Source organism: Microcaecilia unicolor, chromosome 1, assembly GCF_901765095.1.
Source record: "Microcaecilia unicolor chromosome 1, aMicUni1.1, whole genome shotgun sequence".
Lineage (NCBI taxonomy): Eukaryota > Metazoa > Chordata > Amphibia > Gymnophiona > Siphonopidae > Microcaecilia > Microcaecilia unicolor.
This window is the reverse complement of record NC_044031.1, coordinates 440,559,225-440,631,313: the sequence shown is the minus strand read 5'-3', so window position 1 is coordinate 440,631,313 and position 72,089 is coordinate 440,559,225. Positions and strand designations below refer to the sequence as shown.

At 41.8% G+C, this 72,089-nt stretch overlaps 1 protein-coding gene across 3 annotated transcripts; it reads left to right on the top strand.

Moving 5' to 3' along the window:
- Nucleotides 1-12,329: 12,329 nt before the first annotated feature.
- On the top strand, nt 12,330-43,062 carry DSEL (dermatan sulfate epimerase like). Of its 3 annotated transcripts, none has more exons than XM_030212623.1 (3): nt 12,330-12,654; nt 28,600-28,690; nt 38,383-43,062. In XM_030212623.1, exon 3 carries the CDS (start codon nt 39,347-39,349, stop codon nt 42,989-42,991), a length of 3,645 nt encoding a protein of 1,214 aa, XP_030068483.1. In that variant the 5' UTR covers nt 12,330-12,654; nt 28,600-28,690; nt 38,383-39,346; the 3' UTR covers nt 42,992-43,062. The 3 variants fall into 3 exon arrangements, with proteins under 3 accessions (XP_030068483.1, XP_030068474.1, XP_030068492.1); XM_030212614.1 differs by having other exon boundaries at nt 12,330-12,886; XM_030212632.1 differs by lacking the exons at nt 12,330-12,654; nt 28,600-28,690 and adding an exon at nt 29,631-29,824.
- Nucleotides 43,063-72,089: the final 29,027 nt, after the last annotated feature.

The following is a 72,089-nucleotide window of genomic DNA, read 5'->3' as shown; positions in this document are numbered from 1 at the left end:
TATCAGCTAAAGACACCCATCTCTCCTTGGCCGATAACCACGCCCCAGTTCCACCTTCACCACACCTCCGACACACCCCTGTCAACTTTACCCGTTTCCACGACGGATTGCAGTTGGAAATGCCCAAAATCGGCTTTCGATTATACCGATTTGGGCGCCCACGGGAGAAAGGAGCCCATCTCCCGATTTGGGTCGCAATATACGCGTTTTTCGATTATAAGCAGGATAGTGTACAATCCTTTTTCCTCTAGTTTTAAACTGAAACTTTCTCTAGAGGTAGATCAAAAAGGATAGTTGCAAGGCTCAAACTATCCTAAAGCAAAGTTATTTTCTGTTATTTGCCTGCTGGAGAGGTAGTACTGCTACTGACCTGAGGCCCAGATGCATCAACCAAACGTGTCCCTCGAGGGCGGGACACTGAGAATGAACGAATCAGGAAGCTTCTGCGTTCTGCTACTGACGTCGGGGGCACTCGGGAGGGGAGGAGCGCTTTCAGCGACGCTGCCTGCTGTGCTGTCCAGTCAGATTCCAGCGAGTCAGCGACGGAGGGTAAATTTAAAAGAAAAAGGATCCTTGTTGGTTGGGGGGAGAAGAGGGCGCCAGGGCGGGCAGGCAGTTGAACATGGGAGCGGGAGGGCAAGGGAGAGAGGACCTGGACATGGATGGCAGGGCTCAGGGAGAGAGGGGGATTGCTGGATAGGGATGAATGGAGGGGGCAGCGGAGAGGAGCATGGATGGGAGAGGGCAGGGCTCAAGGAGAGAGGGGAATTGCTGGATATAGGGATGATGAATGGAGGGGGCAGGGGACAGAGAGGAGCATGGATGGGAGGAGGGCAGGACTCAGGGAGAGAGGGGAATTGCTGGATAGGGATGAATGGAGGGGGCAGGGGACAGAGGAGCATGGGAGGGCAGGGCTCAGGGAGAGAGGGGAATTGCTGGATAGGGATGATGAATGGAGGGGGCAGGGGGCAGAGGAGCATGGATGGGAGGGCAGGGCTCAGGGAGAGAGGGGAATTGCTGGATAGGGATGAATGGAGGGGGCAGGGGACAGAGGAACATGGATGGGAGGGTAGGGCTCAGGGAGAGAGGGAATTGCTTTATAGGGATGAATGGAGGGGCAGGGGACAGAGGAGCATGGGAGGGCAGGGCTCAGGGAGAGAGGGGAATTGCTAGACATGGAGGGCAGGGGAGAGAGGAGAAATGTTGGGCACGAATGGAGGGAAGGAAAGACAAAGGAAGGAGATGCACATGGATGGAGGGGAAGGGATAGAGGAGAAATGCTGGACATGGATGTAGGGGAGCGGAGGAAAGTAGATGCACATGGAAGGAGGGGAGTGAGGAGAAATGCTGGATATGCATGGAGGGGAAATTGCTGAATTTAAGGACTGGATCGGAACACTTTGAAGGCAGATGCTGAAACTCGAGAAAGGATAGGGACAGGGCTACAGATGGTAGACAGGACACATAAGGACACAGGAGGATGGTGGACATGGTGAGAGAAAAAAATATCAAATGGAAAGAAGACACTGCATAAAACAGAAGACACTGGGACCAAAGCGAATAGAAAAAACAAAGGTAGAAAAAAGTATTTTATTCAGAATTTATTAATTGGATTATGTCAGCTTTTGGAAATGTGCATCTGTGATATTTTGCATGTAAGTTTCAATTTTTCTAGTATTGCTGCATGCTGAGTCTGACTTCTTGAGGTAACTTTCCAGTTCAGTATTTTGCCTTCATATCTGTTGTGCCATGTGTTTTTCATGTGTGATCAAGGTGCAGTATCCTGCTAGCGTGTAGCATTTGCAGCCCTTTTTTTCTTGTTTTTTTTACAAGGTAGTGTATTGGTGTTTTAGAGCCTGGTGTAATTACAGTTCTGCCTTTCCACGCATAAGGTTGTGCTCGTCCTGTCCTTGGAATTAGTGCTGTTATGGTTTGGTAAGGTTATGAGTGTGTTTTTGCACAAGTTTGTGTATAGTGTTTTGCAGTGGAGAGATTGTGTGTCCGCACCTCTGACCCCCCCCCCCCCCCCCCCGGGGTTATGAGAATTGGAACTACTAATTGTAGTGGACTTGAACTGAATAATTTCTGGGGAGGGGGAGTTTCATGATAGCATTGTGCTTATTATTTCAATCAGTTTTTCTGTACAAGTTTAGCTTCATTTGTCTTTATTTGAAATTTCATAAATAAAAAATTTTCTAAAAATTGAATAATATCAATGGGGTAGAGCTGGGGTGGGGGCAGGGCTAGGATGGGGCGGGGCTAGGATGGGCCCCACCAAATTGGTCTGCATAGGGCCCCGCACTTGCTAAGACCGGCCCTGGGTGTGGTCGCACCATGGAGGTATACAAAAGCATTAAAACATCCTCATTTTTGTTTTCCATTCCTTATTAATATTAACATTTTATTTGTTCTCTTAGCTGCCGCGCACACTGAGCAGTGGGTTTCAACGTATCATCAACGATGACACCTAGATCCCTTTCCTGGCGGGTGACTCCTAAAATGGAACCTTGCATTACATAGCTATAGCTCAGGTTTCTCTTTCCCAAATGCATATGCCAGCTATAATGTCCATTGAAGAGTTTGGCGTTCTTTCACTACCCTCCATGGGGGTTATTCTGGATCACATCTGGAGAGGACTTCAGTTAATTAACAACACTGTGGTTGAATCTACCAGGGAGATAAAATCTCTGTCTATTATAGTACAAGATGTGACTTCTGCTTTAGATACTGTGAAATTAGATAGAGCAAATCAATTTCAACAAATAGAGGATAAACAAGATTTGCAAAATTTTAAAACTGTAACAGTTAAGGACAAATTATTTATCCATAGGAAAATAGAACAACTAGAAAATTTAAAAAAGAGGTTAAAGCTGTATCTTCTACATTTTCCTAAGCCAACTGATATCCTCCCTGGGGACTTACTTAGGCAATGTTTGATTGAAGTTCTTCATTTTATCCCTGACACTATTCCTTCTTGGAATAAAATTTACTTCTTGCCCAGTTCTTTTAAAGAACCAGGGAATGGTAGTCCAGGAGTTACTAAAGTCAAAGAAGGCACTATGGATTTGAATAATTTGTCAGCCTTGTTGGAGGAATCAATATCAGAAGTAGCAGAGTGAACTACATTGATCATATCTTTTGGAAAGTGGTGTGGTAGCCGTGGTAGCTCATTTTTGATCTGAAGAAGAAGGGTTACCTTTGAAAGCTAATCAAAAGATGTATTGAGTTAGTACAATAAACATAAAAAAGGTATCAGCTTAATTTTCTTTTCTACGTTTTGATTTATTTCTATTTACTATCATAAATTTTGTATTTGAACAAGATCTTAACAATGTGATGAGACTTTATTTCCAGAATGTTAAGACTCTGTTTCATGGCCAAAATGTTTGGATGTATCCTGACGTCATCATGTCCACTCAAAATAGGAGGAAAGCTTTTCTGGCCATGAGGCAGGAGACTAAAGACAAGAGAACATCTTTTTTGTTATCTTATCCATGCAAATGTCTAATAAATATGGTGGGATTAATTATGTTTTGCCCAGAACAACTGAAGTCCTTTTTGGGAAGCGAGCTCCAGGTTTGAAGATCTAGGATCAAGTTGGACAATGAAGAAGTTGTGGGGGGTTTCACCCTTGCTAAGCCTTTTTTTCTTTCTTTGACTCCATATGGTTGCTTGTTCACGCCCCCTTAATATAGTGGGCAAAGAAGGCTAAAATTAGAGGTGGTATAGCAAGCTTTTATTAAACATTAAAAAAGGCTCCACTTGGGAATCCAACATGGAGCAAATACCAAGTGTAAACTGTCACTTAAAATAGAAAAAGTGAACAAGTTTGAAAATAACCAAAAGAAAGTAAATATAATACTTTTTTAATGTAGTAAATCTATGGTGATTTCCTCTAAGGAATATATGATATATTTAAGAAAGCCTTGGGGTATTTACCAGAAGCTGTACATCATATATTGAGCCTGCAAATAAGTGGGAAAATGTGGGATACAAATGTAATAAATAAATAAATATATCACAATTGACTGACTATCTAGCCCAGAATAAAGTCAAAACTCAGGATGAAATAACCACTCAAGTCCAGTTATCTTTTAATAGTGTTTACATTACTTAACTTCTGAAAACTCATATTATAATTATTTTTATTATTATTTGATTTGATATTTAGGTATGCTAGCTAATGTGAAAAATTAAGGGCCCCTTTTAGTGTGGAAGCCCTTACTGCCACCTCAATGGGTGGCAGTAAGGGATCCCTCCCCAAAATGGCTGCGCAGCAAGTGCTTTACTTGTTGCACGAACATTTCCTGCAGGAAAGAGAGACTTCCCTTTTACCCACTACGTTAAAAAACATGCTCCGATGCCAGCACAGACCCCCTTTTGCCACGGCTTGGTAAAAGAGGTCTTCAGTGCTCACACTAGCATTTAACATTATATATGCATTCAGTGTCACTATCAATTTAACTAGTGCTGCTGAAGTTACTTCTGAATAGTGACCAGGCTGGTGACTTTAAAGTTAAACTTGATATTCAGCAGGCCTAAATCTAAGCACATAACGTACCTGTCTAGCAGTTGAATATTAGCACCAAAGGATTACATAGTAACATAGAGGGGCATAATTAGGGTTACCATATGGCTCCAGAAAAAGGAGGACGGATTGAGCCAGCCGGGTTTATTTCCATTGCTTGAAAGCAATGGAAGTAAAACCCGGCTGGCTCAATCCGTTCTCCTTTTTCTGAAGCCATATGGTAACCCTAGGCATAATCGAATGTCACCGGCCAAATAGTTCGCCGGCGATCTATTGTGGCGGCGGTGCTACAGCTGGACGGAACCGTATTATCGAAAAAGATGGCCGGCCATCTTTTTTTTCTATAATACAGTTTAGCCCAGCCAAATTCCAGAGTTCACCGGGGTTGAGATCGCCGGTTTTGTTTTTCAGCAATAATGGAAAAAAATGCCGGCGATCTCAAACCCGGCGATATCCAAGGCATTGGGTCGTGGGAGGAGCCAGCATTTGTATTGCACTGGTCCCCACCACATGCCAGGACACCAACTGGGCACCCTAGGGGTGGACTTCAGAAAAAGCTCCCACATGCATAGATCCCTTACTTTGGGTGCTGAGCCCCCCAACCCCCCCCCCCCCAAGGGTTGAAGGCGGCAACTACATGCAGGTACAGTGGGTTTTGGAGGGCTCCCATTACCAGCACAAGTGTTACAGGTAGGGGGGGATGGGCATGGGTCCGCCTGCCTTAAGTGCACTGCGGTACCCACTAAAAGTGCTCCAGGGACCTGCATACACGCAGGCCTCTAGGACATGTTGCTGCTGTATAACATTGGCACACCAGTTGACACCTGAAGACTAATCTCTTTGAAAAAGTCCTTTATTTGAATAAGCACGTTTACTCACAATTAACTGCAGATCAGAGGTTGTGCCCCACTGGCAAAGAGTCTCCCTGGTACTAAGATTAGCAGTAGGTCAGAGCTGGCAGAATGGTGTACAATGCCCTCTTTCAGCCACATTCAAGGTAATAACTAAGTTCTCTAACGTGGGTAACACATGAAAGGGATCTAAAACTGGCTTACAAAAATGGCCACTACCTCATGGACTACCGGAAACAAAACAAAACAAAACACTCTGACCCAGTTAGCAGGGGGAAAAGCACCATGGGAGTAGAGCCCACTACCCTACACCCACCACAATGCATTGCTGATGTGACTCTGCAGTGCACCTAACAGAAAAGGTGTCACACTCACCCGAGAGCCACATCACAACCAGGGAAAGGCTGTCAGAGGATAGAACACATTGTGCTGTGATGGAGGTGGGTACAACATTTGAGGCTGGCATAGAGGCTGGCAAAAAAGGTTTTTAGTTTTATTGTTTTAGTGTGGGAGGGGGTTGGTGACCACTGGGGGAGTACGGGGAGGTCATCCCCGATTCCTTCCGGTGGTCATCTAGTGAGTTGGGGCACCTTTTTGAGGCTTGGTCATGAAAATTAAAGGACCAAGTAAACCCGGCGAAATACTGCTTAACGCCGCTTTTTTCCCCCATTATCCACGAAAGCCGGCCATCTGGTAGCCAGGCCCATGCCCACCCATGTCCCGCCTTTGCTATGCCGCCGACACACCTCTTGAACTTTCGCCGGCGAGGCAACGGGAAAGCGGTGATGCTGTAAAAAAAAGCCGCTTTCAATTATACCGATTTGGCTGCTTTTGAGAGATCGCCGGCCATCTCCCGATTTATGGCCAGCGATCACTTTCAAAAATAAGCTTGAAGGTAACACAGTAGATGACGGCAGTAAAATACCTGCACAGTCCATCCAGTCTGCCCAACAAGATAAACTTATATATGCTACTTTTTGTGTATACCTTACCTTGATTTGTATCTGCCATTTTCAAGGCACAGACCGTAGAAGTATTGCCCAGCACTAGCCCCGCCTCCCAAACACCAGCTCACTAAATATTCCATATATACTTAGGTATAAAGCCTCTTACAAAATTTTTCCACAAGTGAAGGTACATATGATGGCAAGATTGCATGTATTTTGATGCTCATTTGGGGCTAAATTCTATATATGGCAACAAAATAAAAACAGTGACAAAAAAGTGCTATTCTATAAAATGCACTTAAATGTAGGCACGGTTTATAGAATAGCACTTATGCCCAGGAATCATGCCTAACTTTAGGTGCTTAGATAGTTCAAAATATGCTCTGCTTCTTCACATTAACCTAAATATTCTAAAGGTCAATAGAGTCAGGGAATCATAGTAGGATCTATCAGATCAGCATACATGCCCCTATTTTGGCTAGATCATTCAATAAGCCAAGCATATTTCTTCAGGGGTGGTATCGCAATCCTCATCAATCCTGAGATATTGCTCTTTTTAATTATACTTTTTCAGTGCTTTTTTCATTAGCATTTTATTTTCATAAGATGCCGTCCATTAGAAACACTCTTGGAGACTACCTTGAAACAGCGTTGAAACGCGAAACATGGATCTATGTCGGTGACATCTTGTCTCCAATACTGAGAACTTAGTAAAACCTAAGTATTACTTTGAAATCGCTCTATGGGTATAGTCAAATTGTAATGATATTTGGTGTCTATTGACTATCTGAATAACTTTAGGTGCTGCCATTTGCACCAATTAAAACATGGTGCAAATACCTGAATGTAAATTTAGGCAGAAGTGCCCTTATTCCCTAACCATGGGTCAGATTCTATATATGGCATCTAGAAAATCTGTGCAGAAAACATTTCTGCCTAAGCATTTTCTATACGATTAGGCATGGTATATAGAATACTAGTAAAAAAGGCCCATTTCTGGAACGAATGAAACGGGCGCTAGCAAGGTTTTCCTGGGAGTGTATGTTTGAGAGAGAGCCAGAGTGAATGTGCGGGTGTGTGACAGAGTGAGACTGTCTGTGTGACAGTGTGTGTGTGTGAGAATGAGAGTGTGTGACAGGGCCCCCTCCCCTGTTCCTAATGCCCCTCACCCCGTTCCCTCTCCTCCTTTTCCTCCTCCTTCCCACACTTTGGGTTCCTTAAGGCTTTCAAAAGTCTATGTACCCCCGTGGCCCTAACGCCCAGTATCCGGATACCCCACCGCTTTCCTCCTTTCAGTCATTCACAACTCCCCCCCCCCCCCCTTCTCCAGTTTAACACTTTTGTTTTCTTCAGTCTTTTAAAACTCTCCTATCTACCCTGTGTCCTAATGGCCAGCATTCAGATTGTTTTCCTTTCCCAAATGTTCATGTCTTTCAGTTGTTCAGAACTCCCCCCTCCCCCCATTTAACACTTTCGGTTCCTTCAGTCTTTTAAAACTCTCCTATCAACCCTGTGTCCTAATGGCCAGCACTCAGATTGTTTTGCTTTGCCAAATTGTCTGTCACTGATGTCACTGAGGTCAGTGCGTGCCTGCCTAGCAGACCACTTCCGGCAGGCACGGTCCCAAGCACATCCTGTTGGAGGTGAGAATTATTATATAGGATGCCTAGGTGAGAATCGTAGCACCTAAAACTACGTGCATCCATTTACACCAGTGAAAACATGACATAAATCCTGGCACGTAGATTTATGCGCACTGGGCCATATTCTATAATGACATACATACATCTTGGAATGCCCACGCAATGCCCATTTCCCCGACCATAACCATGCCCTATTTGCCTGTGCACATTAGAATACATTACAGAATACGCTTAGCAAGTTGTGCACGTAAATTCTAATTATTGTTAATTAGTGCTCATAATATTGGCAGTTGCATCGCATCCGTTCCTGGCTCACAAATGAACAAAAAATACTATGACAACCTTATAAATTAGAGAAATAATTTTGGCCGCAGCTTTATTAACCAATCAAAAATTCATAACCAACACAAATACAACTTTTATTATCAATATTTCAATGCAACCTGCACTTTTCTTATTACCTTTTATAAAACTAGTCAGTGCCAACCTAGCTGCACATATTTATTCAATCAAATGTAATAATATTCTATGATCCATCTTGTAAAGTGAGACCTGCGGTTGCATCAAGGCCTCACTTATGCTTCTGGCAGTTTCGCACACACAGATTACACTGTAAAATCCACATAGCCAGTAAATTCATTATCCTTAAATGAAGGCTGCATGAAAAATTCTCATTTAAATTGCCACAGCTGTGACTTAAACTACCCCTTTTAACATCCCTAAACATCGCTACCCAGCTACTAAATTACCCAAGAGCCCAATACCAACCCTCACTCTTCTAAATTTTAGGAGGGATTGGGTAGGATGAAATTTCTTGCTTCATTTCCCAAAGTATACAGAAAAAAGGCAACACTGGGCCTTCAAGACTAGGACAACAGGAGTACTTTATTAACAGGTGACCCGACACGGGCCGTTTTCAGCGCCAAAAGACGCCTGCCTCAGGGGTCAGAATATTGATATGGTAGCGTATAAATGATGAAGGTCAAATGCCTTAATAAGTTGGGATGTCTTACAAAGTATCCGCTATGGCGTGAAAAACGCAGGCTCTGACAAAGAACCTTTCTCCTGTGCACCGAAAATTGTTAATGAGGGAAGAGCTACCTTCATGCAGAAATACAGAGTCAGTTTAAATGTGCCAACTCTGTTGTATATATTTATTTCTTTATAAAGTCTGTTTGGATGTAAATGCAAGCAGTACACTATTAGCCACCAAGTTCATGCAAAGTTAATTATTTTCAGTGGAAAATAAATTTGTTGGATGCCTGCTATATGAATATTCCATCACTGCTTCATTATTGCTACCAATGGTGTTTCATTATTGCTTCCAATAATGGAACACCATATTTTGGGTGTTTGCATTAACATACACATGGTATTGCTTGTTCAACCCAAAGGGAAAACCAAAAGGTGGTTAAAGAATTAGGTATAAACTAGCATGTGGTAAGTGCAAAGCCTGAGTGGTACATGCAAGGGCATGCCCAGCATCTGCCCTGCATTTACTGTACAGGGTGCACACTTACCACAGGAGCACTGTATTACGGGGTCCTTTTACTAACCTGCGGGATAAAAGGCCCTGCATTAGCAGCAGGGGTCATTTTTCCTGTGTGTCAGGGCCCTTTTTACTGCAGTGGGTAAAAAGACCCCAGGCATACATGGCCATGCAGTTACAGAACTATTACCGCATGACCATGCGATGGGGATCCATTGAGGTGGTGATAAGGGCTCCAGCACTAACCCAGTGGTAACCGGGCAGCGTGCGGCGATGCCCGATTACTTCTGGGTTACTGCCATGCAAACCATTTCTGGGGGGTTTTCTTTTTCCCTCAGAAATGGCATGCGCTTGGGGTGTGATCATTGCCTGCAGCTGAATTGGGCCGGCGGTAGTCCCAGAACAGCGAGCAGTAAGCCCGTGTTGGGCCTACCTCCATTCTGTAAAAGGGCCCCTATATGCACTGGCAGATAGCACGGATGTTCCCATGCTATCTGCCATTGGGGTCCTTTTACCAAGCCGTGCTATAAAGTGGCTGGCACTGTGATTAGCGTGTGGGTTTGCCGCATACTTTGGCCATTTTCTAGTGCAGCAGGAAATGCTGGAATTGTAATTTGTGTCAGTAATGGCCGTGTGCTAATTTCACAATTGGCGTGAAGCCATTCCCACGTGATCCCTTATTGCCACTTATTTAGCTGGTGGTAAGGGCTCAAGCATTAATCTTGCATTAAAAGGCAGCGCACAGCGATGGCCATGTGCTGCCTGATTATCGCAGGACATGCCTACTCCCCGCCCCTACACTAGAAAATAATGCACGGTAATGTCGTGCGGCTTTGTAAACAGAGGGGGTAGATAACTAAGCACAGAAACACCCACTCTCTGCTCCCCAGACTCACCCCTCCCAGAAAAACAAAACATTTTAGCATGTGGTTTCTGCAGATACCTTTGAAACGTAATGTGGCATTCATCAGTGCATCCTGCAGTAAGCAAGCATTAGTGCTTATCACAGTTTCGCAAAAGGAGCCCTAATATCTTAAATTTAGAAGCACATTTTTCTTTTTTTTTTCTTTTTTTTTGGGGGGGGGGTTCTAAATTTCCATCTCTAAAACTTATTTTACCCTCCCCCCCACCTTTTACAAAGCTGTGCTAGTTTGAATAGGCTGTGTCGGCATTACTGCACCAGCATCCACTAATGTAGCTTTGTAAAAGAGGGGGGTTACTTTGGATTTAAGCACTATGCTCACGGCATTTCATATATTAACAGTGAATGTAAATTTTAATACCCATGTGACATAGCCATAGCTTTCAGTACACTCATTACATCAGCCCCCAAGTGGACATGGGTTTATAATTCTGGCTAGTCATATTTGATAAAATTGGTATGCAATCTTTTTTCTTCTACTTGCAATTACTTGTTTTGGGTGATTAATTACATATGATTTTCTTAAATTTTATTATGCTTTCATTTTCACTTATATGGACTAAATTTAGAATTACACTTTTTGTATTTTTAAATAAGGCATTGTGTTCCTTTAAGGCAGGAGTGTCAAACCAGTTAGGTTTTCAGGATACCCTTAATTAATATTTTCTTTTCACAAAAATACTTTAATTAGCTTTAAGAGAGAATCTTACAAAAGACATACATTTAAAATAAGCCCAGCAGATCCCTGAGCTGAGTTCAAATTTGCCCTATGTAGTGCATTGCCCCTGTAAATCCACCTTAACATCTCCGAATCTCCGACTATTATTTCCTATTTTTCAGTTGGTTGTCCAGTTAAACTTCAATCCTTTAGGAGCACCAGCACCTTGGTCTAACAGTATCACTTTAAATTCTGTGTTGAAATGGCCTTGATCATTGCTTCTTCACAAGGTGCTGTTGTTGTTGTTCTGCTGCCTGGGAAGCTGTGCTCCACCTCTAACAAATATTCCATTTCAAAGAAAAAAAAGTTTTAAAGCTTTACAACTTCCAATGCCTTTTCAGCTGGCAAAAATCCCTCCTGCTCAGGTTTCAGCTGTCACTTCAAATGTTTTACATCTGGGTCCTTTAGTCTCTACAGGACTGCTTGTTTCGCAAAATGTGCCTCATCCGGAGACTAACCAGTGTCAGTAAAACTTCATTCCTGATCACTTCAGTGTGAGAATTCAACCAGAGGAGCCCCCCTGCCTGTGCTCCTAAAGGATTGAAGTTTAACTGGACAATAATTGGAGATTTGGAGAGGTTAAGGTTGATTTACAGGGGCAAGGCACTACATAGGGTACATTTGTACTCAGCTCAGGTATCTATTGGGCTTATGTTAAATGTACATCTTTTGTAAGATTTTTCTATTAAAGCTAAAGTATTTTTGTGAATAATTTATAGCTGATGTACAATAATTTAAGAGAAAACATTGTAGAGATTAATCATTGTTAATAGATACAGATCCTATATTTAGAAGTAATGAATATTTATGAGATATGTTTCATGCATTGCTTTTGTTGTACACAACTATATTTCACGCATATTCATTAAGAGTATCTTGAAAACCTACTAGTTTGCAGCCCTCTGGGACTGGAACTTGACACCCCTAAGCAATACTTGAAGCCTAACTCTGAAATGAAATTTAAAAAAAAAAAGAGCACTTGTCTTTGATAACTATGACAAAGAAGACGTGCAGGGTCTCCTGCTTTATAGATTGTGCATAACTGATTTATGTATAAACTGCCTTTCAGAATGAACCTTTTTCCAGCCTTGCAGCCCTGATTAGGGAGTATTGGGACGGGGATTGCAGAGAGGGGAGTAAGCAGTGAGGCACCTCCAGTGCTCCACCCCCTTTCCCTTGTCAGTGCAGCCCTGCCTCTGTTTCTCTCATTTCTCTCCCTTCTCAACCGAGATCGACTGTGCTGCGGAGTCACGAGAGTAAAGTGTCTTCCAGAGACGGCGCATCGGCTTGGAAAACAGCTATTAAGTGTGACAAGAAGGAGAAAATACATCACGCCTGCAAGTTCCTAAAGATAGGAACGAGCCTCACGGATTTTCATCTTGTTTTAAGCCTCTGGAGATTGTTTCTCCAAAGTACTTTGCCTGTGGCTGGATATTGGTTTCGAGTAAAGTGGCTTCTCCGGTCTGTTATTCCTTCATTAATGGCCAGTTGAATTGGCCCTGGGGCGGATATGGACCAGACTGGATTTTGGGAAATGTTCAGTGCCTCGTAAGAAAGTAAGCATTTGGGGTTCCCTCCCCCTACCAACTCTCAACTCCCACATTTTGGACAGATGCTGTGAAAAAGACAGGAACAAATAGAAGGGACACAGGATGTCAAGGATGGTCTTGGGGGCACTTTCCATCTAGGGCTGGTTGGCTTTTAACTACTTGTTTACTCTAGAAGTACCCTGCTATTAACAGTGATATTTGCCTGCAACATGAGAAAAGCACGTTACTCTCTGTTAAGGTACGACTTTTATCTTTTTTTTTTTGTAAAACATTATTTTAAGAGCAGCCAATATTGATAGAATAATGTTTTTAACAAACCGATCTAAAATTTAACAGATTCTTGAATACACTGTTAAATCGAAACTTGTTAAGTTGTTGAAAATTGACAGGCTGTTAAAAAAAATGTACTAACTAGTTTACAGCACCCTCTTGTGGCCTCAGCCAAATAAAATAGATACAAAGATTAGTATAGCCTCACCCTTGAGTTACTGTGTTTCTACTAGCAAAACCATGATCTGGAAATCAGATGTGCTGGAAGAGGGTAGTTATTGTTAATCTCAGTCGCAAATTATCTGTTTATTATGCAATAGGGCAAATCGTCATAATGCATTATCAGCTTCATACGTGATCCACATTATCATATTAAGAAAATGAAAATAAGATTGTCATGCGTTAGATCAATGATCTATGCAGCCAGTCCAAGCCTCTTGAAAAGTACATAACAGATCCTACCAAAAAAAAAAGTCCATCCCATGTTACCAGCTCCCTAAAGTAAGAGATGGCGAGGAGGCGGCCCATATATATGATAGTTGCTGATTAATCCAAACAATAGTACAGGGAATAATAAAATGGGTAGGAAAACCAAAGGAAAATAATGCAAACAAGACAGAAGTTGGATAACAAAAAATATGCGTAAAACACATCTGGACTGCTCAGTTTTAAGATAAATCACTGTTGATTGCCTTGACCTCCTGGGATTGACTCCTGATCCTGCCTATAGTGCCTACAGAAGTGTTGTTTCAGTTTTACAACTCATGCAGAAACTTACAAAAACAAACCAGATGTAAACATCTTGGAACCCAAAACTTACCACCAGTCCTTTGGGTCTTGTTTTTCTTTTCTGGTAGTTTAGGGATGTTTTTGTTTGTTTGTTTTTATTTTTTTAATATAATTGTGCCTAATTTGTTGACGGTTTAAAAGAACTTGGATTAAGCTAAAATTCTCATTAAAGTAACTTACTGTATTTAGTACAAGTTTTCTTCATAAAACTGTTTGCTCTGTGAGAAAGAGAGATGAATCTGTAGGAAAAGTTCAGTGCAACAGGGTGATGAGTGCTTTATCTCTGCCTGTGTTTATAATGTTCTCTTTGGAAATCAAACACTAGAACTAACGGTCCCTTTTACAAATGTGCGTAGGTGCCTATGTGCGTTGAGCGTGCGTCAAATTGGCACTACCGCCCGGCTACCATATGCCCCGGGCGATAATTCCATTTTTGGCGCGTGCCCAAAATACGCAGTAGAAAATATTTTCTATTTTCTACCATGTGGTGCTTACCCGGCGGTAATCGGCAGTTGACACGCGTTGAACACTTACCGCCTGGTTAGCACATGAGACCTTACCACTAAGTCAATGGGTGGCAGTAAGGTCTAAGGCAGAAAATGCACGCGTTCTGGTTTTAATTTTGCCACACGTCCATTTTCCGGCACACACAAAAAATGCCTTTTATCCAGACACACTGAGGAAATGGACTAGCGTGCGTCCAAAACACGCGCCTACAACAGCACAGGCCACTTTTAGGTGTGCCTTAGTAAAAGGGCACCTAAGCAAGCAAACAGAACAGGTAGTAGAGATACACATTTCTGTGTATTTGATTCATTTGCGTGCTTAAAAAGACTAGTGTGTGTAATAACGGTTTAACACATGCTAACCTACAAATTAACATGTGTACAATTGATTTGCACACATTAGAATGCCTTAATGCATGCTAGTTTTTTTTTTATTATTATCACAAAATGTCTGAAATAAAGTGCCTGAATGCTTTGCTGTACACTTCCCTAGCAGATAGCTAGACAGCAAAGCAATATCAGTGATTGCATCATGACTTAGCTTGAATTGCTGAGATGCAAGATTTTTTAAACTAAAGCTGAAATTTTCACTCTGCTGTTTCCCTCTGTGCATTTCATGCCACAGTACCTCTACTGAACATAAGCAAAAGAATGAAAACTACCATTCACGGAAGAAGTCTTTTAGGAAAAGAAGAGAGATGACAAAAACTATTTCATTTATTGGGAAGCAGTGAATGAGGACCAGAGACGTTCTTTAAATTCATTATTTCATTCTGTACTTATTTAGAAGTTTCAGGAAAAGTAAAATAACTTTGATGTAAAGCTGAGTGCTGGATAATGAAGCACTTTGGCAGAAAGAGGTGAAAGGAATAAATATTTTTTTTTTTATTATTAAGAATAATAGACCTTATCACAATGGGTTCAATTCAACTAAATTTGTGAGAAATGTTTTTACAGAGAGACATTCAATGACTTCAGCTGAGAAAAGTGATTACACACTATTGCGGCAATTGTACAACCTAGGTGCTCACATTTATGCACATTTGCCTGTATCGTCCTGTTTACTCTTTGTCTGCTAGCATTTGCGGGAGTGTTTCTGGTCTGTTTTTTGTGTGCAAATGTTTAGATGCTAGTATTTGCCTGCATATGTGCACACACATGCGTGTACGTAGTAGCATGACAACTAAGTGCTATTCTATAAATACGCACTTTACATAGCACATATTTGCAAGGGGGCACACAGCGGGATGTAGCATGAGTGAGACATAGGTGGGGCTCTGACACATGTACACGTAACTTACAAAATACTGCAAGTTAGGAATGAGAGGGATTTGCATATGATGGAGGCAGTTTTCTAATGCATATTCATTGTGGATATTTTGAAAACCACACTGACTTGGTGTGTCTCGAGGACTGGGATGAGAAACTCTGCTGTAAAAGAAAGCAGGCACCTACTTTCATTATAGAATAGGCTTGTACCATGCGGAACCCTGGTATAGCATTCTATAAGGGGACATCTATATTTAGATAGCAGGAATGCACGTAAATGAACATGGGACATAAGGATAGCCATACTGGGTCAGACCAATGGACCATCTAGCCCAGTATCCTGCTTCCAGCAGTGGCCAACTAAGATCACAAATACTTGGCAGACACCCAATTAGTAGTAACATTCCATGCTACCAATCCGAGGGCAAGCAGTGGCTTCCCCCATGTGGCAAGCAGTGGCTCCCTCTCCCATTCTCCCACCTGCCAATTATTTCTTCCACTTCACTTCCCCTCACCCTCTTTCTGGCACATATTCTATAAATAACAGACAAAAATGGCAGTATTCTGGCCATTTATGAATATGTAAACACTTAGGGGCCAATATTCAGACCACGGGAGAAGTGGTGCAGCTACAGGGGGCCACGGAGGCCTGCCCCCCCTGAATTGGCTCTGGAGCTCCCGGTTTGGCTGGTGGGGGGGTCCCCAACCCCCACCAGGAGAAGCATTTGTCCCACGCTGGTCTCATTGCATTGCCTACCCTGCACTTCTCAGTCACGCCATACACACTCATTTTAGTGAAACTGAGCATGCGCAACACTTTGTGTATGCTCAATTTCATTAACACAAGCGTGCACGGCGTGACTGAGAACAGGACAGGCAATGTGAGACAAGCGCAGGACAAACGCTTCAGCTGGCGGGGATTGGGGACCCCCCCCCCCCACCCAGCCAAGGTACCTTTGTGCAGCAGGGGGGTGCAGAAGCAGTGAAGGGGGGATGGCAGGCCAAAATGTGCCCCTACCACTTTGGGCTGTGGCTCCCCTTCCATCAAGGTCTGGCTATGCCCCTGCTTGGGAGGCAGCTCGACTAACTCTCACAGTCGGTAGTAAGACCAGATAGTCAAAGCCGGGCCATTTCTAGTGACTGGCATTGAAGATCCAGTTAATTTTTGGCCAGTTCAAACTTAACTGGACAAGCCAATATTCAGCACTGCTATTTGCAATTTGGCCACCAAACTTAAGCAGTGATTTGCTGAGTATCTGTTTATAGCTGGTTAAGTGCCATTATTTGGCCAGGAGCCAGTTAAATAGCGCTTAAATAGCAGTTAAATAGCCAATTAATTAAGCAGTTTCTAGCTAAGTGGTATTCTGTAAGTATGGGCCTAAATGTGATAGCACAAAATGTGCAAGTCTGCATATATATTGGCAAAGTTTGGGCAGAGCATGGGTGGGATGAATAATTATGCACATAAATCATAAAATCTACATCAGAGCTCAACAAACCCAGGTACCAGGTTACCATGGTGACAAAATTGGGACCTGATGCCTTAGTTTTGCAGCCCTCAATTCAGACAAGGATGTGGGAATCAAAGAAAACAGAAGTGGCATCTCTTCTCGTCCCTCATACTCCCCTCCCCCACCCCAGAAGTTGACTTTGGACACAAGCGTGCATATGTGCACACACACTCATACTGGCAAACCGCCTCCCCCTCAGCCCCAGCCTAGGGCTGATCAGTAGTGTAAGAAAAGAAAGTTGTGAATTGGGCACAGTCTCTTCCTCTGCCACTTTGGTTCAAATGTTGCATTTAGTGCCAATGTTACGGAGAAGGCGGCTACGGTCTGACATGCAACCCTCTTTCCTTATGCTTCTGATCAGCATGGGGTAGGGAGGGCAGGAGTCGGCCAGGATGTATAAAGTGAATGTGTGTACTGAGGCAGGGAGAAAGGCAGGAAGGAACAAAATATGAATGTGTATGTGTGTTGGGGGTGGAAGGAAAAGCAGGAGGTGGATGTCTGTGTGCTGGGCGGGGAGGAGAAGCAGTGGGTGGATGTTTGTGTGTTTGGGGGGGGGGAGCAGGAGGTGGATGTCAAGCAGGATATCTGTTTGCTTAAGACATGAAAGCAGTAGGTGAAAGTCTATATACCATAGGGAGGGGGTGAAGCAGATGGAATGGAAGCAAGAAGTGGGTGTCTGCTCGCGGGGAGGAGAGAGCACTAGGTATGTGTGCTGGGATGCAGGTGATGGAGATCTGGACGTTTGTGCACAGGGATGGGATAATGAGAGAGAGCTAGGTATCTGTATGCTTTGGAGGGAAGGAGGGAGAATGCACTAGGAATATGTGTGCCATGCCAGGGGAGACCTGGATGTGGGGATGAGATAGGAAAAAAGCTGTTGTATCTGTGTACCACAGGAGGAAGAGAGCTCTAGATGAATGTGTACCACTAGGTGGGGGCAGGGAGGGACATGAAGGTGGAGGAGAGAGAAAGCTGGAGAGAGTAATGGAGAAATTCAGTTACAGGGGTGGGCATTAAGGGAAAAGTGTAAGTCAAAGGAGCTATGAGGGGAATAGTGTAAGTCAAAGGAGGTATATGGTGTGGTGGTCATCAAGAGAAAGCTTTGGGGGCTTGTGGGCCATGGGAAAGGTAGAGATAGAGTTGGAGAGAATGCTGTGGAGGAGGCAGAGAGAGAGAGATTTTGAGGAGTATCCACCATGGAAAGACAGCCCATATGGAGCCTTATTATCAGTTGGCGCCACCCCCCCCCCCCCCCATTCCAGTATCTTGTTTCTATCTTCTCCCTCTCCCATTCTCCCACCCGTCAATTACTTCTTCCACTTCACTTCCCCCCACCCTCGTTCTGACATCTCCTCTCTTTGAACCCTTACTCCCCACCCCTGTCTGGCCTCTCCCTCATCTGCCCTGTCTTCTTAATCAGGAAGATATTTGGAGCACTAGCAATGACAGAAGTGGTCCATGAGGCGCGCGCACACTTACATCTTATAGAATTACCCTCTATGTGAAAAGAAAAAAAAAAAGACTAATGGGTCCCAGGTATCTCAGGGAATGCAAAAGAACTCTCTTTAGTGTAAATAGCATGCATTACCAGCATACATGATCCACATGAGTGGAGGAGTAGCCTAGTGGTTAGTGCAGTAGACTTTGATCCTGGGGAACTGAGTTCAATTCCTACTCCAGCTCCTTGTGACTCTCCGTTGCCCCTGGTACAAATAAGTACCTGAATATATGTAAACTGCTTTGAATGTAGTTGCAAAAAAAACCTCAGAAAGGCAGTATATCAAGTCCCATTTCCCTTTCCCTTTATGAAAATGAACATAAGATTGTCATGCTGCATTAAATCAGTGATCTATCAGTTGAAGCCTCTTGAAAAGTGCACGGTAGATCCGAATGAAGAAAACAAGTCCATCCCATGTTACCAACTCCCTAAAATAAGAGATGGAGCCATGGCTGCCTGTGTCATTAATAATCCTCCAGAAACTTTTGTAAACTTTTTTGAAACTCAGCTACACTACTAGCTTCCTGGCAACAAATTGACTGTGTTGACTGAGAAAACATTTTCTTAAATTTGTTTTAAAGCTAATAACAATTGCTTGTCTGCTATTCTTAGTACCGTTTGACAGAGTACATAACTCTTCCCTATTAACCTGTCTCACAGCACACTTAATTTTAAACACATCTCTCCAAGCTAAAAATCTGTAACTTGTTAAGTCATTTGTTCTGTAAGAACAGTCCTGTCCCCTTTATCTTTTTGGTTGTCCTTCTCTGCTCTTTTTCTGTTTCTGTTATGTCCTTTTTCAGAGGTGATGACCACAACTGAACGGTATTCAAGGCATGGTCACACATGGATCAATAGAGAGGCTTTATTACATTCACTTTTATTTTCTGTTCCTTTCCAAATCATACTTCATAATATTCTTCTTGCCTTTCGTCTATTGTTGTTTCAATGTACTACTGTCCACGGTGACTACAAAATACTTTTCCTGGGTTGTGACTCCTAATGTGGACCCAGCATCATGTATTTATAGTTAGGATTTTATTTTCCTTATTTATTTAGGTTAGGAGCCCTTTTACTAAAGGGCATTAATCCCCGGATTCTATGTATGGCGCCTTAATTTCCATGTGGAAATCGAAGCACATTCTATAACAATGCACATAACTTAATTGGTTTAACTAGCTAATCAGTGCTGTTAATTAACAAGCAATTATCAACACTAATTGATATTAATTGAAATTTACAGGCACAATTTGCTAAGTGTATTCTATAACTGTGTTATTTGTTATCCTGTTTTACTATGTAAGCCATATTGAACCATTCTATATCATTTTGTTAACCTACTATCTATGTAAGCCGCATTGAGCCTGCTATTGAGTGGGATAGTGCAGGGTACAAATGTTACAAATAAAATAAAAATAAATAAATAACGAGTTGTGCCTAAAATTCTAAGTTGCATAGTTGAAAAGTAGGTGTGGTCATAGGTGGGGCATGGGCATTTCTACAATCTATGTGCATTATTACAGAATACACTTGATCTGCACCTAATTTAGGCGTTGCAATTTACACCAAGTAAAATGTGGCCTAAATGGACTTGACTAAATTTGGTTGCATGGAGAGCCGCTCAGCATATTCTATAAACCATGTAGAATTTTAAGCCTATTCTATAAAATTTATGTGTGCTTTAGAAAATTCACCTAGTTGGGTTTTATTCCATGCAGATTATTCAGGTACCATATATAGAATCTAGTCCTAAGTGCTTAATGCGCAGTTAGCATGCAAGAACAGGCTACCCAAGGGCCACAAAGAGACACAACTGGGCCAAGGGCAATCTTCAGGGCCCTGCCACCGATCCCCCCCCCCCCCCGCTGCCACTGCTGCCCCCCTGCCGCCATCGCCGCCACCATCCCACAGCAGCAAACAAGAGAGAGTACTCTGCCAGCTATAGTTCCTTTATCCTGCCATGTTCGACCTCCTGTGAAGTAACTTCCTCTTTCCGCATAGGAAGGACATGGCAGAAAGAAGGACCTATGGCTGGCAGAGCAATCTTTTTTGATCACTGGCGCCGGGCCATCCTTGGAGGCCTGGCCTGCGGAATCTTGCCCCCATGCCCACCCTCTCAGTGGCCCTGGGCTACCCCATAAACACGTTAAAGCATTTAGCAGTATTTGTCCTGTTTCTGCACACTAAACCGCATATTAGTGAATTTTCAAAAAACATTTTGACAGGGGATGTGGTATGAGTGGAGAGTGAACATGGGTGCACTGGCATCTAAGCACTCCCTTATAGAACTATCCTCTATGTGAACAGAAAAAATGACTGATGGGTCCCAGGTATCTCAGGGAATACAAAAGAAATCTCTTTAGTGCAAATCATCATAATGCAGTGGAGTGGAGAAGTAGTCTAGTGGTTAGTGTCATGGCCTGCAAACCAAGGGAACTGCATTCAATTTCCAATGCAAATACTTGTGACTCTGGGCAAGTCACTTAGGTTCTTTTTTACCAAGCTTCGGCAAAAGGGGGCTGGCTCTGGCATTGACATGTGTTTTACACTCGTGCCGAGGCCCCCTTTTTACTGCAGATTGTAAAAGGGAAGTCTCATCTTCCTACAGGAAATGGCTTGCCGCACAGCCATTTCGGGGGGGGGGGGGGGGGGGAGCCCTTACCGCATCCCATTGAGGTGGTGGTAAGGGCTCCCGCATACTTTCTGTACAGCGAGCATGGCTTTTCTTATGTTTTCATATGTTAAATTTACATATACAGTGGTGGAAATAAGTATTTGATCCCTTGCTGATTTTGTAAGTTTGCCCACTGACAAAGACATGAGCAGCCCATAATTGAAGGGTAGGTTATTGGTAACAGTGAGAGATAGCACATCACAAATTAAATCCGGAAAATCACATTGTGGAAAGTATATGAATTTATTTGCATTCTGCAGAGGGAAATAAGTATTTAATCCCTCTGGCAAGCAATACCTAATACTTGGTGGCAAAACCCTTGTTGGCAAGCACAGCGGTCAGACGTCTTCTGTAGTTGATGATGAGGTTTGCACACATGTCAGGAGGAATTTTGGTCCACTCCTCTTTGCAGATCATCTCTAAATCATTAAGAGTTCTGGGCTGTCGCTTGGCAACTCGCAGCTTCAGCTCCCTCCATAAGTTTTCAATGGGATTAAGGTCTGGTGACTGGCTAGGCCACTCCATGACCCTAATGTGCTTCTTCCTGAGCCACTCCTTTGTTGCCTTGGCTGTATGTTTTGGGTCATTGTTGTGCTGGAAGACCCAGCCACGACCCATTTTTAAGGCCCTGGCGGAGGGAAGGAGGTTGTCACTCAGAATTGTACGGTACATGGCCCCATCCATTCTCCCATTGATGCGGTGAAGTAGTCCTGTGCCCTTAGCAGAGAAACACCCCCAAAACATAACATTTCCACCTCCATGCTTGACAGTGGGGACGGTGTTCTTTGGGTCATAGGCAGCATTTCTCTTCCTCCAAACACGGCGAGTTGAGTTCATGCCAAAGAGCTCAATTTTTGTCTCATCTGACCACAGCACCTTCTCCCAATCACTCTCGGCATCATCCAGGGGTTCACTGGCAAACTTCAGACGGGCCGTCACATGTGCCTTCCGGAGCAGGGGGACCTTGCGGGCACTGCAGGATTGCAATCCGTTATGTCGTAATGTGTTACCAATGGTTTTCGTGGTGACAGTGGTCCCAGCTGCCTTGAGATCATTGACAAGTTCCCCCCTTGTAGTTGTAGGCTGATTTCTAACCTTCCTCATGATCAAGGATACCCCACGAGGTGAGATTTTGCGTGGAGCCCCAGATCTTTGTCGATTGACAGTCATTTTGTACTTCTTCCATTTTCTTACTATGGCACCAACAGTTGTCTCCTTTTCGCCCAGCGTCTTACTGATGGTTTTGTAGCCCATTCCAGCCTTGTGCAGGTGTATGATCTTGTCCCTGACATCCTTAGACAGCTCCTTGCTCTTGGCCATTTTGTAGAGGTTAGAGTCTGACTGATTCACTGAGTCTGTGGACAGGTGTCTTTCATACAGGTGACCATTGCCGACAGCTGTCTGTCATGCAGGTAACGAGTTGATTTGGAGCATCTACCTGGTCTGTAGGGGCCAGATCTCTTACTGGTTGGTGGGGGATCAAATACTTATTTCCCTCTGCAGAATGCAAATAAATTCATATACTTTCCACAATGTGATTTTCCGGATTTAATTTGTGATGTGCTATCTCTCACTGTTACCAATAACCTACCCTTCAATTATGGGCTGCTCATGTCTTTGTCAGTGGGCAAACTTACAAAATCAGCAAGGGATCAAATACTTATTTCCACCACTGTATATATATATATATATATATATAAGAACATTAGATGCTTGGAATGCCCTCCTGCGGGAGATGGTGGAAATGAAAACGGTAACAGAATTCAAACACACGTGGGACAAACATAAAGGAATCCTGTTCAGAAGGAATGGATCCTAAGGAGCTTAGCCAAGATTGGGTGGCAGAGCCGGTGGCGGGAGGCGGGGATAGTGCTGGGCAGACTTATACGGTCTGTGCCAGAGCTGGTGGTGGGAGGAGGGGCTGGTGGTTGGGAGGTGGGGATAGTGCTGGGCAGACTTACACGGTCTGTGTCCTGAAAAGGACAGGTACAAATCAAGGTAAGGTATACACAAAAAGTAGCACATATGAGTTTATCTTGTTGGGCAGACTGGATGGACCATGCAGGTCTTTTTCTGCCGTCATCTACTATGTTACTATGTAAGAACATTAGAAAAGCTATTCTGACTCAGTTCAAGGTCCATTGAGTCCAGTTTCCTTACACATGCCCAAGAGATCCCAAAATGTAGATCTATTTCTCTTTCATTTTGAGAGAGCATTTTCATCAAGGAACCGGTCCAAACTTCTTCTTAACCCTTCCAGTTAGTTGTCCTGACCATTCCTCCAGCAACCAATTCCACAGCTTAATTACATGCTGCATGAAAAGAAAATACTTTGATATGATTAGTTTTCAATCTGCTGATCAGTATCATGGAGTGTCCCATTTGTTTAGTGTAGTTTGGAAGGTTAAACTACTCCTATTTAACTTCTCTACTCCACTTATAATTTTATACAATTTTATCATGCCTCCTCTTACTCTAAATCAACTTCAGAGGGCCCACATAGGAATCTAATTTAAAGTAAATGGGGGTAGAATATACAAATAACAATCTCATATGACCCAGCATCTTATACTTCCAGAAACCAAAATTAAAGTTTTTTTTAGAATGAAAGGTCATAGACCTCAGTTTCATAAGAGCCAGATCAACTCTTCGCTCGCCTTGCCTTTCACTGATCTGCTGTAATGACTTAAAATTTTGAACTCATTTTTAAACTCTCTGTTGCTATCTTACCATAAATTATTTTCATTTTTTAGAAATACTTTTTCTTTATTTAGAACTTTAAAACAAATTTACATCCAATCATTAAAATATTTAACTCGTATCTCAAAAGAGATTTCAATAATGTGTGACTTAGCTTTTGTTTGCAGTTATAGACAATAGGACCACTGGCCTGCTGTGTCAGGGTCTGGCCCACGCAATGCTCGCCTTGATATATGTCTCTTACTCCAAGCCAGGGGTTCTCAATCCAGTCCTTGGGACACACCTAGCTAGTCGGGTTTGCAGGATATCCACAATGAATATGCATGAGAAAAAAAAATCTACATGCACTACCTCCATTGTATGCAAATTTATCTCATGCATATTCATTGTGAGTATCCTGAAATCTTGACTGGCTAGGTGTGTCCTGAGAACTGAGTTGACTTGAGAACCCCTTCTCCAAGCTGAAGAGCCCTAATCTGTTTCCCCTTTCTCCATTAGGGAGTTCCACCCCCTTTATAATTTTGTTGCACTTTTCAGAATCTTTTCTACTTTTGCTATATCCATTTTGGGGTGAGACAATCAGAACAGCATACAATACTCAAGGTGCAGTCATAGCATAAAAAAACAACAGAGACATAATGGTATTCTCAATTTACTCTCCATTCCATTTTGAACAACCCCTAACATTATACTTGATGTTTTAGCACCACAGCACTCTGAGCTGAAAATGTTATCCTACATTTTCCTTGAGTGGTGCCTCCTAACTCAGAATCCAGCCTTTTCTACCTATATTTGGGATTATTTTTCCCTATGTGCATCACTTTGTTCTTCTCTACATTAATCTTCATCTCCTAATTAGAAGCCCAAGATCTTTCTACAAATCCTTCCAATCCTCTGTACTTTTAGCAACTTTTAATTGCCTGTTTTATCACTCCTATCTTCAGATCATTTATGTTAAATAGCACAGATCCCAGTACAGACCCTTGGGGCACACTACTTATTACCATTTTCCATGTGGGCAACTGATCATTTTGTCCTACTCACTGCTTCCAATCTTTCATCCAGCTTGCACATCACAAAGGGGCATGACCTCCTTCCTATTCCATGACTCTTTTAATTTTCTAAGGAGTCTGTAAATGTTTTCCAAAAATCCATATTCACTATTCCAGCCAACTCACTATTATCCACTTATTTGTTTATACCCTGAAAAAATCTAATAAATTGGTAAGATATGTTCTTGCTGAATCCATATTGACTCATTCCAAAAACAGTGACAGATGTCAAAGAGGTATGGGATAAATATAGAGGATCCCTATCTCTAGCAAGAGGATGAGATCAAAGGAAAACAAATGACAGAGGGGTGTAACCTGTACTAAGTGGCAGGTACAATCCTAAACAAAGGCATAGAGGAGCCTACATGTTCTGCATAGAGCAGCAAGTATGACTCTTTACTGGGCAGACTAGATGGGCCATGTTAGTCTCTGCTGGGGTCTTTTACTAAGCCATGGTACTGTTTTTAGCTTGTGGCAGAAATCAGCTGGCAGTAAACACCAAGACTCCCATTATATTGCTATGGGCGTCTTAGTGTTTACCGCCAATTGATTTCTACCGCGAGCTAAAAATGTTACCGTGGCTTAGTAAAAGTCCTTCTATCTGCCGCCTGTTACTATGATACTGTGGGGCTCATTTTCAAAGCACTTAGACTTACAAAGTTCCATAGGTTGCCTCCATGTCACGTTACTGACTATAAATATAAACACAGCTTTGTGTGATAGCTTCAATCATTTTGCCCAGCATTGATTTCAGCCCTTTAAAAAAAACAAACAAACTGCATTACATTGGCCACCCCTCCAATCTGAAGACACACTCAAAAACAAAAACAGGGAAATTTCAGCTAAAGAATTATTGTGACCAATACCAAAATCAAGCTGAACTTTATAACTGTATCTGACAGCAAAATATTCAAACTATTAAAAATATAAATAAGGAGGATAAAGAACTCAAAAGTCAGCCGTGACACCTTATTCATAGCATTGTGTCAGCATTAACTTGGCTCTATTTCTATCATTGGTCATAAAAAGCCTCCTTAAGGTTTTTAATAATCAATGTGCACCAAAAAAAAAAAACTGTGTTCAAACCATCATTTATTTTCATCTTAGCATATACAAAAAAGCGGGCACTTAGCTTAAATATAAAAGTCTTGACTGGGATCTCTGTTTCACTTACATCAAGCTTCTTCATGGAAACTGAGGGGATCGTTTACAAAGGCATGATAGCATTTTTAACGCCCACTAAATGCTAGGGATGACCATAGCAATACATGTACTATAATTCTTTAATGCACTACTCCACGTTTAATCGCATGAAGGGAGCCAATCGATCACTCACACATGTATGCCCAACTTCTTTAAATACAATTTTACAGGTTTATTCATTAACCGTCAGTAAGGTCATGAAACAATTTCTGATGATCCAATATATATATAAAATTGTTTCATGACCTTACTGACGGTTAATGAATAAACCTGTAAAACTGTTTTAATGTATATAATGTATATGGCCCATATTCCAGTCATGTCAGGCTATTGGATAGCCTGTTTGTCACCCTACCTTGTGGCACATCAGGTAAGATCCTAAACTCGTATCTCTATCCCTCAGTGTTCCTCTGCTGCTTCTGTTCCTATTGCTCACCCACACCCATCACCTTTGCAGATTAGCCTTTAAATTTATCTGATCTATTTGTGGAAAATCCACTTAATTCATTCCCTCTCTGGACATACCATGCCTCACTGAGACTTGGCAACGCTTTGTGATTCAGATTATTCCTACCTCCATCAGGCATGTCCTTCTGATTACCAGTTTCTTTATCCCAGTGGCACTGGGAAAAGAGGAGATGGATTAGCTGTGATTTATTCTTCCATATTATCTCCACACTCTCCTCAACTCTTATGCTCCTGTCTTGTGTAGGGATTGGCCTTTTTCTCTGTCTGGCCCACCTCCACTCTCTTTTCTTCTGGTTACCAGCCTCATCCTGTTACCTAATTATCCATGCAAGCTCTCATTGACCCGATTGCCCTATGCATTCTTCCATCCCCATGACTCTACTGCATGATACTCCCTTTCATTCCTTTATAATCTGGACCCTACTCAATTATTTTCCCTTCCGACACACACAGCTGGCCACACATTGAACTTGCTTATCACCATCTGCGTGATTAATTTCAGATTTCACAACCACTCCTGTTCCCTACTCTGGTTATTACTTGGCACAATTCTGTCTTGCCCACCTTTCATCGCCCACCAGTACTCCTGCCCCTCCCATCACATATTGCAGGACTAATAATGTTAGCATTTATATTCTTCTAGCTAGTTGCTCCCCCATACCAAGCACTTTCAATGCTCTCTCTTTGCAGCATTAAGTGTCTTTACTTCACTCCACCCTTCAATCTATTTTTGATAGAACTACTCCCCCCTTAAAATTTGTGTACCATCATGTTGGGCAATCATTCCTATGATATTGTTCCTACTTTATTTTATTAATTTGGATTTTGCTCACACCTTCTTCAGTAGTAGCTCAAGGTGAGTTACATTCATGTACACTGGGTATTTCTCTGTCCCTGGAGTGCTCACAATCTAATTGCTACAATCTAGTTTCCCAATAATTTGTATGTCATCAGCATATACTTAAGGGGTTAGGTCTAGCGATTAGATAATGCTGAGCAGGTGGGGCCAGGTAAATATTAAAAATCATAGGAACTAATAGAGAACCTTGTGGAACCCCACAGAGGAGGCTATAAGCAGTGGCGTAGCAGGGGGGGTTGCCACCCGGGGTGGTTCGCCGTTGCACCCCCCCCCTGGGTGCAGCACAATGACACCCCCCTCCCGCACCCTACCTTTGAAAAGAATATCGGAAGGCGAGGCGCAGCGCCTTGCACCTGCCCTGCACGTAAAACAAATGTGGACCGTCGGGCCTTCTCTCGCTCTGTTTGTCCCGCCCTTCCAGAAATAGGAAGTTGCATCAGCGGAGGGCGGGACAGATAGAGCGAGGGAAGACTCGACGGTCCACATTTCTTTTACGTGCAGGGCAGGCGCGAGGCGCTGCGCCTCGCCTCCCGATATTCTTTTTAAAGGTAGGGTGCGGGAGCTGGTCGGGGGGGGGTGGGGTGTCGATTCGCTGAGGGGGGGAGCTGGCAGGGAGCACCCCACCCCCTGAGCTGACACCCGGGGCGGATCACCCCTCCCCCCTTGCTACGCCACTGGCTATAAGATCCTCAAGATGAAGGGGAGGGTAGTTGAAAGGGGAGCACTTATACTTAAAGGAACTACAAATGTAAGCAGAGCCATGCAGCAGATGTTCCATGTAAAGCCTGGCTTGAACCCAGTCTTGTACCACAAGACTCTCTGTCCCCATCAGTATATATGTGGTGTATATACAGCCTACCTAAGAACACAGCACAGTGATGGAGATAGCCTATGCAAGGTGGGGAAAGTAATATTTCAGGTTGCTATATCAGTAGTCCATGGCCAGGCTAGCAGAGCTATCCCTGTGCCAGATATGCACCAATGCACTCTCAGAAGGCAGTACTAGGAGGCTGAGCCTATATATATGCTCTGGTAGGAAGCACCCCCTGTCAATCCACAGAGTTCATGGCGGACCCAACAAGGAAGCAGAAAGAACCTCCATGGGGCAATAGTGACTCAGCCTCTCTCTCTCTCTCTCTCTTTTCCGTGCAGATTGAGTACCTGAAGAAGAGGGTCAGGTACCTTTGCCACGGACAAGCAAAGTAGTTCCAGGAAGTCAGCGCCCAGCTGGAGGAGGAAGCAGGTCAGTACCAAGAACTAGTGCTGTCCGATTCAGTCAAAAAATTTTTGATTCAATACAATTCAATTCTTTCAAAAAAATTTGTTTTTTCAATTCAATTTGATTCAATTTAACTTGATTGAAATAGTGAAGCAGAAAAAAATCTTTCTGAGAGCACAGAGGTGCTGGGTACACAGAAACAAAAAACATCGCCACCAGTTTCCAAAGGATCTTTGTGTGCTATATCGATTGAATTAATCAGGTGTTCAACCAGCGGATGAGCAACAGACACAGTAGCATACTGTTCACCAGATGCAATTGTTGTGGTTTCCTGAAAAGCCTGCAAAACATCAATAAGTTTTGGGGCAAGATCATAGTCATATTTGGCGGATGCACCTTTCTTTGTGATTTTATTGCTGCTGCTCAAAGCTAAACCAATGGGTTCCTTGCCCCTGAACAACGTTCAGAACACAGTAATCCATCTGTGTATCTAAAAGACAGACTTCTACAAAATAGATGAAGATGTGATTCCATGTGCCCTAATGAAAGGAGAGTTCAATTCTACTTCCATGTAATTTCAATATTTTCCATTATCTTTACAACACCAAGCTTCCCAAGGTAGATTACAACAACTGTTAAGATGAACCCATCAGGAAACAGGATATACTCACTGAAATCTGACCATCAGTATTGTATAGAAGAACAGTGAATAAAAATGGGCACAAACTACAGAGTTTATAATTTCTGTTTCTACCAGCTACAATACTCTGTGAAGCTGTTTTAGAGATATTAAATTGTTATTTCTTTTCTCCTCCACCTTTTACGGCACTTCCTATCCAACAGAAACAGCTTTAGACTTGTTAGAGATGGACCAACAATAAAGAACGACAATGTGTAAGCAGCAGCTGATAGGTTTGTTTGCTTTGATTTGAGTGTATGGCAAGGACGGCTGTGCGGGGGAGTGGAAACAGAGATTAACCAAATTGGCTTCCTTGCTTACAGTGGACTACATAGGCTCATTTCCATTCCTGTCTATTGAACCTCCTTGCTTGGCTCGACTGCTGGTCCCACCCCCTGATGTCAGTTTCTGTTCTGGCTGCGCGCTTATAGAGCAACTTCCTTACCTGCACCAATAGAGAGACCTTGGGCACTGCTATGGTAAGCGACAGTGGCTTGGGTGACAGCAGGAGGGAGGGAAGCAGTGGCTTGGGTGACAGCGGGCGGGTGGGAGGGAGGTGGGGAAATCCTGAATCGAGACTCCCGACTAAGAACTTACTTAACCCTCTCCACATGCCGAGGTTTTGCTCTGTCAGGTTAATGATCCTGGTTTGGCTTATATCCTTCTTCTCTATTGCTGAATCTCTATTTACCTCTATACATAATATCAAGAGAAATACCCTGGATTGGTCACTTCCTTATTAGTGAGTGTCTTCACCTTTCTTTCTCTCAATCACCCAAGTCTGGGAAGACCAAGTGGTTGAGAACTCTCAGGAGTTTAGATGCAGACTCCTTTACTTTGCAATGTCATCTTCTGCACGATTTTATGATCTGCTCTACTGATAAACATGTGTCCTCTCCCAAGTCCTAGATAGACTTGAAGTTTTGCAACCTTGTACTGCTGGGCAGACTTCTACGGTCTGTGCCCTGAGAATGGCAAGGACAAATCAAACTCGGGTATACATATAAAGTATCACATACCATGTAAAATGAGTTTATCTTGTTGGGCAGACTGGATGGACCGTACAGTTTTTTTTTTTTTTTTTTTTTAATTTTATTTGTAATTTTAATGAATTTTACAAGATACACTTGTACAGAAAAGGAGTATTATCATACCATACAAGAAAATATTTTATAAAGAAAATCTATTAAATGATAATTACTGCTAAAGTCCACAATTATAGGCAAGGCACAATTCAAAAATTGGTTAACATAGGAAAAAATGAATAGAACATGTTCCCACTTATGCTATCACGGAGTAGATACTAATGGAGGAAGCACAAGAGAGTTTACGGCTGGTTCTTGTCTGGAGTCCAGGAATTTTGCTAACTGATCACTCTCAAAAAAAACATATTTAATTGATTGAAATTTAACAACACATTTGCAAGGAAAATTAAGCCAGAAAATTCCCCCCTGTGACAATACACGATCACGAAGTTTCAAAAAAGACTGACGTCTTTTCTGAGTTTGTCTAGCAATATCAAGAAATACTTTGACTTTGCAATTCAGAAAGACTTCATGTCTATGTTTAAAGAAAGTTTTCAAGATCCAGTCCCGATCCGGCTGTAGAACAAAGTCTATAATTAATGTAGCAGGTTGTACTCCACATAGTTCATCTTCAATTGTTTGTGATAAATTCAAATTTAGCTCCTCAAATGGGATTTCCATAGATGGTATTATGCGCTCACTTGGTTTCTTAACATAGGGAGCCAAATAATAAATCCTTGCTACAGGTGGAAACAATTATTCAGTAATTTTTAATACTTCAGAAAGATATCTTTTGAATGTTATTAAAGGAGCCACTGCTGGAACTTTAGGAAAATTTATAAGTCTCAATGTTTTCATCCTTTGTAAATTTTCTAAAGTTTCTATTTTCCTCTGTAAGTATACATTTTCTTTTATTAAAGTTATTTGGCTCTCTTTAATTTGATTTGTTTCAAGTATAATTGTTTGTTCAAAAGTTTTAGATTGTTCCAACTGTTTTTCCAAGTCTGCTATTTTAGCTTGATTTGATTGAGTAACTTTAACTATTGGAGATAGTTTCTGGGTTAAAGAATCTTCTAAACATTCCAAAGCATCCCAAATTTTTTCTAGGGTTATTTTCTCCGGTTTTTTAGGAAATAATTTCAATGTTACCTCTTCCTGAGCTCCTTTCTCAGAGCCAGTCTTGCTCTTCTGTGATTCAACTACTCCTTCGGTATTCTCAGCAGTAACCACCAGCACTGCTGCACTCGGCATTCTGCTAGCAGAGTCTGCCCCTGCTCCCAGATCAGACATCTCCTCATCGGGTCTAGTCAATCCAGGGCTCTGGTCTGCCAGCATTGCCGGCATCGAAGGAGGACTCCGTTCCTCTGGGCTCAGAGTGGTCTCTCCCTCAGGCAGGTAGGTCGGTTCTCCTCTCATCGATCCCTCCTGCAGCAAGGGTTGTTGCCCAGTCAATTCTACTCTGGGAACAGTGAAACGGTCCATCGGTCCCAATTCCTGTCCTGTCTTGCATAGGGAGCAGGGTAAGCCCTCTGTTTGCCCCGTCTCTTGGGCATGGAAATGTATTTTTTTAAGGGAAAAAAAAACAGCTAGAGGGAGTTGAGTGAGGAGCTGTTTCACACACGTCCTATTCAGACGCCATCTTGCCTTCGACCGTACAGTTTTTATCTGCTGTCATTTATTATGATACTCTGAACATTGCAAAAACCCATGGTATCCTTAGGGTTTGAGATTTCTTTAAAAAAACACACAAAAAACATAGATTCAGTATGCCAAACATCTGTGACTTAAAAGCAAATCACCTTCATTACTGGCAGCTTATATGAATAGTCTTAAGTATGATCAACTTAGTTTAAAATCAGCAAAAAAAAAAGGCCTATTACTCCAATGGAATTGCTGAGAGCTATTGCTTTGTCCATGAACTCACCGACAACCCCAGTGCTCCTCCCAAAATTGCATTGTTTCCTTCTACAAATCAGTTTGCCTCCTTTCTTCTAAAGTCTCAAATATTCCATCAGTCCTTCACTACAGATATAGTTCTATATATACTACAATTTAAGAGAGAGAAAGAACAACAACCTGATGATATATTTGACTCTAACTTGGAGCTGGACTCTTTCTAGTTATCTACCTCTCAGATTTCCTTCTGGGAAGAGTTCATCACAGTCAACTTGATCTCCCTGGAAAACATTTTCTTCCAAACATCTGTACGGAGGAGAAGGAGAAGGAAAAAAACCTTCACAAATGGAGCAAACCACAGAGTCAATAAAAAGTAGAGTCAGTGGATAAAAATGGAACCACATGATTCATTATTAGTCTCAACAACTGTGAATAATGGTAAACCCGATGCAGCTGTTTTTTGGCATTCAAATATGCCTGCGTCAGGGCTAAATTATCTTTCAAAGAGCACTTGATTAGGCATCAATGACATTCAAGTTCCAAAAAGGTTCTTCTACCAGTTTAACATCAGCATAGCTGGACAGTACGATATGCTCATCTTTTCAGATAAGAGAGGAGTTAAAGCAAACCTTGGCAGCCTTTCTGTTCTCCTTTGGTGTTGTCAGCGAGACAGAACCGGGACTGTTGAAAACTCATTTTTTTTCAATTTAGCCTTTCAGAAAACAAATAATTCTATTTGAACATTATCCATTCATACAATTAATTTCACTTATTCTTCTTTCCTCCCTAATCCTATCTAGCCCTAATTGTACACATATTTATTCATCTTCACTTCTTTGTTTACAAACTTCATTATTATTTAATCTTCTTCTTTATCCATCTACCCTAAAGAACATCCAGGTTAATTTTTTTTTGTTACATTTGTACCCTGTGCTTTCCCACTCATGGCAGGCTCAATGCGGCTTGCATGGGGCAATGGAGGGTTAAGTGACTTGCCCAGAGTCACAAGGAGCTGCCTATACCTGAAGTGGGAATTGAACTCAGTTCCTCAGGACCAAAGTCCACCACTCTAACCACTAGGCCACTCCTCCACTCTCACCACATATGTTATATTTGTTTTACAAAGCCAATAGGATAGCATTATTTATTGTACTTTATAATCTGTTTATGTAATTTTTAATATGTATCATTCATTTAATTGTTTTTTATGTAAGCCACATTGAACCTGAGTTACTCTTGAGCTAATGTGGTGTAAAAATGTCATAAATAAAATAAAGTGGTATGAGGAGTGGGAAAATGACCGTGGATTCCAGAGATGAGTCAGAGAGCCTAATTTACTTAAAAGGGAATTTATTGATAAAAAAGACTCGATACGGCACTGTGTTTCAGCAAATGGCCTGCCTCAGGAGTTTTTTGATGGAATTTCTCCAATATGGGTGTCTTATAGCAAAGAACATAAAGTAGAGGTCTTGAAAAAGACCATACAATCACATTCAACATCAAAATCTGATCTGGTCGCATGAGGCAGACCACTGACTGAAACACGGTGCTCCGACTCATCTCTAGAGTCCACGGTCTTTTTTCCCACTCCTCTTATCGCTGTTGCATCTCGTGGGATCTCAGAGTTCTCCACTTCAGTGGATTTTTCCTTGATAAATAAAATTAATAAATACATAACTAATGCAGTGTTCTTCAAAAGATAATTTACTCTTGATACAGGCATATTTGAATGCCGAAACACAGCTGTGTTGGGGTTATCATTATTCAGAGTTGCTGAGGCTAATAAAGAATCATCTGGTTCCATTTTTCCTTGATAAATAAAATAAATAAATAAATACATAAGTAATGCAGTGTTCTTTAAAAGATAGTTTACTCCTGACACAGGCATATTTGAATGCTGAAACACAGCTGTGTCGGGGTTATCATTATTCACAGTTGCTGAGGCTAATAAAGAATCATCTGGTTCCATTTTTATCCACTGACTCCAGTTCCAAACCTCTTCCATTTCTGAATTGGATCTAGTCCCTTCAAAACTACTAAAGACTTCATATCAAACCCTTCACCTGTATATTCTGAGTATGATAAATACTAGTCTAATCACAGAAGAGTTTCCAATTGTTTGGAAAATTATGGTAGTTAAACCTATTCTGAAAGAGTGGCATCTTGGCTTCTTCCACCCATGAAGCTTTCATCTTGTATTGAATCTTCTATATGTTAGTAAGTTAGTAGAGAGAACAGTTTTAAATTAGTTGAGAGCCTTTGTAGAAAAATTAAATATTCTTCAACTCAGACAAGCCAGTTTTAGAATACATCATAGAATAGAAACTTGTCTGATAACAATGTTAACCAAGATTCACAGCTTTCTCGATAAAATGACCTTGGTGATCTGCTTAGGCCTTTTTGCTATCATTGACCCAGTCAATCATGCACCGGTAGTGTTATACTTCAAAGAGTGCGGCATCAGGGGCACAGTACTGTGGTGGTTTCACTCTTTCTTATTGCATAACACATTATATGTTTCTTTCCATGATTCAGTATCTTCCGGTTGCCCATTGCCTTAGCCTTTTTGATTCAAACATTTGGAATCAATGCTCAGTTTTCCCGGATGGTGTCACTGTACCAATCCTACTAAACCTGATTTAAGCCCTCTCGATCTCTATCCTTCTATAGTGACTTTGTAGCTTGAGGCATATTGTTTAAAGCTCAATCCATCTAAACCCAAAGCCATGTGGATCTTCAGGTGATCTTTGGTTCCTGCTGTAGATCTTCTACTGGTAGTGAACAAGCTTCTTACAGAGTGTTCTCTGAAAATCTTAGCTGTTTCTTTGATTCCTAGCTTTCATTCTCCATACAAATATCTTCATTAGTCAAATATTGTTTTACGGTCCTTCAGAATATATGGGCTATGTGAGTGTTTCTGGAAAAGACCACTTGACTCACACTGATTTTCACTGTCCTTATTAGCTGATGCTATACTACCTTGTCCACTGCCTCCAAGCTATTTAAAATTCAGCAATTAAATTGATATATAATGCTAATGTTACCCCTTTGTTTAAATCTGCTTACTGGATCCCAACCTCATGTCATGTTATGTTCCAGACATCAGTTTTGGTACACGGGTCTTTTATTGTAGATTTCTGCAATATGTGTATGACCGTTAGATTGTCTACTCTCCTTTTTGATGTTTACATATCTACTATAATAAAACTCACCCTCAACGTTCTGAAGACAACGTTCTGAAGTCACTCAGTCACTCACTGAAGGGTTCATGGATTCATGGTGGTGAAGCCAGAACACTGACCATGTCTCTCTACCCCGCCCTCGCATGACAGACCAATCAGAAAAGCACACTCAACATTCTGAAACACAAAGGACCATCACAACACCGTTCCCAGGCAAAACTAGGCAACGTAAGAAGGACCAATCAGAGGAAACTACGTGACAATAAGGGAGGAGCATTCCCCAGCAGAATGGCTCATTACCTGTGCAGCACGGAGAGCACAGAACCACCGCTGGAACGAGAGAAGAATATTCCTGCTGTGGGTATGTGCAAAAATAGACTGGGGGAGGGGGGGAATTTTAAATGCCTAATGCCAGTACTGAAGAGTGCCAGAGGGCCTATAGCACAGACTATATTTGGGATCGCTTGACATGGAGTCAGAGGAGCCGGAAAACAACGTGCCCGTCACCATCTGGGATGTGGGCGAACAGGACAAGCTGCGGCCCAACTGGAAGGATTACCTGCGACCCAGCCAGCAGCAAACAGCGAACAAGGAAGGGGGAGGAGTAGGGAAACACGCTTCGCGTGTTTCCCTACTCCTTCCCTGCCCAGGAATCGCTGGAGACTGGCTGCCAAACTAACGAAACAACCGCACACCGACGCACCACCTCCATCATTCGAAAGGCATCCACTCTTTCTTCAACAGAAATGCAAACTAATAATACAAAACAAACAAAGAATGCATGGTTTCTCAGGCGGCTGCAGGTAACTCCCTACCCCCTTCCTCTTCCCCTTTTGCCGAAGCGGCCAAGGACGTGCCCAACCATCCCCAGCCTCAGGCAAGCTGTCTCCCACCTCGGGGATTCCCCGAGCACCCGGAAAAAGACGGCGCTGATTCCTGCAGCGCATAAATGTTCCAGCATTCCCCTGCAGCCGGCCTGAAATGGACCAAACATATCGGATCACCCCCCGACGGCCCGAGACCGTGCTCTTCTCCCTTCCGCCAACTTAAAACAACCATCCCCGTCCTCAGGCAAGCCGTCACCCACCTCCAGGATGCCCAGAACCCCAGCCCAATGGAAAAAGATGGTGCTGCTTCCAACAGCACATTTCTCTTCCAGCATTCCCCTACAGCAGCCCTGAAATGGCCAAAAAATACCGACAGACAAAGAACATGCTCCTCTACCTTCCGCCCATCTAAAACAACACTGCTGCCTCAGCACAACACAAAAAAAAAAAAACCAACACTCAGCAAAGGCTGACCCCCCTACAACCACATTTACATTTCACCAACAGAAAGACCCCCTCCACAAACCTCCTTGACAGACAAAACCACACACACACAATACAACAGAAACACACCCTCAAAGCCACACACCAATCCAACCCACTTTGCCAGCACAGCACAGCACATCCCCCAACCCCCAAGCAAAAAACAAAACAAAAAAAGACACACATCAACAACCTGCACACACACCGCAGCCTCACACACTCACACACACACACACACACACACACACAAAATAACTCTGTGACACATACACACACACACACACACAAAAAAAAACCACATGCTAGCGCCTGTTTCATTGGTTTCGGAAACGGGCCTTTTTTACTAGTCTACAATAAAACTGGCTTGTTATTCCACCTCTGGCTACAGCTCAATTTGATTCCACCTATTACTCAGCTTTCTTTTACTTACATAAGAACATAAGAGTAGCCATTCTGGGTGGTAGAGAAGCTGGAAGGGAAGCTGTGGAGAAGGGACAGGAGGGCAGGTAGATTTATAGTTGGGTAGGTGTTTGAGAGATAAGGCCAGTATAGAGCAGAGTGGGTGGTAATTGGGTAGTAGAGTCAATGAGATCAGAGAGGCTGCTAGTTAGAGTATGAGTGAGACCTGACTATGCATTGAGATGCAACTAGCACTCCAGGTCAAAAGAGACATCTACTTTCCTACTTATTTTTATTTATTTAAAAATCTTATACTCTTCCTGAAACCAAGCGGCTTACAATAACACATACAAAATAATACCAAACTAAAGACAAAATTATCACACAAATTTATTTCTTACTAATCCCACTCAGATATATATATATATATATATATATATATATATATATATATATATATATATATATGTATATGTACAATTTATGGTATACTCATCGAAGCCTGAAAAAAACCAGTACAATCTGGGAGGTTACATATCGGAGAATGCCTGTAGAAAAAGATAAGTTTTCAACTACAAAATTGTACATATCAAGGCAAACTATTCCACAGTAGCAGTCTGGCAATCGAAAAGGAGCTTGCTGATGTTTATACTTAATGTATGTTATTGAAATCTGGTATAAATATCTTCCTTTCCATATCTAATCTCAATTGTCATAGTGATTTATAAAAATGAATTATCTGTTTCATGTACTGATGAAAATAAACATTGGTATACTTGAATCAAAACCTTTACAGAATACTGCTGAATACTTTCCAGGTTTTTAGGCAGCCAGATGATGTTTTGGGGCACACTACAGGTGCCTAACTGTTATTGAATTAACACCATAGTGCATATCACATTTTTTTGTGTACAATGATATATAGGGCCATATTGACTAAGCTGCACTACCGTTTCTAGCATGCGCTAAACGCTAGAGTTGCCCATATGTTCCTATGGGCGACAGCATTTAGCGCATGCTAAAAATGCTAACGCAACCTTAGTGCTGCTTAGTAAACAGAGCCCTTAGTGAATTGGCTTCTTATTGTGTTTAAAGGTGTTTAGAAAGTACTAACCTACTAAAGAATATTTAAAACGTTTTCTCAAAATGCTGTTTTTATATATTGAAAGTCACATTTTAGAATACCTGTGACATTACAAGCAATATCTCATTGTTTTTTTCACAGAAAGGACCGAGAATTACAAGCTAATAGGACAACATAAAAAGGCAAGATGGACAGTTGCTGGCCATATGACCCTTCTGGATTCATCTTAGAACACGATGAGCCAACATGCCAGAAAAACAAAGGAAACCAAGATTTTGCTGTGCCAGCTGTTTAAATTCCAAACAGAGGAAGACAAGAAGTTTCATTTTTACATGCTTGATCCTGCAATTTTTCAAATTTTGGTGGGCAAGGCTTACATATAATCCAATCTGTTATGTGTCTGCCTCATATGTACAGTTTTCAGAAGACAGTGTGTCTCATTTCTTTTGATTCCTAAGAACAAGTTTCAAGAATGTTTGCAGCATAAAGCAAGAGAGAGAGAGAGAACAGGAAGCAAATGAATCATACATTCCACATCTGGTTGCACTTCTGAAAATCCAAACATTACTTAATTCTGTAAAAAATGCAACTTTCTTAATACTCTTTATGACCTCATCCTTAATGAGATTCATGTCTTTGTTTGGGAAAGCATTTTAAACAGTATATTGGCTCAAAGTATGATTCTACAAATTCAGCTTTTACTTTAAAGTCAAGGCATTGTTCTTTCTCTTTTCAGTCTTCAAAAACATGCATCGAGTCAAATGCCAAACTTGCAATGAATGCTTTACTTATCTTGGCCAGTATTGCTATTCTGCACTACCCATGCTAGGTAAAACCCTCTTTGTGATTTCTTTTTCTTGTGTTTTATCATCAGTCTGCACGCTGACAACATGCTTTGAAACAATCATAAGCTCTGTCATGTTCAATGCTGCAAATTAAATGGAAAACAAGACTTCATTGCATGACAGATATAATTATTTACATTTCCAAAGTCTCCAATTTATTTTTTTTTATACTCGTACATTCAATCCGACGTACTTTGGAAATAGATTCTATGTTTTCTAAGGAAAGGTTTTCCTGACAAGAACATTTTGCCTAATGGATCATGGCTCTGACGTTTACAGAACATTCTTTGTTATTGACATTTGTTATTTTTGCCTGCTCTACTTTCGAAGAATCTACCAGCAATTATCCTGACTGGGTATCCTTTACCGATGATCAATTCCACAATCAAAAATTCCATGATCCCAGTACCAGCTTACATCGGAATAAAAAGATGCTTCATCCAAGTTTATATTTTGGTGCTGAGGATATACAAGCACTGAGGCAAAAGTCCCACAATAGCCATTTACACTTATTTAAAGCTATTAGGAGTGCAGTAACAGTTATGCTGTCCAACCCTTCTTATTACCTACCTCCACCCAAGCATGCAGATTTTTCTGCGAAATGGAATGAGATTTATGGTAATAATCTGCCTCCTCTTGCATTTTATTGTCTGCTGTGCCCAGAAGATAAATCTGCCTTTGCATTTGCACTTGAATATATGGACAGAATGGCTGGCTACAAAGACTGGCTAGTCGAGAATGCACCGGGTGATGAGGTGCCCCTTGGTCATTCTTTAACAGGTTTTTCCACTGCTTTTGACTTTCTGTATGGCTCCCTTGATAATCACAGGAGAGAAAAATACTTAGAAAAGATACAGACTGTCAGTGAGGAAATGTATGAATATTCAAAAGTTCGAGCATGGGGTAAACAACTTCTCCACAATCATCAAGCCACTAACATGTTAGCTCTTCTCACTGGGGCTCTTGTTACCGGATTGTATAATGAATCTAACGCAAATATCTGGAAACAAATTGTAGTTGACGTGATGGAAAAAACAATGTTTTTGCTAAATCATGTAGTAGACGGTTCTTTAGACGAGGGAGTTGCCTACGGAAGCTATACAGCTAAGTCAGTAACTCAGTATGTGTACCTGGCACATCGCCATTTTGGTATAAATAACCTTGAAAACAACTGGCTGAAAATGCACTTTTGGTTCTATTATGCTACATTGTTGCCTGGGTTTCAAAGAACTGTGGGCATTGCGGACTCCAATTATAATTGGTTTTATGGACCTGAAAGCCAGTTAGTATTTTTGGACAAGTTTGTGTTACATAACGGAACTGGCAATTGGCTAGCACAACAAATTAGAAAACATAGACCAAAGGATGGCCCTATGGTTCAGTCTACTGCACAAAGGTGGAGTACGTTACACACTGAATATTTATGGTATGATGCATCACTGACACCACATCCTCCCTCTGACTATGGTACTTCTAAGATGCATGTGTTCCCTAACTGGGGGGTTGTTACTTTTGGAGCCGGACTACCGAACACTCAAGCTAACACCTTCTTTTCTTTTAAATCTGGAAAGCTTGGGGGCCGTGCTGTCTATGATATAGTTCACTTCAAACCATATTCTTGGATTGATGGGTGGAGGAATTTCAATCCAGGCCATGAACATCCAGATCAGAATTCGTTCACCTTTGCTCCCAATGGGCAGGTGTTTGTATCTGATGCTCTTTATGGGCCAAAATTAAGTTACTTAAATAATGTACTGGTATTTGCCCCATCACCCACAAGCCAATGTAATATGCCTTGGGAGGGACAACTTGGGGAGTGTGGGCAGTGGCTTAAATGGACAGCAGATGAAGCTGGAGATTCATCTGGAGAAATTATTACTGCAACCCAGCATGGAGAAATGATGTTTGTGAGTGGTGAAGCAGTCTCTTCTTATTCATCTGCAATGAAACTGAAGCATGTTTATCGTGCGTCTCTACTTTTAAATTCTCAGACATTGCTAGTCTTAGATCATATTGAGAAACAAGAAGACTCACCGCTCAGTCTGGTTAGTGCCTTCTTTCATAATCTGGACATTGATTTTAAATATGTGCCCTATAAATTTATGAAAAGGTACAATGGAGCCATGATGGATGTGTGGGATGCCCATTATAAAATGTTTTGGTTGGACCAACATGGAAATAGCCCCGTTGCTATGATACAGGAGGCAGAACAAGCTGCTGAGTTCAAGAAGCGTTGGACTCAGTTTGTAAATGTGACCTTTCCCTTGGAAAGTTCTATTACAAGACTTGCATATTTGTTCTATGGGCCATACATCAATGTTTCCAACCTCCGATTTATTGATGATAGCAAATATGGAGTAAAATTAGCCCTACAGGTCAATAATACAGAAACAATTATATCAATAATAACTGAATACAGTGACCTCAGGATGAGATTCAGTTTCCTTGGATTTGGTGGCTATGCAAAAGTGGAAGACCACATGAAAGTTACCAGGTTTGGTTTTGGAACTGAAGCTGTGGAAAAACTGAAAAATAGTAATGTAAATATATTTCAATTTGGATTTAAAATAAATGCAATAGCAGGACTGATTCTCTGTGTGAGTTTGGGGCTTTTAGCTTTTCAGTGGAGGTTCTATATTTCTTTCGGCAAATTGATGCGTTGGATCCTAATACTGGTAATCACACTTTGGCTTATTGAACTGGTAGATGTTTGGAGTTCTTGCACACAGCCCATCTGTGCAAAATGGAACCGTGATGTGACTGGCATAGAAAGTGGGACAAGCAAAAGGTCTAAGCTAGTAGAAGGTCACCCTATGGATCTGCCAAATGTTGTGATTACTTCTCTGCCAGGTTCTGGAGCAGACATTTTAAGACAGCTCTTTTTCAACAGCACTGATTTTGTATATATCAGGGTCCCAACTGCATACCTGGATATTCCAGAAATAGAATTTGAAATCGACTCATTTGTGGATGCCTGTGAGTGGAGCTATTCGGACGTACAGAGTGGACGTTATCGTATAATCCAGGGATGGCTTCAGTCATTAATCCTAAACACAAAACTTCATTTACAAAACATTCACTTACATGAAGCCACCAAAAACAAGCTAATTCAACATTCAGTTATAAGCAAAGACAAGAAAAGGAGATTCAGGAGGAAAGACTCTTTCTCAGACCAGTGGAATAGAGTAAAAGGCAGTATTGATAAGGACGCTGAATATATTAAAGAACTGAGGAGACTTCTTGCATATTACCCAAATGTACGGCCTGTACTTGGTTTAAGCAGTGGGAGCTGGACCCTGAAACTACCTTTCATTCAAGCAATTATAGGGTCCTCATTAAGAGCTTTGTACATAGTGAGAGACCCTCGTGCGTGGATCCACTCAATGTTGCACAAGAGCAAGCCCAGTCTCTTCTCCATGAAGAATGTTCCCCAGCACATAGCTATGCTCTTTAAAATGAAAGATGGCAAAAGGAGGTGCAATTCTGATTCTGCCTATGCCTTTGAATATGATTCATTGAAGGAGGAACTTGCAAAATCTAAGTCAAACCCGGTGTCCTTGCTGGCTCATTTGTGGTTAGCAAACACAAAAGCAGCTCTGAGGGTTAACAAGAATCTCCTGCCAACAAACTATCAGCTGATCAGATTTGAAGATATTATCAATTCTCCCCAGAAGACCTCAGAAGCGATTTATGCTTTTCTAGGTATTCCTTTATCTCCCGCCAGCTTAAACCAAATATTGTTTGCCAGCTCCACAAACTTATTCTATCTTCCATATGAAGGAGAGATATCACCAACTAAAATTAACATCTGGAAACTGAATATGCCTAGGGAAGAGATTAGATTAATTGAGAACATCTGCTGGACTTTAATGGATCACCTAGGATATCCAAAGTTTACAGATTAAATGCTGCAGGTCGGCTGTAATTTGCACTAATGATTTCCAACTCATTTTATGACTAACAGTCAAAAAAAAAACAAAAGTCCGTTTATTCTTGTAAAATGTGTGTCTGGTCTGTCCCATGCAGAGAGATTATTTTGAAAATTGTTCTTGCAAATTGTTTTTTAATGATAACTGCAGTACTTCTTTTGCCTTTTAAATAAATATGTGTAAACACAGCTACAATTAGTTAGCTAGTACATTTTAAATGGATCTCCTTTATCCTTTCAGGATGGGTTTGTCTTATGATTCCTTGCCTCCTGTTATAATGGTACTAGGTCCCCTCTGTGATCACTGATTTGCACAGTACCTTTTCTACACTAGAGATGTTAGAACTAGTTTATCTAGAACACTGGCTCCCAAACTTGTCCTGAAGGATCCCCAGCCATTTGGATTTTCTGGATATATACAATGAATATGCTTGTGATAGATTTGTATATATCGAGCATAATCATCCTGTAGGACAGGTTTGGGAACCAGTGCTCTAGCTCTACCAAGTGACCCCACTTCTGGAGGACGACTGAGCATATGTGGGTTGTGAATTTGCCCAGTGCATTGTTGTATGTGTCAAGGATGTGCATTCATTTGTGCCATTTTGCCTCATTAATGTGCATTCATTTTTTACATACATTAATTTATGTTATGCACACAAAGGGGTGAATTCTATAAATAGCTCCTAAAAACTCAGTGCCAAAAAATCCCCTCTTAAGCGCTATTATAAACTGCGCTAAAGTTTGGCGCAGTTTATAGAATAGTGCTCAAGTTCCGGGAGTTGTGCGTAAATGCAGGCACATCCATTTACATCAACGAACACATGGTACAAATGCCCACCTAAATTTACATGTGAAACCCCCTTATTCTATAATTGCACACATAACCAAAAACCACATCCACGATCCACCCCAAACCACCCATGACCTTCCCATTTCCATGCTCCCTTTTTTGGGCTATGAGTAAAATTTCACGTGCCTTCCAATTAACACCAATGATTGCTTGTTAAAAAGCCAATTATTGGCACTAATTGGCTCGTTATTCAATTAAATTGTGCACACCCAAATTTGCATGTGCGATTTTTGGTGACTTTTATAGAATTAAGGGGAAAATCAGCATGCAATGTAAAAACAAACAGGCACATAACAAAAGGACACACCCAAATTTGCATGTGCGATTTTTGGTGACTTTTATAGAATTAAGGGGAAAATCAGCATGCAATGTAAAAACAAACAGGCACATAACAAAAGGACACAAAACTAAAAACAGAAAATAGTGAAACAAAACAAAAAGATTCTGTAAGGATGTGCTCCTAGTAATTATAACTCTGATTCTTCTATTGGAAATCAGCACTTCAAGTACCAGATGCATCATGATGGGTATCAAAAAAGCTTGGCTTCTGGTCTCCTTGTAAGTTCCCTTCCCCAAACCAAAATGTTCTTGGAATCAATGTGCTGGCCTCTTTTTATAGGGAAATCCATCTAGTATTTGGCTTTATTTGTATAGAAGAATACTTAGGGGCTGACAAAACTTGGCTAAGTGATGAAGGTGTGGTGCTATCATGAAACTAAGGAGCCTGCAGAGCTGCAGGCCTAGGGCAGGACATTTCTGGCCAGTAGAAATCAATGAGTCTCACTTTTAAGAAAGATATTCACTCTTTAACGTAGGGCCATGTATATACTAAGCTGTTAAAACAGTGACAAACAGAAGGCAAAATGCTCTACTGAAAAGAAGGCGCCAAGCATGACAAGAGTAGAGCAACGGAAACTCTCCCAGCTGGTGTTCAAAATAACCTTTATTGGAAACTAGAAAGAGTGACCTGCCAGGGGTGTGCTGGTAAATTGTTAACAGGGGGCTCTCTCTCGCCAGCAAAGTAAAAGAGAATTCAGGAGGGGCCCAAGCCCACATTTTGGGATCCATTTGTTAAAGTAGCCATGGAGAACCGGCTCCCAAAATTCTTAAAAACTTAACAAACGGCTCTCGAGAGCCTGTGAGAGCCTGCTCCAGCACACCACTGCCTGACACGAATTGTGTTTTGGCCTCGCCGGCCTGCATCAGGGGTCTAGGAAAACTATCATCCAATAATGTTCCTAGATAGGTCATCAAATAGATATTAACTCCTGTTAAAAGTTGCAGAAACGTCACTGTAAAAGTAGATAGTACACAGCCCAGAGCACAGCACAGAGTGTGCTGTGTACTATCTACTTCTAGATTATTGGATGACAGTTTTCCTAGATCCCTGATGCAGGCCAGCGAGGCCGAAACACGATTCGTGTTGGGTCACTCTTTTTAGTTTCCAATAAATGTTATTTTGAACACCAGCTGGGAGAGTTTCCGTTGCTCTACTCTTGTCTTACTAAGATGTTAACACACACTAACATTTAACATGGTGCCTTGGCAATTAGGGGCAATTCTAGGTGCAAACAGTTACATATATGTAATGTATACAAATGATTATAATACCAGCTTGTGCATGTTAGATGCTAGTATACTACCTAAGTGCTTTTCTGTACAAGTGTGCACAACTTGAAGAGCGAGTAAGTGCAAGAGGGGTGTACATAAGGGCAGAGCATGGGATGTGAGGACAGAGGTGAGGCTCCCACTTATGTGCGTAGCTTACAGAATATTGTAAACTAGTAAAAGAGGCCCTTTTCAGAGCAAATGAAATGGGCACTAGCAAGGTTTTCGTCGCCAACACCCCCCCCTCCCTGGCCAACCCCTTCGTTGTTCTGCCATTGCTCCGCCCCCAATGTCATGACGTTTGACGCGAGGGCGGGGCCCGGAGTGATTTCCCACTCCCCGCCTCCATGCCTCCCTCCCTGCCAACCCGTTCGTTGTTCTGCCATTGCTCCGCCCTCGAGGGCGGGGCCCGGAGCGATTTTGGTGGCTTCACCACCACGAACCTTCGAACCTTTTTGAAGGAAGTCAGGGCTTGGCTTCACTGATGTCAGTGTCCTCAGAATGTTGAGGGTGAGTTTTATTATAGTAGATTATATGTGTATTTGCTGCACTCAGGAATTCACACTTACATTAGCTCTATGGCTGATACAAGCGTCTAAATGTTAGGTGCATGTATACTGGGTTACACTAACTAGTATATTCTAAAGCTGTAATTGTAATTATTTTTCTAGCAGGGGTTAATATTTGCAAAAACAAAACAACAAATCGTCAATGTGTGAACAAATATTGCTAGACAAAGTGGATGGCACAGCTGTCCTGACAGGTTCCTCTTCTGATGTGATTAGCCTGGTTTCTCAGACACATTCTGACTAATTTGTGTATAAAATAGTCTATCTCTCCATACCTGTTCTTTTTCCCTAAGCCCATCTCCCCCTATGCATTTTCTATCCCTGTTCTTTTTTCAACCCTTTCCAGCTGATTCCTCCTACCCCTAGTTTTTTTAATCTTTTTGTATTTGCTCCACAGGTTTGTTGGCAGTGCTACCTCTGGAACAGTTATTCTGTCTTCTTCTGACACCACATAATTTTCAGCAATTTTGAGCAGCTCAGAGCCCAATCTCCCACCCTTCTTTCAGTCTTATGAGAACAGTGAAGTTATTTGGGCAACATGCAACCCAAACTTACGGAGTGCTGAATGCTGGAGGTAGACAACAGATGTAGATGTAGATATAGATGTAGTGCAAGTAGCAAGAATATGGTGGGAGGAAGAGTCAGATGATCACACAGGGTCAATGGTGGCCACCACTGGCCCCTGGGCCTTTCACCGAAGAGCATTACTATATATAAAAAAGTAGGTACCTACATTCCTTTATAGGATAAACCCTACTGTGCATCCACAGGGTGCCTAAATGGAGGCCCACTGCTATAGACTTGCCCTTATGAAGGACAGTTCTATAACTAGGTGTTCATGGGTATATGCCCCAAAATTCTATAAATGGCCCTTAAAATTGTGTGTGCAAATTTGGGTACATACCCAATTTGCACATGCAGTTTAATTGAATAATGAGCTAATTAGTGCTGATAATTGGGTGCTAATTAATTGTCAGCACTAGTTGGCCTTAATTTACATTTGCACGTGCATTTTTAGTTGTGTGGATCAATATGTAAATTTTACATGTGGCTCTAAAAAGTAGGTGTGGCCATGGGAAGGTCATGGGCAGACCAGAGGCATTCCTACAATTTATGTGTGCTGTAATAGAATAAGGGGGATCCACGTGTAATTTAGACATGAGAATTTACACCAGACTTTACGTGATGTAATCCTCGCATCTAAAGTTATTCTACAAATGGCACCTAACTTTCTATAACCATTATAGAATAGCACTTAGTTTGTTTATAGAATTTGGGCCTAAATGCAGACAAAGGTAACACCTACATGCATAAACACCCTAATCACTATTCTATAAGGGTATGCATAAGTGCTATAGGTCTAGATTCTATATATGGCGACATAAAAATGGTGCCAAAAAATACAACTAGACGTATTCTATAAATTACACCTAAATTTAGCTGTACTTTCTAGAATGTGCCTTAATTTCCATGCGGTTTATAGAATACACCGAGCGTCTGTCCATGCGACTTAATTAAGGCTCGGGCAATTATGCCAAGTAAAAATTTGTGTAAATGCCAATGCCTAAATTAGGTGCAGACCAGAGGTATTCTATATCAATGCGCATAGATTTTAGAGTGCTCCCTTTTCAACTATGCAACTTAAAATTTGCACGCTTCATATTATGAAATACGCTTAGACCGTTGTGTGTGTAAATTCTAATCAATGCCAATGTGTCAATAATTGCTTGTTAATTGACAATTATTAGCATTGTTTGGCTTGTTAACTAATTAAGTTGCACAAGCATATCCAGAATACAACCAGATTTAGGTGCACAACTTAAACTGCGCTATACAGAATCCAGGGGTAAAGTGTGCAACTGCCAGAGCAGCATATATATGGATGCAGTATGGGTGGCACACCCAGTTATGGTATTACCCCCAGATTCTATAAAGTGTGCTTAGCGTTCCGCGCTAAAATCCAAGCGTATTCTATAGCAACATGCATAACTTAATTGGCTTAAGAAGCCAATCAGCATTGTTAACAGCACTTAACAATCAATAATGAGCACTAATTGGCAATAATTAGAATTTATGTACACAACTTGCTAAGAGTATTTTGTAATGTACTGCGCTTAAATTCTAATGCACGCAGGTAAAAAGGGGCATGGTTATAGACAGAGAAATGGGTATTTCATGGGCATGTTTACGCGCATTGTTATAGAATATGGCCCAATGCGCCTAAATCTATGTGTCAGGATTTACGCCACATTTTAGTTGGCATAGTTTTAGGCGCTATAATATCAATTAAGCATATTCTGTATACTGCGCTTAAATATAGGCACCCCTTATAGAAGACACTTAGGTGGAAATGTTTTCTGCATGGATTTTCTAGGTGCCATATATAGAATCCAGCCCATAATGTAGGCTCTTGCTGTATTTGGGCTATGGCTGGTCTATAGCTGATGTAATTGTGGGTACCTAAATGTATGGTGCTCTGATGCTGGGTTTTGCTAATATTCTATAACTGATGCTCATATAGAATAAACTCTCACTGTGTGAAGGTGCCCACTTATAAAACTGCCACCTTAAAGTGAAGAAATTTGTATTCTAATGAACATGGAATGGGGCAAAAGATTTGATATACCTCCTTTCTGTGGTTACTACTAGACTGGTACTTTTTTTTCTGACCCTAGTGGGCTCACAATCAAATTTTATTTTCTTCTACCTGGGATGATGGAAAATAGGTGGGGTCTATGCCTTTAAGGTTAATATGAATACAATTACCTTGAATTAAGTGTTGCTGTAGCAAATAGTACGATACAAGGCCAGATCTGTAGGTGTAACATACTGCACAGTGGCCATGTTAATGTGTGATAACCAAATTCTTAGTTTTAATGGACTAGGAAACTGCTGGAAGCACCCTCAACAGTTTACTCTGAGGTTTTGCAGTTATAACACATTAATTTTGGAAAGTATGGTATAAATCCCACTGCACTATATTTAATAAGTAGGGCCCTTGTATGTATTCATCCCTGCTGTATTTGTCACTGTTGCTGTATAGCAAGAGATTCCCGTGATATAGGAAGAAAATCTCCTATGAATGTTTTTACTGATTTCATTTCTTTGAACATTTGTTTTATCTGTTTAAAATCTGTTTCAGAACAGCCTAATTAACGTTCAAGTCCCTGTGTTATATATCTGTAAGCCTCCACAGAGGTGCAAATCATAGATGATGCTAGAGTCACATGTCCCTTTAAAAATTCTGTACGTTGTGAACACACACCGTAGTTGTCAAAGGAACACTTTCTTCAGCGCTGAGCAGGGGCGTAGCCAGACAACAGATTTTGGGTGGGCCTAGGCAAGAAGTGGGTGGGTACCAAGTGTTCTCCCCCCCCCCCCCGCTCTACCACCACCACCAAAAAAATATCTCAGCTGGCGGGAAAACACTTCTTTCCACCATGGCAGTCTGCAGCAGGCATGCGCTGAAAACTGAGCATGTGCAGGTGCCAGTATCGTGGAAAGTAGCCTTTTCTTTACCATCAGGGGGAGCTCTTCAGCTGGTAGAGCTTGGAATCTCCACCAGCTACCGCTAAACGTGTGTTACTGTTGGGTGGGCCTGAGCCCTAAGAGGGTGGGCCCCGGCCCACCCAGGCCCACCTCTGGCTACGCCACTGGCGCTGAGGACAGAGTTTTCTTTTAGTGTATCAATTTATTTGACAGAATGCTATATTAGGCAGAGCTGGGATTTAATGGGAGCTTTCCAGTGCAGACTGTTTTCTACTTAGGGTTGCTCAGATCAGTAGTTTTTACTCATTCTGCAACATGTGTGAGTTTGTCAGTCTGACCTAGAAAAGTGTCTTTTTCTCAGTCATTCATGAATATGTCAAAATGTGCCTCTAGCATGAACAAAAAAAAATGTTTTGTTATAGTCTCACTAAACATATCCTGCTAGTCATATCTTTGGGGATTTTAATAGAGCACAGTCACTATTTTATTGCTTTCAGAATTACCTCTGGCTGGGTAGACTGTCACATTAAAAGATGCATTACATTCTGCGAATGTAAACTTTCTTGTCATCAAAAGCCTTGGATCAGAATTTTGAAAACAGTTACTCATTCAAAGCTGTTCTGGGAAATTGCTGTTGTGATGCACTCATAAGATCACCTTTGATTGACAGACCATTGTTTCAGCAGTTTCCAGAATGGGTACAATTTCCCTTGATTCATATTCTGATGTAGAACCAAAAAGGGGTAACACACTGTAAGAGTGGTATTAATGCTAATCAGAGTCAGTTAAAAACAGATCTCTGAAAAAAACATCTGACTCCTCTACAGAGTACCAAAAGGAATTATAATATAATGTATCATTATCTTTTCTTTCTATTCTAATTCAACTTTTTTATGCTCAAAACAGTTTTAAGAACTAGAGCCCACTGTGTAAATGATTAGTGTCTTATTTTCAAATGAATTTCTCTTATTCTGTGACAGTGTTCAAGCTGTTTTTGAAATGAAAGCCCATGAAAAAAATGAGTTAAATTATGGGCCATATTTTAAAAATGTCATAGTTTATACAATTTCGTATGCCTATTGGTAGTCCACTAACCTAATTGCAGTGCTTTGTGCTGCCATGTAGAAGGCTCAGGTATGAGTCACAAAACCGATTTCTTCTCATTGAAGAAACTGGGGTAAAGAGCATTACAGAGACAAAAAAACATGTCCCCTATGTGGGAATGTGTCCCTGTCATTAAACTGCAGTGACACCTGCTGGGGAAATTTAGGATGCATACGTTTTAGAGAAAGTCATGAAATATGGTCCTTGGACTGTTGCCAAAATTACAGGGCTACAGAGGGGGAAGGGTGGTCTGTTATGAGGGGACGGGGACATAGCAGATACAAAATGGTCTCATGTACCTCATCTTCATATTATTCAAGTGTTTCTGCATAGCCACATATTATACATCTCCTTCATATGTGTCTTGATTGGTTTATACTTTTCCTGCAGTCTTTTGGGTGAGTGCTTCCCTACATGGTGGGTAACCCTATTCACTGAGCTTTACAAGGGCTTTTCCTTCCTTCATGAGATCCTCTTTCACACAGACTCTCTCTTATAAATGGGAATATTTCCCAGGTAGGTGGCCAGTGATTCAAGTGATTCAGAAGGCTGAAGCAGAGGAGGAAGGGGCGGGCAGCCCTTGGTTGCACAATTTTTTTCTCTCTTCTTCCACCTACCCCACACCCTTACATCCCCCGGGACTCTCAGACTCACAGTCTGAATCTCCTGGGGTTTTTTTTTTTTGTTCTCAAGGGCATAGGATGATTGTTTAAATTGGTGGTGCTCCAGAACATTTGATTGGGCATTGCTCGGTGGTGTGCTTGGGGTGATACTGAATATTTTTAGAGTGAATGTCTCCTATTCTTTGGAATGTTTTAGGGTAATTTTTGGCAAAAATGTGTTAACATCTGTAAATGAACAAAATGTTAGAGAAAAATATGGAATGTGAAATTTGATGGGACCAAGGGTAACAGGACCCTTTGGGTAAATTTTATGGAACTTTTTGTGTTAATTTTTAGTAAAGATGTAGTGTTTTCCATTATTTTCTATGGGATTAAAATGGAGACCATGGACTTTACAGTTAAGTTCTATGTCTTTCAAAGTTTTGTGTTCTGGATTTGATTGGCCACTGGAGGTCAACTGGTGACTCAGATTCACTGTCACCCCTAGCAACAGTTGCACAGAGTGTTCTCAGAGGGGCTGAAGTTCTCAGAGAGGTTGGATGCATATATGAGAGCTCTGCGACTGAGAAAAAGTTTTTGAGTTGAAAAACTATTAGCTGATTCCAAAGTTATTATTTCTGACCATGAGGTTAAGGTAGATCTATGAGAAAAATAGTTTTATGCTTTGACACTTTAGGAAAGTGTGAGAGCGTGAGAATGATTGGAATAGTGACAGAAGCTCTATTTATAGGCTGGAGTGAGGTCTTAGGAAAAAGGGATTTATTTTAAAAGTAATCTTCCCTAGTATAACTGCTTGAAGTTGGGCCTATAGGGCTTGTGTGTTGGGCCTACAAGGCCTAGGTGCTGGCTTGCTCACCCTAGTAATAAGGCAAGGCACGAGTATGTATGGGATGGGTAAGAAAGAAAGTGAACGTTAGTCTAGAGACAAAGAGAAGCATTTTCGAAAGGGACGTCCAAGTTGCGATTTGGACGTCCTTGCAAAATGGCAAAATTTAAGGGCGGGGAAACCCATATTTTGAAACAAGATGGACGTCCATCTTTAATTTAGAAAATACCATCAGGGACGTCCAAATCCTTAAATTTCACCGTCCCTAGATTTGGACGTCCCTAGACATGGACATTTTTGATTTTCGGCGATTTTCGAAACCAAAGACGTCCATGTCAAAAACTACCAAATGCAAGCCATTTGGTCTTGGGAGGAGCCAGCATTTGTAGTGTACTGGTCCCCCTGACATGCCAGGACACCAACCGAGCACCCTAGGGGGCACTGAAGTGGACTTCATAAATTGCTCCCAGGAACATAGCTCCCTTACCTTGTGTGCTGAGCCCCCCAACCCCACTACCCACAACTGTACACCACTACCATAGCCCTTACGGGTGAAGGGGGCACCTAGATGGGTGGGTTTTGGAGGACTCGCTGTTTCCTCCACAAACATAACAAGTAGAGGGGGAAGGGGCTCTGTCCGCCTGTCTGAAGTGCACTGCACCCACTAAAACTGCTCCAGGGACCTGCATACTGCTGCCATGGACCTGAGTATGACATCTGAGGCTGGCATAGAAGCTGGCACAAAATATTTTGAAAGATGTTTTTTGAGAGTGGGAGGGGGTTAGTGACCACTGGTGTAGTAAGGGGAGGTCATCCCCGATTCCCTCTGGTGGTCATCTGGTCATTTCGGGCACCTTTTTGTTCCTTAGTCGTAAGAAAAACAGGTCCGGGTGAAAACATCCAAGTCAGGGACGTCCTTGTTTTTCTTGATTATGGGTTAAGGACGTCCAAGTCTTAGGCACGCCCAATTCCCGCCTTCGCTACGCCTCCGACATGCCCCCTTGAACTTTGGCCATCCTTGCGACGGAATGCAGTTGGAGACATCCTAAATTGAGTTTCCAATATACCAATTTGGACATCCCTGAGAGAAGGACGTCCATCTTCTGATTTATGTCGAAAGATGGATGTCCTTCTCTTTTGAAAATGAGTCCAAAAGTGACAAGTGCTTGAGTTAAGGACCATAATTATTTGTTCCTTTTAACAGTTGGCTGTCCCTATTATTCCCATATCTCACAGCAAGAAAAAAATTGAATTAGATTAGGAGGTAGACTTTGATTTTTTAAGTATAGAGTAGTAGGTCTTCAGGCTCCACACCAGAAAAGATGTGAAGCACTGGGCCACACTATCCAAGCAAGGAGAAAAGAGAAGACTCAGGAAAGACCAAGGTTTGTACAGATAAGTGTTCATGTACACCTGAGAAAGGACACTGAGACATACAGTAGTGACATGCTCACTTGTCTGATAGAGAAGATTAAAATCCCTAGGGGTCTGAAAGACACAAATTGGACACACTCATTTTCTAGGGGAAAGGCATTTCATTGAGAGAAAGTTAAAAACATAAAGAGAAATTATTTGGAAAGTAATACATATCTGATATCCTGGTTCATCACTTAATTGTCAGGAATATTTAGTTGCACCTTTAAAAAAAAAAAGTATTTTTGAAGAACTGAAAGTGAAGTTGTTCAATGAAATTATCGATTTGTCTAATTTAAAATTCCCAGACTTGTTAATACCTATTTAATGTTGTTAACATCTGTCTGGGTAAAAGTTGACAATCTGGTGGCCAATCAAATGCCAGTACACAAAAATTTGAAAGACATGGAACCTAACTGAAAAGTCCACGGTCTCCATTTTGATCTCGTATGAAATAATGGAAAAAGTACATCTTTACTAAAATTAACACAGACATTTCCACAAAATTTTCCCAAAAGGTTTTGTTACCCTTGGTCCCAATGTCTCCCCTGAGCCATAGAATGCCCCATGCTGCCTCCTAGAGCCAAGTAAATCTATACCCTACTGGTTACATTATAATAACTTTAGGAAAGGCTACCTACCTAAACCTGGGGGAGTTAGAGGTTGAGAGGAGTGGAGGGGATTTGCTTTTCAATGGCAGGGGGTGGTCAGTTTTAGAGGCCTGGAGGATTGGGAGCGTTTTTAGGTACCAAATAATTATGTTAAGTCCCAGCCAATATTCAGCTTGGGCCCATATAGATGTCTTATGCGGGCCCGAGCTGAATATCGGCTGAGAAATGCGACTGGGCTTACCCTGTGTATTGAGCTGATGCCCTCACCTTGATTGAGGAAAGCACCCTGCTGGTTTTTTATGTTTCAATCTCATGTCCTGCTTGGACGATTACTACTACTACTACTTAACATTTCTAAAGCTCTACTAGGGTTACGCAGCGCTGTACAATTTAACATAAAAGGACAGGCCCTGCTCAAAGAGCTTACAATCTAAAGGACAAGTGAGTAGACGATACGATAGGGGCAGTCAATTTGGGGCAGTCCGGATATCCTGAAGGTAAGAGTTAGGTGCCGAAGGCAGCATTGAAGAGGTGGGCTTTAAGCAGAGACTTGAAGATGGGCAGGGAGGGGGCTTGACGTAGGGGCTCAGGAAGGTTGTTCCAGGCATAGGGTGAGGCGAGGCAGAATGGGCAGAGCCTGGAGTTGGCAGTGGTGGAGAAGGGTACTGAGAGGAGGGATTTGTCCTGTGAACGGAGGTTTCGGGTGGGAACATAAGGGGAGATGAGGGTAGAGAGGTAGTGAGGGGCAGCAGATTGAGTACATTTGTAGGTAAGAAGGAGGAGCTTGAACTGAATGCGGTATCGGATTGGAAGCCAGTGAAGTGAGCTGAGAAGAGGGGTGATATGAGTATATCGGTTCTGGCGGCATATAAGACGTGCAGCAGAGTTCTGAACAGATTGAAGGGGGGATAGATGGCTAAGTGGGAGTCCGGTGAGGAGTAAGTTGCAGTAGTCAAGTCGGGAGGTAATGAGAGCGTAGACGAGAGTTCGGGTGGTGTGTTCAGAGAGGAAAGGGCAAATTTTGCTGATGCTGAAGAGGAAGAAGCGACAGGTCTTGGCTATCTGCTGGATGTATGCCGAGAAGGAGAGGGAGGAGTCGAAGATGGCTCCGAGGTTGCGGGCAGATGAGACGGGGAGGATGAGGGTGTTATCCACTGAGATAGAAAGTGGAGGAAGAGGAGAAGTGGGTTTTGGTGGAAAGACGATGAGCTCAGTCTTGGACATGTTCAGTTTCAGGTGGCAGTTGGACATCCATGTAGCAATGTTGGTTAAGCAGGCCGATACCTTTGCCTGGGTCTCCGCGGTGATGTCTGGTGTGGAGAGATACAGCTGGGTGTCGTCCATATAGAGATGATACTGGAAGCCATGAGATGAGATGAGGGAGCCCAGGGAAGAGGTGTAGATTGAGAAGAGAAGGGGTCCAAGGACAGATCCCTGGGGAACACTAACAGATAGCGGGATGGGGGTGGAGGAGGATCCATGGGAGTGAACTCTGAAGGTGCGGTGGGAGAGATAGGAGGAGAACCAGGAGAGGACAGAGCCCTGGAACCCGAATGAGGACAGTGTGGCAAGGAGTAGATCATGATTGACAGTGTCAAAAGCGGTGGATAGATCGAGGAGGATGAGGATGGAGTAGTGGCCTCTGGATTTGGCAAGGAACAGGTCATTACAGACTTTGGAGAGTGCTGTTTCTGTCGAGTGTAGAGGGCGAACACCGGATTGAAGTGGATCGAGGATGGCATGAGAGGAGAGAAAATCAAGGCAGCGGCTGTGAACGGCACGCTCCAGTATTTTGGAGAGGAAGGGTAGAAGGGAAATGGGGCAGTAGTTGGAGGGACAGGTAGGGTCAAGTGATGTTTTTTTGAGGAGAGGTGTGACTACGGCGTGCTTGAAGGTGTCAGGGACAGTTGCAGTGGAGAGAGAGAGGTTGAGGATATGACAGATGGAGGGGGTGACAATATGAGAGATGGTGTTAAGTAAGTTGGTGGGGATGGGATCAGAGGAACAGGTGGTACTTTTCGAGCAGGAAAGAAGGCGAGCGGTTTCCCCCTCGCTGATGTCTGGAAAGGAGAAGAAAGAGGCCTGGGTTGGTTGGTCGAGGGTTGAAGGGTGAAAAGGAGGAGATGGTTTGGTAGTGAACTCAAGGTTGATCTTTTGCACCTTGTCGTGGCCAGTGATTGAGGGGAGAGTGAGGGGGGGTAGGAGCGGAGGGCACTTTGAGGAGGGAGTTAAGGGTGGCGAAGAGACGACGGGGGTAGGAGCTGAGTGAATTGGTCAGTTGGGTGTAATAGTCCTGTTTGGCAAGGAATAGGGAGGAGTGGAGGGAGGATAGCATGAATTTGTAGTGAAGGAAATCTGAATGGGTGCGAGATTTCCTCCAGAGGCGTTCAGCAGATCGGGTGCAGGAACGAAGGTAGCGAATGCAAGGGGTCAGCCAAGGCTGGGGATTAGTACGCTTTGTGGGATGGGATGGAGCGAGGGTGTCCAGAGCAGAGGAGAGAGTGGCATTGTATGCGGAGACAGCCTTGTCGACAGACTCGGAGGACAAGATGGAGGGGAGGAGATTGGAGATACAAGAGGATAAGGTGGGAGGGTCAATAGCCTGGAGATTCCTGGAGGTAGTGGTTAGAGTTGGACGGGGCTGAGGTGGGGTGTGAAGAAGTGTGAAGGTGATCAGGTGATGATCCGAGATAGGAAGAGCTGAAGTGTGGAAATTGGAGGGGGAGCCGGAGGAGGAGAGGACGAGGTCAAGACAGTGGCCGTCTCGGTGAGTCAAGACGGTGGAGCATAGCTGGAGGTTGAAGGAGGATGTTAGAGTGAGGAACTGAGAGGCGTGAGGGTCGGATTGGTCAACGTGTATGTTAAAGTCTCCGAGAATGAGTGACGGAGATGAGGGTTCAAGAAAAACGGAAAGCCAGGCATCGAAATCGGTGAGGAAGGAAGAGAGGGATTTATTAGGGGGGCGGTAAATGACTGCCACTCTGAGTGGCAATGGGTAGAATAGCCGGATGGAGTGTGCTTCAAAGGATGAGAAGCAGTGAGACTGCGGTAGGAGGAGGGGTTGGAAACTACAGGAGGGCAAAAGTAGTAGCCCGACGCCTCCACCGCGGCCAACTGGGCGGTGAGTGTGGGAGAAGAGATAGCCTCCATGGCAAAGGGCCGCGACTGACGCAGCCCTTGTGGGCGAAACACAGTCTGTGTCGGGCGAATCTTTGAAAATAAAGTTTTGAACCATATCACTGATTGATCTGCTTTGTTTGTCTCCACTCTGGGGCTGATCTAGCCAGCAGCAGTAAACATTTTAAAAAAACGCTTATCACTACCGGCTGAATATTGGGGGGGTACAGCTTTTAGTGGTCTTATTACTAAAATGTGCTAAAGTATTGACAGTGTATTTGGAACTTCCCAACACACTAAGTCCATATTTTATGCACAGTATATCAAGGAGTACTTTTTTTTTTAAGTCCTACATTAATTTCTCCACAGAAGCACTGACAACCTCCTATTTAGCCTAAGCTCTGAGCTTTTCTGTCTTGAATTGTTCCCTCAGGAAGAGTAGTGGGTGGAACCTCTGACTTTCACATGCATTTTACAATGGCCAATGACTTAAAACTCAGGGGAGGCTTCACACAACAGAAAAGAGATAAGCCTAAGGCAGATCACTACAGACATGCATCAGGCCTCTTGCAAATCTACAGAGCAACCACAGTCAATCTACATAAATCTACACCATGCCCCTGAATGCCTGGATTATATAGGTTTAAGCAGAACCATTGCAGCCATCCCAGCAAGAAATGCTGTAGCAAAATGGTTTAAACTACACTAAAATGGCATGGTCCTGCTGCTGAGCTATTGAGAGTCCAAGAGATCCTTACAGAAAAATGAAACAACTAAGCAAAATAATTTAAAACTGCAAATATTTCTAAACTGGATTCTGTTTTATTCAATTTGGTGTTATTTTTCAAGTCTCAGTGAATATGTAATGCATTTCTATCACTTTTCTATTCCCTGGCAAAGATTGTTGGCTGTCTTCCAGTTCTACATAGTTTTGATAATTATATTTGAATTCAGGCAATGTATATAAAATTCCTCAGTTTCTTTTACTTTCACCCATTGCATGCTTCCTGGGGTCTATTTGAAATCAGTGGTGGTAAGGGCTCCTGTGCTAACCCGACAGTAACCGGGCAGCATACGGCACTGCCCAATTACCACCGAGTAAACACAGGTGCTACAAAAATTTAAATATTTTTGTAGTGCCGGAAATGGGAGTGAGAACTACTGCTGGGCTGCTGTGGTAGCCCGTTAGTACTTTCAGTTTAGCGAGCAGTAAAAGACCCCTTAAATAGGAGACAGTGAGTGCATCTGCACTGTGCACACAGCAAGCAATAAAGAACTTTTCTGTGCAGTAATTGTATATGAATTTTACCACACTTACCCCTCTTTAATAGAGAGGTGTGGTAGCCGTGTTAGTCCACTCTTAAAGGTTATCAATAGAAATCAAACAAAATAAAACATGGAAAAGAAAATAAGATGATACCTTTTTTATTGGACATAACAATACATTTCTTGATTAACTTTCGAAGGTTGCCCTTCTTCGTCAGATCGGAAATAAGCTAACACATTTGCTTACTTCCGATCTGACAAAGAAGGGCAACCTTCGAAAGCTAATCAAGGGAATGTATTAAGTTATGTCCAATAAAAAAGGTATCATCTTATTTTCTTTTCCATGTTTTATTTTGTTTGATTTCTGTTGATAGCCCTCTTTAATAAAAGGACCCTCTTCATTTATGAAAAGTCAAGTTATTTGTCATAGATAATATGATGACATAACGTAGTTGCTTACATGTGAGTACATTGTGTTTAGATACATAAAATGGAATCTGCTTATTGCTCTTCCCTTTGTGTATGTGAAAGCACCTGCATATTTTCACAGAGCTCAGACTTATATTTATTTATTTATTTATTGGAGTTTATCAACCCCCTTTATAAAGATAGTCACCCAAGGCACTGTACAGCAGGAAAAGTTTATCATAAAACTTACAATTTTGTGAACAGCATAACAATAGTAAAACAACCAAATACAGCATAAATACAACAAATTGTAACATAATAATAGGACTAACATAAAACAGTATCAGAAATATAAACATTTAACAACCCCAAGTGAAATTAAAGATCTAGGAGATGAAAACAACAATTCAGTAAAAAACAGAAGTTACCTCCTCCTGCATGCCCTCTATCAGTAAATTCACAGGTAGGGGGAGAGGAGGAGTCCTCATTATAGGCCTTAAAGACTTCCAAAGAAGAGGGAGGTTGAGGTGAAGCAACAATCTGGGGGTTATCACTAATCATATACAGCTGTTATTGAGGCAGATCCATCTCAGACGTCCATGGCTCTAAGTTTGAAGATTACCTGAAGTGGCACCAAAGGAGCATGATCCCCCTTTGTTCTTGTGTCTCTTCAGTTGTTCACCCACTCTATGGGTGAGGATCTAAGAATTGGCAGCCTGATGATGTCATGGCAAGAGTGGGACTTACTCCAGGACCAAACCTTGGCATCCCTCCACCACCAAAACTGTCTGGATGGCTTTCTAAAGGAAAAGTCCATAGACCATTATGAAATTGACTTGGGGAAAATCTACTGTTTATTTCTGGGATAAGCAGCCTAAAATGTATTGAGTTTTCTGGGATCTTGCCAGGTATTTGTGACCTGGATTGGCCACTGATGGAAACAGGATGCTGGGCTTGATAGACCTTTGGAGGGGCATAATCAAAAGGGGCGCCCATGTTTTCCCGAGGACGTCCTCGCAAGATGTCCCGGCGAAGGAGCGGGGAAGCCCGTATTATCGAAACAAGATATGCGCTCATCTTTTGTTTTGATAATACGGTCGGGGATGTCCAAATCTTGACATTTAGGTCGTCCCTAGAGATGGTCGCCCTTAGACTTGGTCATTTCTGATTTTCGGCAATAATGGAAACTAAGGACGCCCATCTCAGAAATGACCAAAAGCAAGCCCTTTGGTTGTGGGAGGAGCCAGCATTTGTAGTGCACTGGTCCCCTTGACATGCTAGGACACCAACCGGGCACCCTAGGCCCTATGGGGCACTGCAGTGGACTTCAGAAAAAGCTCCCAGGTACATAGCTCCCTTACCTTGTGTGCTGAGCCCCATAACCCCCCCCCCCAAACCCACTACCCAGAACTGTACACCACTACCATAGTCCTTATGGGTGAAGGGGGGCACCTAGATGTGGGTACAGTGGGTTTCTGGTGGGTTTTTAAGGGCTCACAGTTACCACCACAAGTGTAACAGGTAGGGGTTGATGGGCCTGGGTTTGCCTGCCTGAAGTGCACTGCAGTACCCACTAAAACTGCTCCAGGGACCTGCATACTGCTGTCATGGAGCTGGGTATGATATTTGAGGCTGACACAAAAAATATTTTAAAAAAATATTTTGAGGGTGGAAGGGAGTTAGTGACCACTGGGGGAGTAAGGGGAGGTCATCCCCCATTCCCTCCAGTGGTCATCTGGTCAGTTCTGGCACCTTTTTGTTGCTTGGTTGTAAGAAAAGAAGGACCAGGTAAAGTCGTTCAAGTGTTCATCAGGGTTGCCCTTTTTTTTCCATTATGAGTTGAGAACGCTCATATTAGGCACACCCAAGTCCTGCCTTTGCTATGCCTCCGACACGCCCCCAGGAACTTTGGTCATCTCCGTAACGGAAAGCAGTTGGGGACGCCCAAAATCGACTTTCCATTATACCGATTTGGGCGACCCTGTGAGAAGGATGCCCATCTTGCGATTTGTGTCGAAAGATGGGCGTCCTCTTTCAAAAATAAGCCTGTTGGCCTGTCCCAGTGTGACAATACTTATGTACTTATACCAAGGCTCTCCAATCAGCTCTTCATACAGCACAGCACTGATCTCTGCCAGCTCCCAGGTCAGTGTAGCCCATCTACTATAAACATCCAAATCCTGATTTTGGAAAGTCAGAATTTGGATGTTTCACACTGCAGTTCATCCAAATAGCAAGGGTGTGTGTTGTGGGTGTGTTTTGGTAGGACTAGGGAGGGCCCAAAAGTAGGATGGTCCAACAAAGATTTTCAAACCAGAAGAAACCTCCATGTCTAAAAAAGGGACATTTTTATCTAGAATTGTTTCAGTCATTTCTAAGTTACAACAAGTTGTTCTAATTGAGCAGTTGACCACTGGAGGGCTAAGGCATGACCCCTCATGAATCCCCCAGTGGTCGTTGTCCCCTCCCCCTCCCTTGAAAGTCAGCTGCAGGTATTATAACCTTTCTGAACAAAGCAGCAAACAGGTCAGGGGAGTAACCAAGTGGTTAGTACAGTAGTCTGTAACCTAAGGAACCCAGGTTGAAGTTCTAATTTACCTATTTTTTGTTTCGTTTTGTTTATAATTCTGAGCCTTCCAGAAAAAGAAAAATACCTAGACACCTGCAAGCCTGAAGTCTATTGATGGGGTGTACATTCAGGTATTGTTTGAGGTATTTGAGAGCTCACATTTACAAAAAAAGAGTTATAGTGGAAACTAAACCTTAAAAAAAACCACTTGGAAAACATTTCCACCTAACCATATTCTATAAGATTTAGGCATGGTATATGTGATTGGCTTAATTGATGTCCCAGCGCCTAAAACTGTGCGCCTCCATTTACACCAATGAAAATGTGGCTTAAGTCCCTGCAAGTAGATTTACGTGGACTGGGCCATATTCTATAACAATGCACGTAAATTTGGGAACGCCCACTAAATGCCCATTTCCCCACCCATGGCCATACCCCTTTTGAACTCCTTGCTTTAGAATTTAGGCACAGGTCATTACAGAATATACTTAGCGAGTTATGCATGTAAGTTCTAAATTATTGCCAATTAGTGCTCAATATACTATTCACGTCATATGGTGCACCCAGGCCTTCTAACTTACACCTGCCATTGACATAAGAGAGTGTGTCCACACATGGGAGCACCAATGCTGACCTTATGCTAGTATTCTATAACGCCAAATTAAATCCCACAGTCTTTTTAGGTAAACGATGATAACACAGAAAACTAGAAACAAAAATGAAAATGCTGATCATCTGACTTGGCTAACAGCACTATTAGCAATGTCCTTTTTAAATAAACTTTTTTTTCTTTTTATTATTTGCTTCTCATTAAAGAGTGCCCTCAGCAAAAAAAACAAAACAAAACACTTATTTAGGCAATACATTTCTTTGCCAAGTGGTATAGCACTTCTTTGTGTTTATAAGTGTGCTATAGCCTGTCTAAATGGCTGCACATATTGTTAAAGAAAACAGAGGCGATGGCTTCACATCGAGTTCTTGTGTGGCTTTAACCCAAGTCCCTGAAGAAAGACTTTTTGAAACCCGCGGAGTCGGGCGTTTCCAGGGGAAGCCAGTTAATGGAGAGTGAAGTGTCAAGTGAGAAACACTGTGCACGTTGTAGAGAAAGTTAAGAGATAAGTTCACGTTTTGATTTATTTATATTTAAGAAATAGCACCATTTGGACAGGCTATAGCATACTTATAAACACAAAGAGAAGCCCGATGAAAGAAGTGCTATACCACTTGGCAAAGAAATGTATTGCCTAAAAAAGTTTTTTTTTTTTTTTTTTTGCTGAGGGCACTCTTTAATGAGAAGCAAATAATAAAAAGAAAAAACGTTTATTTAAAAAATACATTGCTAATAGTGCTGTTAGCCAAGTCAGATAATCAGCATTTTCAGTCTTGGTTCTAGTTTTCTGAGTATTCTATAACAAACTTTTGGCACCAGGATGACATTATAGAATTAGTGCTAAGCACACAGCATAGGGGCACCTAGACTGGAAATGCAAATTTATAGAATTGCTTTTTATGTACACATGCTTGATAGGCCCACTCTTTGCAAATAGTGCACATCCCCTTGAAAGTGTGTGCACTATTAACAGCCAATGATAAAAGGCAAACTTTTCAGGGTTTTTTTTCCTGCTTGGATTTTTTTCATAACAACATGTAATGATATGTGATATGTCATTGACATTTACTGTATCATTGCAAACAAATGCCCATCCCTAGTACCGTATAACTGTGAGTGCCTCCTCTACCACCCAAACAGGCCAATTGATTTCAGGCTTTGCTCCACTGCATGCATGAATCTGTAGTTCTGATTTGTATTAGGAAATCAATGTGAAAATCAAAACTGCCAATCTATATGAACAATAAGGCAGAGCCAGGACTGCATTACCATGTTTGATTGATCTGAGGTGCATCTCTATTTACAACAGCTTGTGAGGATGTTTATGTTTCAGGTTTACAGCAGAAAATGGCTCCACTTTCAAAAAAGAAACAAAACTTTGAACATAGTGTAACCCTCTGTTACTCAAGGAAAGCCCTAAGATTCTGCACACTTTTTTTCTTTTCATTGCCTATTAAATCAGGCAAGAAAGAGAAAAAGGTACTGGCAATATCTGACAATTTTCCTTTAAATGATGAATTGAAAAATGCAAACACTGTACCATTAAAAAGCTGCTGTGAATTGCTTTTCAGCCAGTGTAAGATCTATAGTACATAAAGAGATCACCTGAGGGGCTCAGCTTCAGTGCAAATTTATAAGTCAGTGATGGAGGCTTCTTATTGATTTAAAAATAAATGTCTATGGTATGTTCAATATATGAAATCCCTCAGGGAAAGTTCAAAGGGTTGTAAATGTTCCAAGGAATATTTACTGCTTTCATACTTTATTGAACATCATTCTTCTCAATTATATTTTGGGGCTTATTGAAATCACTAATTATGACAAATCTAGGTTTAATCCATTAAGGACCGCTTGACAAGGGGAAAACAATAGGACCAATTTCCAAACAAAGGTATTGAGCCTCACTCCTGATTCCTGGCACCTGTGTGCTAAAAGAAATACCTCACATACTATACAATAGTGTGGCTTACACTGTTATCACTGGCCAGGTGAAAAATGAAACTTGGGCTTTGTTATGTGACTTTGTTCCTGAAACTTTTGAAGCTTTTCTTTTCTTTTGGGTATCACACTCTTCTTCTGTATTTGGCAATAGTCTGATTTCACGTACCTCAGGATAGTTTATTAGATGTAGTTGAATGGCGTTAATAAACACCACATCAAAGCACAACAGCATGAAGCAGCCTGTCTCCATATTGTATGCTGCACAGTCCTCATTTGCCTCTATTGCTAAGCATACAGAGCAAGCCTCAACCCATTTTGAAGGTATTCAATAGTGGCTGAACAAGAATTGTATAAAACTCATTTGAAACTTTTCTTTCTTTTTTTTTCACTCAGGAAGATTTGGTTCCAGAACTGGAATAACACTATGGGGCCCTTTTACTAAGCCGCGTAGGCGCCTACAAGCGCCCAAAACTCACTAAATTGGAGTTACCACATGGCCTTTGCATTAATTTCAATTTTGGCGCGTGTCCGCTACGTGCGTCTCAAAAATATTTTATTTTGTGGTGTGTGGCAGCAACACGCATCAAGTGGCATTTGAAGTGTGTAGACCATTACCGCCAGGTTACTGCGTGAGACCTTACTGCTAGGTCAATGGCTTGCGGTAAGGTCTTAGACCCAAAATGGACATGCGGCAATTTTGATTTTGCTGCACATCTATTTTTGGCAAAATAAAAAGCATTTTTTGTAGGTGTGCTAAAAAATAATTATGTGCGCACCCAAACATGTGTCTACACTACCGCAGACCATTTTTCAGCGCACCTTAGTAAAAAAGGACCCCTATATTGGCCCCCTTTCGTTCCCTCCTCCCAACTTCTTTTATCAACCCATCTACCCCTCCCAGTCATATTCACTCTTCCCCTGCCTTTTCCTCCCTCCTCCCCTCCACGATCTTTGTTCAAAGCCTTCATCCCATGCTGCTATACTTGACATTTACAGAAGTACTGTGGCGAAAACTGAAGTGCTTAGTTTTGGGTGTTGTGGCTGTAGCAGCTTGTGAGTAAACATGGGGTCTATGCAAGCACAAGCTTTGAGTTGATTGGCCTAGTGGTTAGAGCAGTGGGCTATGAATCAGAGAAAGTGGGCTAATCATTTTTCACCGTTCATATCCTCCGGTACAAATCAGAGATGCCATGCGGGGGGGGGGGGGGGCCTGCTCACAAGAGTGAGATGTATAGGCAATGAACGTAAGGTATAAATTTAGGAAGTTTTAAGTGTTAAAAGGGAGTCATAAATGAAAAAAAAAGGAAAATAATATATGTGGAGGGGAGTTTTTGATATGAAGTCTAAGTGAAACTTTGGATGTTTTACGCTCTGAATGTCCCAAATCCAAATAGCAAATGTAACCATTTTGGAAAAAAGAAAAATGTATATCTTATTTTTTTTTAAATACCGTTTCAAACAAGGTTTTGTGCTTTGTGCATTTATCTTTTAGACCATTAAAAAAACCCGCACAAGTTAAAACCGCACAAATGTCCCCCTTTCTCTGCCCCTGCTTAAAAAAAAAAAAATTACATTGGTAGCAGAGTCCCTCTTCCATTGCCTTATGAAAAAATATCACAGCACCAGCATATTAAACAAACAAATAAAAAAGTAGCAGTAGGGTCCTGCCTTTCCTATTTCTATTAAAATTACAGCAGAAACAGAGCGCCCCGACTCCCTTACTCCATCCATATAAAAAAATAGAGACAGCGGAGCCCCACCTTCCCTAACCTTAGGCAGTTGATCCCCACTTTCCCTACAAGTGGTAAAAAAAAAAATGTTGCAGAAGCACACCCACCAATTGGGGGAGGGGAGGGAGGGAGACATATCCTATTCTAATGTTTATCTGTTATAGTGTTATTATTATTTTAAATTTAAAAACATTTTTGTCTAATCAAATGTTAGATATTTTACAAAATTGAGCAAATCTGCCAGACAGCCATGAACCAGTTGCTGCAGGAAAGAGGGCACTGTGATTGTTGGTTTCCAAGCATACCTAACAGCACCAACAATGCCAAAATGTGTTTCCATCCTTAAGGTTGGACATCCTGATGAGTAGGACTGAATAGGGGTCAACTAATACATGTGGAGCAGGAGGGAACAGAAGCTGAAAAAGAAGAAGTTGGTCCAGGAAACAATGAATAGCAACTGGCTGAAGCAAAAACCACTGACAAATATAGAGAGTTACTTCATCAACCACATACAGATAAAAGCCTGACAAAGGAATGATTAAGCAGGAAAGGCAAGCACATCCATCACAAACTGTGCAAACATTATTGCATCATTGTACCAGAGAAACACTAGGATCACGACCCAGACATAACTGTACAGCTTGAAGAAGTTATATTCATCTAGTCTCTTTGAAAATTGTAAGAAATATTATGCATAAAAAAAAAGAAAAACGACAACTTTGAGGTACAGGAGAAAAACACAATAGCACGGCTAATAGACTCAGCAGTCACTTAACTGAAATGTGACAAATTTTTGCACTTAGAGTTTAAATTAAAAAAAAAATAATAATAACACACAGTAAGTGCAAAGCCTGTATGTTAATTGTTAGAGACATTTGCAGGATGTCCCTTTACAGTTACCACACGGAACATTTATTTATTGTTCCCCTAATTCTGTAATTTTGCACGCAGATTTTAATGATCAGTATACATGGTTGCATGCATAGGTTATAGAATACTGGCAGTTATGCACATAATTTAATTGGTAAATCAGGCACTCATTGTTGCTAACAACAAGTAATTGGTGATAATTGGAGTTAATTGGTACTAATTGCCATTGATTTGCAGATGCGCGCATAACTGCACTTAGTTGCTATTCTAGAATCTTAGCATGCAAAAGCTTAACTGGAAGAGGGCATGCATGTGGGATGGGCATGAGCATGTCAGGGGTGCGCCCAGCATGTAAGCTCTAGCCTTCTATAAACTATGGACCTCATATTCAAAGCAATTTTACTGGTTGTCAACGGCCGCTGACTGGTTAAATTGCACATAACTGGCTATCCATGAATACTGAGTGGGAGATAACTGGTTATCTCTGTTTAATATTCATGGTTAGCTCAGAACCTGGAGCTGGCTATCTCGGGGGCATTTCAGGGGTGGTTACACTTAGGACCCGATATTCAGTGCTAACCCCCGTATTCTATATAGCGCGCCGATATTGGTGCAGATTCTATAACAATGTGTGTAATTTAACAAGCTTAACAAGCTAATGAGAGCTGATAACAGCACTTAACAAACAATAATGAGCACTAATTGGCACTGATTAGAAGTTAGGCACACACTAAGTGCATTCTGTAACCATGTGTGCCAAAATTCTAATGCACACAGGTAAAAAGGGACATGATTATGGACGGGGAAATGGGTATTTTGTCGGCATTCCTAGTTATAGAATATGGCTCAGTGTGTCTAAATCTATGCGCTGAGATTTATGCCACACTTTCTTTGGTGTAAATGGATGCACATAGATTTAGGTGCTGAAATATCAACTAAGCATAATCTATAATCCGCGCCTAAATCTAGGCACCAATTATAGAATTAACTTAGACGGCACTGATTTCAACACAAATTTTTTAGGCACAATATCTAATAGAATCTCCCCCTAAATGGACAAGGTTAGCACATAAATAGGACTGCATAATTAGCTGTCCTATCTTTATGCAGTAGCTGATGGCTGGTTAACGCTGAATATCATCTTAACTAGTGATTGGCTGGCGGCCAATAATGAAACTAGATGTTCAATGTCAGTCGCCAGAAACGACCTGACATCGAATATCTGGGTTTAGCGCCGGGAAGCGGGCTTTAACTATGCTGCCCACTGCTGGCTGGAAATCGGGGAGTAAGTGCCAGCTTGTATAATTGTCTTTCATGTCATCTACACACAACTGTAATGGAAGCTTTGTGCATCAGCCTCTGTGCTGAGAGTGTGGAGCGAAGAACCAGCTGGCATCTTAGTTTTTGCTAGTCCCTGCCCAAATATTCTTATAGCAACCCAACTTAATGCTCACTGGGCAACTCAGGGTTACATACGATACTCAATTTTTATTGTTTAGTTGTCTTGGACTGTCTGCAGTATAAACAGACTTTTTTTCCCCAGAAAAACAAATCAATACTAGATTTATATCCAGTTGGCATTGTAGTATCAATAAAGAGAAAGGAGCCAACTGCATTGCCATCAATCTGCAAGGACAGTGATGCTTGTTAACTTACTACCATTTTGGAACTGGCAGTTTCAATTCTTATGTCAGTACTGGTCATGCATTCACAGTAGCTGTTCTGTGCAGAAAAGAAAATGTAATGCCCAGAATCAAGTAAATCCAACCCAAATAACAACCTTTCGTTAAATGCAAGGAATATATGTGACTTGAGTTATGGAAGATCATGATTAGCATTTCTATTATTAGTGTTCATATAAAATTCAATTTTCTTTCTGTTTACTTTTTTTTAGCACATCCAGAAAGTGTTTTGAAAATGCTTAAAATCCAGGTATCAGATTTATTGGATTGCTTTTTTTTTAAAACAGCTAATATCAGTACTCTTCCCTCATATAGCCCTAGCACTTTTCTCCAACTGTCTTCTACAGTACTTGCACTCTTTTTCCACCGTTCCAAGCCCACCAAGCTTTGCCACTATGGGTCCCTTGTCTCACCACTTCAGCACTTAACTTTCCATGGCCCCACAACAGTTGGCATCCTGGTGACAATGGTGCATCACTGGGCTCAGCCTTCCAGTGGCCCTGTGACACCAATTATCTCTAAACTCAGCTTCCTAACAGATAAACTGGCAATCGGTCTCCCACAGGCCCCAGAATGTATGACATCCTACAATTCAGCCTTTCGGTGACAATCGGATCACACCAGATCTCAACATGAGGCAGCTTCATGACATTTGTTCTCTTGCCAGTTATGGAGTTGCACAATAACATAGTATTTCAACAGTTACTGGTGAAAAGCAAGAAGAGGAAGAGAGTGGCAGTAGAGGAGGTGAAATGTGATACATATCAGTTATTTTGAATGTATTGGGAGAGGGGCTATAAGGATTCATCAGTTTGAACTGAATATCAGAAACTCTAATGGTTGAAGGGGCCTCACTTGAATAACTAATGTTTTGTCTGGCAATGGATTATCATTTTTCAACTAGTTTTACAGACTCTGGGAACATAAATAAGGGCTCTGGTAAGAAAGTCCATTATTTTCTTTAAAAAAGAGCATTGTTCACAGTTTAAACTCTAAATGCCCTCTCTAATTTCACAGTTTCTTCCAGTTCAGATTTCACCTTTTGCCTGAGCAGAAAAGTTAGTTTCTAAAATTTTGACTACAGTGCTAAGAGGTAGAAGATACTGTACCTCTGCTTCCTACTTCAGTAAGGCCCTCCGTAAAATTAATTGCAAGACTCCATATACTGATAATTTACATAGTTTTCTATTCAAAATTCAAATTGGTATTTACTCTGATAACTGGTTTTACTCTTCATGTAAAAGAGACATTTACATTGTCAAATGATTTAAGGGAAACCACTGATGCTATAACACTGTCAAAATTCAGGACTATTTTAATCTAACAGCAAACCTTCAGACAGTTCACAGAAACCAATATTGAAGGGAAAGGCAAAGTTCCAAGACAAAGTGGTGTATTTTCTCTGCCCCAGGACCCATGAGCTACAGTGGCAGAAATCAAGCAGGACCAAAAAAGACTTCTCAAGAGGTTGGTAATGCTTTCTGCTGCTATTTGCCACTCAGCACTTACCACTGACACCACTACCTGATCAATCAGGCTGATGAAAGCTAGCAGCACTGAATCTGTTGATAATGAAGTGCAGAATATACTTTATCATTTCCTCATCAGCCATAGGAATCCTTTATGACCTTTTCCTCATATGGCAAAATCAGCTAACATCTCAGAAAAGTCATGCAATTTTACTTTATCATATGTTATAAGGGTGAAAGATACAGCAAATTCTTTGGCAGAATATTTCTATAGAAAAAAAAATAGCAAACATAGGAGCATCTCTACTGGCCGCAGAAGATGTTCAAGTCTGATGAAGTCCATTTTGGATATCTTTAAGGAATGGTTTAATTCAGTTTGGCTTTAATTGAGTTTCAAGTGAAAATACCTCTCTTATCAGTATATATGTGCCTGAGTGGCTTACCTCAGGATATGTTACTTGCAAGGATAATTAAAGGGGAAGGATAATTTTATGGTGCATTTTTTTTTATGTTTATAACAAATAACCCCTTAAATGAGGAGTATTTTCCCTATGTTTAGGAGCAGCAATGCTTCAACTCATCCTGAAAAAAGAATACTATAGATGGGAGAAATTTGAATTGTTACTAGCCTATCCCTCATTTGGATAAATTAATAGGACATCTGTTTTTTTTGGCAATTGTTTAATTATCTAGAAGATCATCAGGTTCTAGCATGGTCAGGTTAGCTTCCAGTCAGGCCACAACCAGAATCTGCACTTTTAAAAATAGTCAATTATTTATCTACAAATTTGGATGACGGATGACTGTCATTAAATCTTTAGATCTTTCTGCAGCATTTGACACAGTGGATAATAATGATATTATCCCAATTGCAAAAGCCATGGATAGAAGGTAAAGCACTCTTTGAGTAATCATTTCTGTAATTCTATAAGGATCTGCCTAGTCTTAATTGGCAAGAATGTACTTAAAATGAGAGCATTCAAGTCATTTACGCATGTGTGTAAACATATTTGTGTGTAAATGAGCAGTCTCTGTCTATATGTTATTTGGTAATTATGAACCTAGATGTGATGGTGTATACTTTGTGGGTTGGCATTCACATAGTGAGAGTTTGTTGCAGCATGGTTGGGACATATGTTTTTAATGTATAGATTATAAACTCTTAGAATCTGCATTCATTCATTCTGCAGTCTAGATGTAACCATTTTCACCAGCTCTGTGCTTAATGTTTAGTGTCCATGCCTTAAAGATAGGCACATTTTTGGCCACTTGCTCTAGTATTCTATAAAGAAATGTAGGCACCCATTTTCTATATAGAATGAGTTTCAAAATAGGCACTTTTCTAGTACCTAAATCTAGGAGAATCCTTATAGCATTATCCTCACGTAGCCAATGTTTTGGGAGTCATACACGCAGGCCTCTAGGTCTTGTTGCTGCTGTATAACCTTGGCACACCAGTTGACACATGAAGACTAATCTCTCCGAAAATGTCCTTTATTGGAATAAGCACATTTACTCACAGTTAACTGCAGATCAGAGGTTGTGCCCCACTGGCAACGAGTCTCCTTGGTACTGAGATTAGCAGTAGGTCAGATCTGGCAGAATGCTGTACAATGACCTCTTTCAGCAACATTCAAGGTACGAACTAGGTTCTGTAACGTGGCTAGTACATGAAAGGGATCTAAAACTGGCTTACAAAAATGGCCACTACCGGAAACAAAACAGGGCACAGACTGACCCAGTAAGCAGGGGGGAAAGCACTATGGGAGTAGAGCCTACCACCTACCAACATCGTGAGCATTTACCACAAGCTAGTGCAATCACGGAGCCCAATACCCTACACCCACCACAATGCATTGCTGATGTGACTCTGCAGTGCACATAACAGAAAAGGTGTCACACTCACCGGAGAGCCACATCAGAACCAGGGAAAGGCTGTCACAGGATAGAACACATTCTGCTGTCATGGAGGTGGGTACGGCATTTTAGGCTGGCATACAGGCTGGGAAAAAAGTTTTTAAAGTGGGATTTTTTTGGTGGGAGGGGGTTAGTGACCACTGGGGGAGTCCGGGGAACTCATCCCCGATTCCTCCCGGTGGTCATCTGGGCAGTTGGGACACTTTTTGGGGACTTATTCGTGAAAAAAAGGGTCCAAAAAAGTGACCCAAAATTGCGGTAAAAACGCCTTTTTTTCGATTATCAGCTGAGTGCGCCCATCTCTCCTCAGCCGATAACCACGCCCCAGTCCCACCTTCACCATGCCTCCGACACGCCCCCGTCAACTTTATTCGTTCCTGCGACGGAGTGCAGTTGAAGA

Excerpts from the sequence above, each read along its gene's own strand:
- DSEL (XM_030212623.1), top strand. The coding sequence starts at position 39,347 with ATGGCTCTGACGTTTACAGAACATTCTTTGTTATTGACATTTGTTATT.